The sequence below is a fragment of the Vanessa cardui genome, chromosome 9 (genome assembly GCF_905220365.1).
Source record: "Vanessa cardui chromosome 9, ilVanCard2.1, whole genome shotgun sequence".
Lineage (NCBI taxonomy): Eukaryota > Metazoa > Arthropoda > Insecta > Lepidoptera > Nymphalidae > Vanessa > Vanessa cardui.
Genome location: NC_061131.1, coordinates 750,145 through 822,233, shown reverse-complemented (window position 1 = coordinate 822,233; position 72,089 = coordinate 750,145). Strand labels below are relative to the sequence as shown.

At 33.0% G+C, this 72,089-nt stretch overlaps 2 protein-coding genes across 2 annotated transcripts; one reads left to right on the top strand and one right to left on the bottom strand.

Moving 5' to 3' along the window:
• Positions 1–38,105: 38,105 nt before the first annotated feature.
• LOC124532559 (myb-like protein F) lies at positions 38,106–53,404 on the top strand. Its single transcript, XM_047107515.1, has 4 exons — positions 38,106–38,243; positions 38,845–39,643; positions 44,816–44,968; positions 53,221–53,404. Exons 1-4 carry the CDS (start codon positions 38,155–38,157, stop codon positions 53,332–53,334), a joined length of 1,155 nt encoding a protein of 384 aa, XP_046963471.1. The 5' UTR covers positions 38,106–38,154; the 3' UTR covers positions 53,335–53,404.
• A 2,726-nt stretch (positions 53,405–56,130) lies between these two features.
• LOC124532408 (peptidoglycan recognition protein-like) lies at positions 56,131–62,752 on the bottom strand. Its single transcript, XM_047107310.1, has 4 exons — positions 62,612–62,752; positions 60,686–60,887; positions 59,886–60,004; positions 56,131–56,617 (listed from the first exon to the last, which is right to left on the bottom strand). Exons 1-4 carry the CDS (start codon positions 62,667–62,669, stop codon positions 56,415–56,417), a joined length of 582 nt encoding a protein of 193 aa, XP_046963266.1. The 5' UTR covers positions 62,670–62,752; the 3' UTR covers positions 56,131–56,414.
• Positions 62,753–72,089: the final 9,337 nt, after the last annotated feature.

Below are 72,089 nucleotides of genomic sequence, written 5' to 3'. Positions count from 1 at the left end.
GACTGTGGAACGAACTACAGTAGGTAACCTTGTTTTGCTGTCTCTTGAATATTATTGTTGTAAGTGATTAATGTCAAATCTATTTGCTAATTCCAGCTAATAATATAACCGTCTCCATAAAGTAATATTAAATTTCATAGTGATCGGTCAAACTGTGTTGAAGCCCGCTATTCTCATCTGGTATACAAACATCCAGTTTTATTTAAAATAGGTGGTAGGGCTATGTGCAAGCCCGTCTGGGTTGGTACCACCCACTCATCAGTTATTCTACCGCCAAATAACAGTACTTAGTATTATTGTATTCAGGTTTGAAGGGTGAGTGAGCTATTGTAATTACAGGCACAAGGGACATAACATCTTAGTTCCCAAGGTCGGTGGATAACGATGTAAGGATTAGTTAATATTTCTTACAGCGTCATTGTCTATGGGTGATGGTGACCACTTACCATCAGGTGGCCGATATGCTCGCCCGCCAACCTATACCATAAAAAGGCTAATGGCCCTGTCTTCGCAGAAGTCGAATTTATTATTAAAAGAAATTTTATAAATATAATGTATACTATTTCGGAGTATCACAGCACCCAAGAGTAACATATTCTTGTACCAGTAGATACATCTCTAGAATTGGATCTTGGAAATTACCCCTTTACACAACCGACCGAGATATCCCAGTGTTTAGAAAGCATGCATTAATTGCTGATTGTTTGTAACCTCTTGATCAAACAAAAAAAATTGAGTACTAGTATAGCCAAGATGGCCTAGTGGTTTGTTGAATGCATCTTAACTAATGATTTCGGTTCAAATCCAAGCAAGCACGTAATTTTCACGTACTTAATTTGTGTTTATAATTCATGTTGGTGAAGGAAAACATCGCGATTAAGCCTGCATATATTTAATTTTAACAACATTCTACCAAATGTGGTATCCATCGACCCTTATTAGAGCAGCAAGTTGAATTTTTTACAATCACCTTAAAAGGGAGACCTATATGACCTTACTTTTTTAATAGTATGGATCATATACTTTGAAAAATCATGGAGGTATGTTTGTAATTTCTACGTTCTTATATCGTTCAACATATAAAATTAAAATAAAATATTCTATGAAACATAAATCTTTATTTGATGATTCCACTAACATTTATTTTTTTAATTACGAATCAAATTGCTTGTAAAGGCTTACTTGAATAACTTTTGGCTTTTTGTTCATCTAGACCATAATCCAGTTGGTCTTAATTAACGTTAACAAACTTGTAATCAGAAAAAAACGTTCTAGAAATTTAATTAAAATCGGTATTAAATGTTTTTGTTAAATCGTTTGATTTATATAAAAAATATCCTCTGATATTATTATGAAATAAATTATTTAAATTAATAAGCCCTAGCTTTTTGGAAAATCTATTTATTAACAATGAATTGGTATGTATTAAAATCAAAATTTAGGAACATTATTGAAGTAGGCTTTTACAAGCACTTTTGAATCGTCATTTTATAATTAAGTGAAGCTACCACCGGTTCGGAAAGTAGATTATACCGGGAAGAACCAGCAAGAAAATCAGTAGTTACTCTTTTCCAACATTTAAAAAATACAAAGTCAAGTTTATTTAGTCAAAATTATTTAATTTAATATATCCTGTTTGGAAGTCGACAGGTATAAACTCCACGTTTTTTTATAATCTATAAAATCTTGTATCAAATAATATTCCTTTTAAATATATTACCCATGGATTTGACTGCCCATGTGCATCTATCCGAGATGAAATGACAACTTTGTCCAGCAGTGGGATACTTACTTTTCTCACTTTAGAACATTAGCAAGCGCCACTTATTCCAAAATCAAATAGCATTTGCCGTTGGTCAATTTCCAAGCGAGTGAGCCAGTGTTAAAACCTCATTTATAACACGCAAAATGCCAACGGACATAATAAGGAGCGACCTTATTTGTTACTATTTCTCAGATTTAAACCTGTAATTTTCATTTAAAGTTTTCGATATACGTAGAATACGTGCTTAGGTTCTTGACTTAATTAACCTACATTTTCTACCATGCAGGACAGAATTATGTAACGAAGAATTATTAGCATTAAATAAAATGGTTTTGTGGGTCAAGAATATAATCAGCCTTTTATTATCAAGAGTGTAATAAAGCTTTTAGAAGCTTCTAAGAAAACATTAAGTATCTGTGCACGTATTTTCTAAATTATTATGATAATTATTGAAAACCGCTGCTTCCAACTAAATCTTTGATTCCTTTTTAAGTCGTGAATTTTATTGTACTTTTCGTATCGTAAATTAGTGTAATAACATGTAAATTAGGTTTTTTAAACGACCTCCAAAATGGAGTGTAATGTGTTTAGGGTTTATATGTGAATGTGAGCCGAGATGGTCCAGTGGTTAAACGCGTGCTTGTTAACCGATAATTGCGGGTTCAAATCCAGGCAAGCACCACTGAATATTTACGTACTTAATTTGTGTTTCATCTAGCGCTCAGCTGTGAAGGAAAACATCGTGAGGATATTTGCATGTGTCTAATTTCTTAGAAATTCAGTCACATGTGTATTCCACCAAACGGCATAGGAACAGCGTGGTGGAATATGTCACAAACCTTCTCCTCAAAGGGAGAGGAGTTTTTGTGTTCATGTAAGTTCATTTATTCCACAACTTTTAAGTATTTGATGTTTAGATGCTTAGGTTACACCAAGCGACACAGTCGATGCATTAGTTAATTTAATTAATCAGAATAGTTTTATTGCGAAAATAAAGGCCGAACAATTGCAAAATCGTATTCTAAGTAAATATTCCTAACAGATTATATCAGATTGGAATATACATTTGGACCTCGAACTTCAATTAGATGAGAAACATATAAAACCAGCAAAAAATTTGCAAGTTTCGAATATATAACAAGAACATGAGATTCGAACTCATTCATATGTAGATAATAAAAATTCTAAACAACCGTTATAATATCCAAAGAAAACCCGTTAAGTTTCTTAAATCCAGCCTTCCCTTTTCCAATCTTTAATAATTAAATGAATACAATGCTTGTATTTCTATATTTTAAACGAAGTAAATTATAAAAAGTAAAGTAAATAGTCTGAATATTTTAAAGCTATGACCTCGATTTCTTTTGAGATTTGAATCTTATACCACCATGCTGCTCCAGTACGGGTTGGTGGATTTTAAAGCACCACGCACATTTTATGACATTTTCATACTGCCAAAAAAAAATTGGGTATGAACCCACAATCATCGGTTAAGACGTACTAACCACTGGGCCTTCTCGGCTCAAACTAAATTCGTAACAATTAAACTTAGGTCTTTAATAGTATTAGTCAAACAATAACATTCAAGTCACAAAATTGCCTTTCGGTAAATAACTTGAATAAGTCAGTAACTGTGAAATGGAATTCTCAAAGCCTATCAATACATACAATATCGTTTCTGATCTGATATTTCTCCCTTGAGATGCAGACCATTTTTTCCTGTGTGATATATTATGGAAGAAGCTGTTTAGGAAGTTTCACGTATTTATGTATACTTACTAAACCCTTGACTTTGACCCCACTTTTTACATCTTTTGGAAATGATCTGTATCAAAAAGAAAGACATTTATTTAGGGCACACAGCAGCGCACAATTAAAGAGGTAAAAAAAAATCTGTATAAAGATTTTGTATAAGATTCTTTTTCTTAGGATCTTTCTTTTTATTCAGGATGACACGGTTAATGAAACAAAATTGAGTTCTCTGTAAGAAGATTTGTCGGTTAGTTTTACATACATTACAATAATAAAAATAAAATAAGATTGTATTGCTTTTCAAAAAATAATATATATAATATTAATTCCTGTAAGAGAAACGACATTTAATGTTACTATTAATAATGTTTTCTCCTAAATTACCAGATTCTTTACTTTTCTAAGATTGCTTCTATATTAATATTTTTCATAGCTAACAAAATTTAGTTGTAGGCTGTTGATGTGCGAAATTCAAATTGAAGAAAAATACCTTTTTCTTTACATGTATATTACCTAAGTAGTATCTTAACTTTTGGAAACCTAACAAAATAGGAATGAAGATTAAAAAAGACCTATGTCCATTTTTGGGACTTAAAATATGTCTTTACCAAATTTCATCTAAGTCAGCGATTTTAACGAGAGGTAACAGTCACTTTCGCATTTATAATATTAGAACAGATTAAATTAACTTCATTCTTCATAGTTCTATTTGAAATTGCCTTGAGGCGATTATTTCGCTCCCGGTTTATTACCGTCAAAGAAGTTATTAGTTTTACAATATCCTTTAACAAACAATAATTCCTTCACCGATTGTTTTGAATTTTACAATTGAATCATTTAAAACGTTTTCTAGTAGCTTGTTGAACAAGCTTATTAATTTTCCAACAAAAGAAATATTAATCTTTTGAATATGGGTAATATTAGAAAGAAAAGAAAGAAAGAACACTTTTATTTGGGACCGTACAAAAAAATATCAAAATATATATAAGTTACTTCAAAATTAGAAATTAATAAAAAAAAAAGGTGACTAAAGAAAAACAACTTAAATTACTATTAACATTTAAACGAAAAAACATTTAAAAAAAATTAACAATAAAAAATTAATTAATACAAAAAAAGGGTTAAAAGAAACAAAAAAAAAAAAATTCTATATTACAATAAACATATATGACATGTCCCAAATAGGTGTACCATTCAGCAATTAATAGGTGTGGACACCTAATGCTGGTTTTCAATGGTACCCTTTTTGATAACTACTGACGGGCGGTGACCAAATTATAATGGGATACTACTATAATAATATATAATAATACATTAATATAAATATATATAGAATAGACAATATACATTATATATATATTATATTCATTAAATAAATCTGCACACATTAAATAGTAATTTTTCAATATACATAGGTATCTATTATTATGTAAACAAAAAAAAAAAGAAAAAACAAAACCAGTTACAGACAACTGGGAATGTTATCAGAATGCCACGTGCGCCGATTATTTGTTTATTCTGCTTTTTTATAAATAACAATGAACACGAAAAGTGAGACCCAGAAAAAAAAAAAAAATTGTTGGACGTTGGAGTCGATGGTGAGTTATAAATATATTATGTGAGCTCATATAAAAAAAATAAATAATTATTGAATTATTATTCTTTTATTTCTAGACTACCCACGAGAGTAATAGTTAAATCAAATGGGTAACAATACTTCGTTATTAGCGGCAGTTTTCTCAGCATAGCTAACATATAGTCGATGGAACAACACGATGCAAGCAACGGAGCCATACCATTAAGGTGAGATAATACGTATTTATATATGTATCTATGGAAAAAAAAAATGTTTATGTTATATTTCTAATATATATTAAATACAACCAATTTAGATATATGTACGAGTATTCAAATATATATATATATATATATATATATATATATATATATATATTTATAAATAAAGTAATTAAGCCGGTGGTAGACCATAGTTACGTAACTCGATAACGAAGCCAATTTTCAAGATCATATGCTATAAACATATGTACACATATACATATATACATACACATACATATACCACATACATACACATACACATAATTATACATTTATTAGTGCAATTCTAGCTGTATATTAAATAAATATGTTTTGTATTTGATATTGAATGTTTTTATTAGTAACCAGCGCACTCATTCTTTGCACTAACCATCATTATATAGTATAAAATAAAGTAAAAGTAACAGCCTGTAAATTACCCAATGCTGGGTTAAGGTCTCCTCTCCTATTAAGGAGATGGTTTGGAACCTATCGCTGTTCCAATGCGGGTTGGTGGAATGCACATGTGGAAGAATTTCAATGAAATTTGACACATGCAGGTTTCCTCACGATGTTTTCCTTCACCGCCGAGCACGGGATGATATATAAACCAAATTAACCACATGAATATTCAGTGGTGGTTCCCTGGGTTTGAACCTGAAATCATCGGTTAAGATCCACGTTTTCTAGCACTGGGCCATCTCAGCTCAATATTCATATAGTATAAAACAAAGTCACTATCTGCCGTCTCTCTGCCACTTATTCGAGACGTTTTCTAATGTGATGTCGTAAATAAACATTTTTTACGTGAATTAAGTGTTAGCTAAACCTTACGAGATAGATCAAAATAATATTCTACAGAATTGCACCCTTTAAAAATGAGTACAAAAAAGGTCGATAGTGTGTGTCTACCTCTTAGGGATAACCCATAACAACAATTTTGTTATCCTTTACTTTTCATGAGAAATAATGGCTTACTTATGAAGACATATAGTTTTTATTCTTCATCATATTAAGTATCTTAAATACATTTTTCATTTAAAATTGATTAATTTGACCTCTTAAAGAAAATAATTTAAATGAATATTTTTGATCATATTACAGATTTAAAACGCAGGACATAACGGTTTGTTTTATCTAATAACAAAAAGCTGTGAATGTTGTGCATTGTTTTCAATTTCAAAATTCATTCTGTAGTATATTTAGTATTTCGCCTGTAGTATATAAGTCATAAATTTACATTGACATTCATTTTTATGAACATGCATACATTACTTTGACATATTGGAAAGTGAAATTCAATGTTATAATCACTTTAGTTTTGTTCCTTAAGGAAAATTTGGGACTCAGGGTAATAGATCACGCGAATAGCTCTATGAAGATCACAAAGATCATATTGATATCGTCTGACCCAAGAATGTGAAACTACACATATATACTCGTAGTAACATAAGACGTTATGCTGTTGAAGTAACTAAAACGAACAAGACGAGTATCACATCAGTCAGAATCTTAATCATCTTAAGGAATGCTGAAGAAAAAGTTAAGAATATAATATAGAGCCATATAGAAGGGTGGGTGAGCTAGAGTAACTACAGGCACAAGGGAAATAACATCTTAGTTCCCAAGGTTGGTGGCACATTGACGATGTAATGAATAGTTAATATTTCTTACAGCGTCATTGTCTATGGGCGATGGTGACCACCTACCATCAGGTGGCCCATATGCTCGTCCGCCAACCTATACCATAAAAAAAATCTGATATTTCTTAGGGCTAATGTATATGGGTATTTGGCGGTAGTGACCACTTACCGTCGTATAAATGTGTTAGTAATAAAAACATTTTCTTATTTGTTATTACTTATAAAACGAGAAATAAGCTAAACCGAGAGCTTTTATTAATTTTGCACGTTCTCAAAGACCGCTATAAAAAAACTAGAGGGTCTGATTTCAAGTGAAGCCTCTCTTTTACAAAGAATGTTGCTAGTGTAGTGTTATAGTGGTCATTTGAATTTACTAATGAATAATACTGTAATTATTCATGCCAATTTAAGGTAAGTATATTTTCTTTTATATTCTTTACAATTGTTTTAAAAGATAATTTGAAATGGAAACAAAAGTTGCGAAGCAAAAAAGAAATAAAAAATTGGTTGCTTTGTAGGAAAAGGCACCAAACTATCTTTGCCTAGATATTTTCTTATAATTTTCAGAGCGGAGAATAGCCCAATACTCATCATCGGATAAAGCATAGTAATCTTAACAACTCACAAATGATTGAGTTTAGACCCCAGACAAGCCCCACTAACTTTCCATATGCCTAATTTGTGATTGTAATTCATCTCACACTCGGCGGTGAAGGTAAATAGAGAGGAAACCTGCATATGTCTAACTTCAGTTAAATTTCGCCACATGTGTACCAACCCGCGTTGAATCAGCGTCGTGAAATTTGCACCAAACTTTATTTTACCAGACAGTTTACGGGTTGTTACTTTTAATTTCTACTTTCAATTCTCATTTTTATATGGTATGGTATGTTCATTTGGTACAATTTTTTCAGATTTTTTGGAAAAAACTGACCCTTGTTACAAGGGCATTAAGGAGTGTTGAAAAAGTGGTCTCAAAGTTTTTTGGCGCCTATTAATTCAAGTTATATGGTACATTATATTATTTGAAGTCGAGACGCCTAGCCGTTGGAGTAGTGGTGCAAAAAGCTTCATCAAAAGTATAACACCTCGCCTCATTGCCTACACTGGTGACAGGAGGGCTGGTTCGCTTTTTGCCCAGAGGATCGGAATTGCGATGCAACGGCGAAATGCTGTTAGCATTATGGCTACCATTCCACGCGGTCAAGATTTTTACAGTAACTAGTTTTAGTATATATTTGTATCTATTTAAACATTTAGTTATATGGTAGGACTTTCAGTAGATAGTTTTGGGAAAGTAGCATCCGCTCAACAGATACTCAACGACTCAGCAATAGATAATAGTGTTTATGTTAACCAGCTAATATAACAACAAACACAAGAGGCATAACATTTTAGTTCCCAATGGTAGTTGGTCTCATTTGCCATATCGACTACCAATATCATAACGAAAATTGCAAAACGACACGAAGATATAATTTTAAATACCGAACGAATATTTACTTTTACGTTTTCCTTATTATATCTTAAGCTATCAAGAGAATTATTATCTTCATAAATTATAATGGTAACCAGATGTCGTATATGAATGTTGTATTTTATTATAACAATTAATCACTAATGTGACGTATTTTCTCATAGTCACGGAACATGGAGGTTATTTTTCCACAGGGATAGTTTTTATTTTTTTGGTGGCAAGGGAGGGTCACCTGATGATAAGTGGAATCCGTCCACGGACATCTCCAATATTGGGCGTGTAGGTGACTTACCGATCTTTAAGGAATGAGAACGCTTTTTTCCTTGAAGGTACAGGAAAAAAACGTACCATGTCGTATAGGTTCGAAAAAAACAACCGTGATAATAAGTTAATGGTAGCAGATCCCGCACTTTCTTTGTTGCATATGATCCGATGAATACAAGGTGTAAGTCACACAAGAGTACATTGAGACAGTATTTTACAGAATCAGAGTTTATGTTTATAGGACTTCAAGCTTGTGGCCTCCAGGCTGTCAATCATACCATTACCATTTAAAAGAACCCATTGAGTTTCTTTCGCAGGTCCTTCTCAAATTCGAGGTTTTAATTTCCGAACCGGCAGTAGATCTTTGACCGTCAATAAGCATGTGTAACGCTTCCAAATCAAATAAAGAATTTTTGACTTTGACTCGACAAGCCTCATGGACAAGACATGTATTTTTTCTATTTGAAACATTTCGTAAGTGTTTTTTAATCAAAGAAAAATGTTCTTTATTCAAGTAGGCAAACAAACACTGTTAAGCTATCTCCGTTTCGGAAAGAAGATATTACCAAGAATTTACTTAAAACTGAGATTACTCACAGTATAAGCCATTTGCCATTAGACGAATTTCGCAGTGTGGATTTGTGGGGGCGTTATCGTTTAAACGTAAAACGTAACGTAACGAGACAGGCAATTTATTTCATTCAGTGAATGTACACGAAAGCGAAGAGACATGTTAAGCGAATTTCAATTGCAAATTTCTAAAACACCGTTGAATAACATTTGTATGCTATACGTTATCATACTATTTCTTGGTGGTAGGGCCAAGGCCCTACGAGTGGTACCTACCCAGCAAAGCTTCCTCAAGAGGAAGGAGAGAGAGGAGAGGAGAGGAGGTTAGTTACTGTAACTTCAGATACAAGGGATTACATCAAAGTTGGTGGCGCATTTTCGATCTAAGGAATGGTTAATACTTCTAAGAGAGCTATTGTAAGGGCGATGGCGACCTCTTATCATCAGATGGCCCATTTACTCCACCAACCTATATTACATAAAAAAAACGACCAGGTCGTTTCAAAAATAAAAAAAATATTTTGTTAAGCCAGAATATCTGACAGAATGTCTGGTCAAAAATCCTCATTTTTAAGTCTACATCTATCTAAAATAAATTAATATTTGTATTTGAATAATATGAGGGACAGTCCATATTTTTGCGACGCATATTTATAAAACGAACAGACTACTACGTAGATTCACTATATTAGTACCCTTTTTACTTTTCTTGATAAAATCTGTGGACATAGAGAATTCTGATTAGTAAAAAATTCACGCTTATATTAACCGTATTAAAAGTTAGAATATACCATAAATGAGATAAAGTAACTAAAGAGGTAAAGTTTTATCATAGGGAAGTATCAAAAATATCGAAAAGGTCATTGACTCATATAAGCTTAAGTTTTCATAAAATGCAAATCAATGTTCCAATATTCTGAAGGTACTCATGAATATTTTAATTTCAAACGCCCTATTAATTAATAAATTGCACAGTTCCGAATATCTGATTTACTTTTGGTCTAAATTTAGATGCGATTGATTTTACCTTTACATTAATTTTGGACATTTATTTGGGGCAATATCTATTTCACTCATCATCATCATGTCAGCTGTAGACGTCCACTGCTGAATATAGGCCTCTCCCAAAGATTTCCACCTTGACCGGTGAATAGCTGCCTGCATCCAGCGATTCCCCGTCTAAGTTAAGTTTTCTAATTCTATTTCAGTATGTTATGCTAAATAAGATCATAATTAAAATAAACAGTTTAGCTCAATGCGTTTCAATGATTTATATGAATTTGGTGAATATTGAGCTTGGTGGACTTAATACAAAGCTTTTTTTTTTATGGTTTAGGTTGGCGGACGAGCATATGGGCCACCTGATGGTAAGTGGTCACCATCGCCCATAGACATTAACGCTGTAAGAATTATTAACTATTCCTTACATCGTCAATGTGCCACCAACCTTGGGAACCAAGATGTTATGTCCCTTGTGCCTACAGGCACCACACAGTGAGCCAGTGTAACTACAGTTACACTGGCTCACTCACCCTTCAGACCGGAACACAACAATACTGAGTTCTGTTGTTTGGCGGTAGAATAACTGGTGAGTAGTTGGTACCTACCCAGAGGGGCTTGCACAAAGCCCTACCACCAAGTAAGCTTTGGTTCCACATCTATATATTCTAGAAGTAGCAATACTTTCCAGAACACAACAAGTGCTTTGATTTGAGGAGTGAGCGAGTAAAATACAGGAAACAAGAGACATAAAAATTAAGGTGTTCATTCCCAAGGTTGGTAACACATTGCTGATGCAAGGAATGGTTCAATTTTTTTACAGCGTCAACGTTTATGAGTGACGGGGACTACTAACTATCAGGTGGCCCGTATAAAAAAAAATGCATAACGCAGACAAATGCATTGGTTTCACAACTCAATATATATTCTAGAAGCAGCAATACTTACCAGAACACAAGAAGGGTTCTGGTTTGAGGAGTGAGCCAGTAAAACACAAGCTATAAGGAATATAATAATTAAGGAGTTTATTTCTAAGGTGGGTAGCACATTGGTGATGTTAGGAATTGTTCAAATTTCTTATAGTGTCAATGTAAATGGTTGTTGGGGTTATTTACTATCAAGTGGCTACAAATGCAATCTATAGAAATATACGCTTGGTACATTTTAGTAATGATCATTACAAAACTTTATTTATACTATTAAGTAAAGCACTTGTTCGCTATTTACTTTTATAGTATTCGCTGCGTAAAAGTGCATTTGATTTTATCTAAAATTAAGTCTTGGAGGAAGAGCTCATTTTATAACTTTAAGGATACTTTTATTTTTAAAATTTCTCTGTGATGACGTTTTTCGAACGATGATGTCAATGACAAAACATTATAAGTAAATTCCGTTTAAAAATTACCTCGAGGATGATAGTATTGAATAAAATAATGTAAATATCCAAATATATTTTTGTGGCAATTTATGAAATATACAAGTTTCACTTTTCTAAACTAAGTTTTCACTGTGCGTTGATTGAAACGGTTTTATATTTATCAGTCAGTAATGAGTCTACGGAACCATTGTACGCTAGTTCAATTCACACTTGAACACAAATTAATAGCTATTTTCTTAAACATCCATTACTATACTTGGAAGTACGAATAAAAGTAAACATTTATAGTCAAACCGTATACGAGGGATAATAAACCTTTTAATGGAATAAGAAGGAATAAACAATTAATTAATTGTTACCAGACGTCTATAGATACTATCAGTGAAGCTATTACGTCAGAACAGACTCAGAACAGAAGAACACTTGAAATATAAGAAAGTAGGTGTCGTCCGAGATTGTTTTTTGGGGTACGTGGTAGTCAAAACGCAAACACGTCATTGACAGTTGGAGAATTGCCCTAGCGTTTTTCGTCATACAAGCATATCATTTTTCATGACGTTTGTGAAAGAGCAATGTAAAGACAGGAACACAGGGTGACTTGCAAATTGAGCGCTAGATGGTATGTGAACATGAGATTATACAAACAACTAGCGACCCAGCCTGATTAACTAAATATACTATAGAATTTGACTACAGTTCAAACTGAATTGAGTTTTACATCAGAAACTTTTAAAATTATCAGTGTTTCCTTATTATTTATTTTATTTTTATTTTTATTTAAACACTTTATTGTACACCACAAATTAAACAGATAAGTAAGAACACATAAAAAAAAAAAAATAGATGGTACAACCGGCGGTCTTATCGCTTTAAAGCGATTTCTTCCAGACAACCGAGGTGATATGGAGTAGTAGCCAACAGAGAAATGGTAGGTGGTGTAAAATAGACTACATACATAGATACAAATAATATAATACATAAATAAACTACTACATACATATAGCTAGGTACATAAATACATTTATACATACATATATACATAGAGTCATACATAAAAACATATAAATATACAGATATATACAAATAACAAATGGTATCTAGTCGCCATTCAGTGTGAGAGTGTGAGGTAATAATTAATAACTTTAGTTTTAAATAATGTTAAAGAGGTTGCAGATTTGATATTAAGCGGGAGGGCATTCCACAATCGAGTAGCCTCAGCCGTAAAAGATTTTTTGGAACAAATTGTTTTCTGCACAGGTGGATTTAAAAGTAAATTTTCAGATGAACGTAAGTTCATGTTGTGTCCGGCAATAACATTGCGAGAATTCAAAAAAAAAAAAAAATTAAAAAATTATATTATATAGAAAAACCTTCCTCTCGAATCACTTCATCTATTTAAAAAAAAACCGCATCCAAATCCGTTGCGCAATCTTAAAGGTTGTTTTATACTTTATCATGATAATGATGATGCTGACATTACATTACATCATATAATGTTTGAATATTATATTGGCTACATACTAACAAGCTTAGAAAGTTAAAAATTTTTATCTCCACGAACAAGTAGTTGCAACTTAGGAAACAATTTCAGTCGCGCCTTGTAATTACTTTATTTGAGCTGTAACTTCTAGCTTAGGTCGGGACTCTGGGCAACTCTTAGCATCTAGTTAATGATGGTTCATTTGCATTTTGTTTTATCATGCTCAAATATCTATTGCCTTGTAGGATGACGACGATGGATGTACAACAGACGGATCTTTACCACTTTCAGAGTGATGAAAACAATAAAACATAATTAGAATTTTTTTTTTTACTTCCAGTAAAGTAAGTCGATCGCGTTTTAGGGTGTAGCCTATGTCCTTTCTTTGAAGAGGAGAGTTGGAGTAGAGTCTCAAGTTTGTTTCATACCAAATTTCAAACTCGATTCAACGGTTTAGTCGTTGGACAGCCAAACAGACAGAGTTACTTTCACATTTAAAATATGAATATAGATTTTATTATAGAAAAATTAGGTATTCTGAAAATACAGCGATGTTCTAACCAATTTTCATACGAAATATATTACAAAGCGTTTATAATTTCATTGGTAGAAAAAACTACGACTACTACTACAAAGTTTCTCGCTGGTCCTTCTTGGAAATTTAATTGAATGTTCAATCATCCATCGAGGATAAATTTCGAAACGGATGTTCTTTAATCGTTAGTCAAATATAAAGTATATTTTCTTACAATTAAAACAAAATTTTTAGGATGAAGTTTTATTATTTGATAGTAGATAAGGGCTCCGTGACAAATTATAATACAGGAACAAATGTTATTCATATATAAATATTTCAGCCCTCGTATAAAATATTATGTCTGCACTAATAGATATGATTCGCAATCATTCAGTTGTTATATTTCAATCATCAATACTTTTTAAATTTTTTAATGATTGTGGGCTGTCCATGTTATTAATAATTTTTTTTTTTATATTATGCATCCTTTTTATGATGATCAACGTCAGACAAAGATTGACTAGTAAAATGATACATGAAGGTCTATAACATCTTGAGAAGAAGGCTTTACAAGCTCATACATTTGAAAAAAAAATTAAATGATAAGTACAAGTTCAATTTATGTCACGAGTTGGATTTTACAGATTTGAATCTTCCATTTTGGATACTAAAAATGATATTAGTATCACTAACGCAGGGGCCAATTTTACTCGTCACGGTAGCATGCTTAAGCGATCCCGTGGCGTCCTCCGAAAGACGGCGAGGGTACCGCTGGTTTTTTAGTTTTTTAGCCGCGGGGAGTACGCCCCACCCCCCCACCCACTTTCCATCACGTGGAAAGAAATGAAAGGGTGCCAATTTTGCCATCAATAAATAATTTTTAATACACGTTCTAGCAACTTTTTCAACTCGTCACGAACTATCGTTACAATAGATATCAAACATTACGTAATTCAAAACTTCACAACTCGCAGCAAATATTTGTTTTATCGATACGTGAATTATTTTGCCATCGTTAATTAATTCATTCCAATCACATTCACTGTTAATATTCGCGATAATTGCGGCTCGGTGCCAGAAGGACCGATATCAATGACTTTTACTTTCAGTAATCAGACTCGAAACAATAAACAGATGATTATTGTTCCATATTTACTAATTCTGATGTATATATAGTATTATTGATCATAGCTTTTGCAGTTTTAATATGTAATTATGTTGTTCTATGAATATTATTTTGTTTATTTAGAAAATTTAAGTAGATATGATTTTCAGGTATTACTCCTATTCATATTTTCTTCTACGATTAAGTTTAAAACTTGTGCCGGGAGTGAGGGCAATAGTGACCCAAAAGGGTCACAATTAATCCTGTAACTTTTTACGTTTCGACACGTAAACCATTGCTAATATAACAGTCAAAGTTCAACTATAAAATAAGCCTCAGCTTAACCACGACCCACCATTTCCAATTCCACTTATATGCTGGTTCTAATACGACTCTTAATTATTTTATAGTTAAGACATTGGCGTTCCAATTCGGGTTGGTGGAATACACATGTGGCAGAATTTCTATGAAATTTGTCACAGCAGGTTTCCTCACGATGTTTTCCTTCACCGCTGAGCACGAGATGAATTATAAAGACTAATTAAGCACATGAATCAGCGGTGCTTGCCTGGGTTTGAACCAGCAATCATCGGTTAAGATGCACGCGTTCTAACCACAGCGCCATCTCAGCTCTTAATAATGCGATAAGTTTCAACTTTTTTCTTACAGAATACCTTTACCGGACAATGAATTATAACAACATTACCGGTGCGACACAACGCCAACAGTGTCTGTTTTTGAAATGTAAAGAATTTGAGAATTTTGAAAGTTTTCTTCGATCATTTTAAAACTTGATACGTTGTTCGTTTTACTGGAGTGACATAGTTCATATATTGGGTAACTCTAAAAGCTATTTAACTTTAAACGACGACCCTTCTGGGTTGAGCAATAACCATTAATGTCAACCAAAATATCTAACTGTATGTAATCAACTTGTTAATAAGGCTACATTCACACAGCGTGCAGCGGACTGTTTTATCGTATGTTTTTTGTTCACAAAAGCATATTTATATTTGTTAAAAGATTTCACTGATATGATAGTATTCTAGATCCAATAAAAAATACCGATTTGATAAAATATATCGAAACACGTTATACAAAATAAACACTGTATTTACAGGTCCTATAAATATAAATTTTTTGGTGGTAGGATATTGTGCAAGCCCGTCTGGGTACCACCACTCATCAGATATTCTACCGCCAAACTGCAGTACTTGTTATTGTTATGTTTTGAAGGATGAGTTCGGCACTGTAATTCTACACACAAAAGGGAGATAACGTCTTAATTCCTAAGGTTGGTGCTGCACTGGCGATTTAAGGAAAGGTAAATATACTGTGAAATTGTCTATGGACCATGGTGAACACATACCAACAAGTTCACTTACCTGTATCATAAAAAACATCGGATTCGTTACAAATAACAATTCTGTATGTATTTTAAAGACAGTGAATAATAAAACAAATAAACGCCAAAACAAAAAGTCTTAAGTAAAAATATATGAATGTTTTATTTACCTCAACGCCTTCCATGATGGTAATTCGCTGTTTCCCGGTTTCGTATCAGATTATATTCACACGCACACATATGTTCTTATTACCATTATTATCGTTTTATGTAAAAACTTTTAACACATTCACAGTTTTACACAGGTTTTCCGTCTCACTTTTTTTTTTCACTTGGAAAACACGTTCACTTAAATATCTTGAAAAGTATTTTTTATTTCTTTCTTTATACTAATAATATATGTTTTCGATTTCGATTATTAGTTCAATGAAGTATTTCTATTCTTCTCTCGTCACGACATTCGCGTAAAGATTTTTCGCATTGGGTTCCAAATACCTGAAAAAGAAACAAAAGTTATTATAAGTTAATCACTACATATTATGAAACAAAATCTCCCAGACGTGTCTATCTAGTCTGTATGTTTGCGTTAAACTCCATAACTACTGAACGAATTTTCATGAGGTTTTCACGAATAGACAGAGATATTTATAGAGAAGGCTTTTGTGTAAATAAGTTGAAATAGAGCTTCAATAATAAAACATAAATAATAAAAGGTATAAATATTACAACAAAATTATCACGTGCGAAGCCGGGACGGGCCGCTAGTAAATTACAAATTATTCCAAGCAAGTGTTATTTAATAGTTGTTGTTGATTGTTAAATTATCCCTAACGACATTATCATAAACCGGACACTGTTTGCTCTTTTAAAGACGGATATTTTATTAATACATACTTTTTGTAATATTAACTTTATTGTAAAAATGATGAAAGGCTTTCTTCCTTAACATTATTTTTGTAACACAAAAGGCTTAGAGATACTTGTAGCCGGAAACCAATTACGTAGAAAGATTCGGTACCTGTTCGGATTTCAGAACGTGTTTTTATGTCACTCCATTTATAAATTCAATTCTAGGAATATTTTATTTATTAAAATAAATATTATAGATGGGCCTTAATGAATTTAATTATTTAAAATAAAAAAAATATGAATAATGTTTTTATTATATTGCAATAAATTATTACTAATTAGTAATTTATTTATCTTTAATTTTATTTAACAAATTTATAAAATATACAATTTTAAGAATTAATTATACTATATGGTAGACAAATTATAAGAAAAACAAGCCATCCAAAATTATGTTATATGGTATTTTTCACAAAACTGCCACCATTACCTATCTGAACTAAGTTGCCTTCGAGTTTAGTAAGTGCCAACTCTGAGGTCACCAGAAATGTATAAAAGTTTCTTAAAAAGTCTATTATTATATACATAATCAAAATCAAATTTTAAATCGTCATGTCACTATAAAATTAAATGTAAAGCTACTAATGTTAAAAGAACCCCAAGAACCAGACCCGATCAGTTATCGTTTATAGTTTGGAGCTGGGCTTTTAATACGATGAAGTTTGAATGCTGAATGTATTCAACAGAGATGTGATCAAGGTTATATATGGATTTGAAAGACTGAGAGCGCCTTCCGTGACGGAAATTATGAAATGCGAAGGGTTAACATGAAACCTGGATCACGATTCCACAAAATTATGAACTGTGGAATTGTGTCAAAGGACAAATGTTGTGGTAGGTCCACACAACAGAAACTTCTATTGAATTTTGTCTGTGGCACTTTGCAGCATAGAAAAAAGTCGGTGTATTGAAAAAGTCTGAGAATTGCATGAAAAAGTTGGATATATCCATGAAAGTTGGAAGTCTTTATGTATGCCTGCGTATAATTTGGAACAAAGAGTTCAGATGTCTGTACGACAAAAGTGTGTTGCAGGTCTGAGTCGTGTGTCAACCATTACGGTAAAAAATACGATACGCGTACCTTAAATTTGCTCATCAGAATTTACTTTTCATTATCCTTTCACCTTACATGTAGGTTTTTTATAATGTCATAGTTTTATGTAAAGATGTTTTAATGATAAGTGGTACTCACCCAAACAGGCTTGCATAAAACCCTGTCACCAATTAAGCAACATAACATAATAATAAACTAATCACTATACCATAGGCTTTCATGTAATCTGCAATGATAGCCTTATTGCCAGATGTCTTACTTATTCTCAAGATGAAAGAAAGGTTTTCGCTTCGTGATAATAACGAACTAAATTAAGCTACATTTATGTTATTTGCAAGAAAAAAAGACTTGACTGCTTGAATATGATTGGTCGATATTAATACCAAATGAAATATCATTGGCAATCATTTGGCAATATTGCTCGATAATAATACGCAGTCAAGTAAACCGACTACTTATTTGCATAAATATCCAATGCGACAAAGCGTTTATAAAACGATCGATACCTTTACATAATAGTTCAATGCTTTAGCTGTATGGAATATAATGGACTATAAATAATTTGCATTACGAACATGAATGTCTTGAAAATCAACATCAAAATGAAAACATGCTTTAATCAAGAACGCTACATATATAGTGTTGAATAAAATTTAAAGCTATCACCGGTTCGGTAAGTAGATTCTACTGACAAGAACCAGCAAGACACTAATTAGTTACACTTTTACACCATTTTTACTACAGAGCATGACTGTAAACAACATTTTGTTTTATCCTACCTAATACTATATGTATGTATACTAGTATTTATTGACTTCTAGGCAGCGTGGAGTTATCCACACTTAAGATAAATTTATTGGAAGATAGTGAAGTTCCTCTGACCGATTTTAGCCACGATAGCCAATCTCAAGAGAGAGTCAGCTTCGCAAGGCATATTACAGAGTACAAGTAATATATATACGCCAAAAAGGGCACTCTCTCCTCATTTTTCAATCCGATGAAAGACAAATCCGACCTCGGAATGTGTTTATCGCAAAACAAATTTCGTATGATGATTTCCCGCTGCACACTCCACGCTTTTTATTGTATTGTATATAGGATGAAATAAACTAATCTAAATCGTATCGTCGTCAAACAATGAAGAGCTTAAGCACCAAATTGATATTCATGGAAAATGATGTTTATTGTTTTTACTTAAATCTCAATTTCCAAACGTAACGTTACATTATTTTATATGAATTTATGGCCCAGTTGTTTGTAATTGAAGATTGTGGTTCACACCCTGGCATAGACTACTTAATCAGGTGCTTAATTAATTGTATACATCTCGTACTCAATGGAGAAGGTTAACATTCGTGTTAGCTGCTTAAAATTTGCTTAATATATAACTCGTATTAGAGCAGCGTAGTTGAATAAACCCATAATTGATGACTCGTGAACCCAGATAAATGTTTCAACCCATTCTCTAATTTATATCCATTTTTCATTTACCAACTGCTGGCTTTTATTTGACTTTACTAATATAACCTATAAAATGCATGATATAGGTGACAGATTCTTTAAAAACATATAATGCCATAAAAAATACATGAACCAAATAACCAAAGGGGTCAGTTTTCATACAGTTATCCGGATTATTCACGTCACCGAGCAGAGCCCGTATACCGTTGAACTTGAATATATTATGCTACGAGGTTAAAAATAACAGAATATTGAAAATTCTATTTGAAGTGAAACTTCTTTAGAATCGTTGCGATTTAAAATTCTATGAAATAAAAATGCGTCTTGACAAAGATTTTCACGTCTACCGTTTGTAAAATGCACATACATATGTTTTTAAAAAAAGAGGACTAGACAACCAGCCATCAGATGAAATACTGTTTTCTTCTGCGTAAACTGACCCGCATTGGGGCAGCCTTGTGAAATAAGCTACAATCTTTGTCCTCGTGATGGAGAAGCTTGAGGACCATCAATGAAACTTGTCTAGGCTTTTTAAAATATTTTTTGTCAGACGTAAAAGGGGTTCTTATGGTCAGTGGTGACAAATTCTCATAGACACTAATATTGTATATTGATTTTGGTTTTTACCCGGGGCTTTGCCCACACATTGGTGGGAGGCGAAAGGTCGCAGTCGTAGACATAAGAAATTCTACATCCTGTCTTGGAGTCTAAACCTGTACTAAATTTGATAGATAGATACAACAGCACTTATTATATTAGTACCTATAAATAGTAGCTGCTGTGATGACCCAGTTGTTAGAGCGCGTGCATCTTAACCGATGATTGCGGGTTCAAACCCAGGCAAGCACCACTATATATATGTGCTTAATTTGTGTTTATAATTCATCTCGTGCTGGGCGGTAAAGGAAAAATTCGTGAGGAAACCTGCATGTGTCTAATTTCATCGAAATTCTGCCACATTTGCATTCCATCTATCCGCATTGGAAAAGCGTGGTGGAATATGTTCCAAACCCTCTCCTTAATGGAAGAGGAGGGCTTATCACAGTGAGAAATGTTCATGTTACTAAATAATATAAAAGTGAAATCTACTCTATATCGTTACAGTACAAATAATAGTCGGTCTTATTGTTGTCATTAAGTAAGTTAATTAACCAAGTTTCCACACGAGGGTCGCGTGTTTTGCTCGATCCAAGTCTAGTGAGAGCGTGTAATTACAATGGCTTGTTACGATTAGGAACCTTCGCCCGACGAAATTGAATATTTGCATAATGACTACTTCTTGGGTTACATTGTAACGATGGCAGGGAATTCGAAACAATAATCACATTCGCGCTGTTAAGGTCTAAACGTGTACGGATTACCGAAATAGTGATTTATATGGCACATGTTCGCCCTCCTGCCCTTATCTCAATTTTATTTGGGTTCGGCGCAGAATATCTTCTATACTTCTCTGTCTGACGTCATCTCACAAGTAGTCAGTCAGTCGTCCCCTTCCATCTTCCATCTAGATATTTCCATCCATGCCCATGCTCAAGACTTCCTCAAAATATGGTACACAGTCCTCTATGGTCATCATTCTTCTTTATATGATACGTAAATATAATATTACCTCCTTGGTCGAGTAGTGTGTACACCGGTTTCCATGGGTAAGCCTCCCTGAGGTCTCGAGTTCGATTCCCGGCCGAATCGATGTAGAAAAAGTTTTCTATTTTGTCTTGAGTCTGGGTGATTGTGGTACCATCTTTACTTCTTATTTTTCACAACACAAGTGCTTTAGATTCTTATATGGGAATTAGAGTAATGTATGTGATCCTGTCCAATGTTTACAACAACAACAACAGTCTGTAAATTCCCACTGCTGGGCTAAAGGCCTCCACTCCCTTTGAGGAGAAGGTTTGGAACATATTTCATCACGCTGTTCCAATGCGAGTTGGTGGAATGCACATGTGGCAGAATTTGTATGAAATATGTCACATGCAGGTTTCCTCACGATGTTTTCCTTCACCGCTGAGCACGAGATGAATTATAAAGACAAATTAAGGACATGAATCAGCGGTGATTTCCTGGGTTTGAACCCGCAATCATCGGTTAAGATGCACGCGTTCTAACCATTGGGCCATCTCGACTCCCACAGTTTATCTATTTATTTAATATAAGTGAATATACAAGTAACATAACGTTTTTGGCCAATGTTGGTGGCACATGGATGTTATGTAGGATGATTACTATTTCGTACCGTACCACTGTCTATGAGCAGTGGTGATTTACCAAGAGCCAGTCCTCCAACCAATGGCAAAGAAATACATCCTTATTTTACCCGCGCAGATAAAAATAGCTACTACGTATATATGATATAAAAGTCGGTTTCGTTAAGAAAGAACTAAACATTTTTTCCTTGAAATAATATTTTATGTTGTTTTAATTATATGTCACTTAATGAGTATAAATTGTTATTGTATTCTAATTTAATTTTCTTTGTATTCGTTGTTGTGATTTCATTTACAATCATTTACTGTCTGTCTGTTAATTACTATGAATTTACTTTGAATTTCATTGTATTCACTTTTGAAGCTTCAGTTTGATGTTACGTATATTTCATTCCATACGTTTTTATAATCAGTGATTCTAACTGACACTATAAATTACAAAGTGAATTAATTTATTTGTAACGTTATCACCGGATCTCCCCCCCCCCCTTCCGCGGCGAAGCAACAGGTGAAATTTGACAACGATACGGTTGGTATAAAAAAAATCAAATAAAAAACAAACTTTTTTTGTTTCATCCATACATTAAATTTGATTTTGAAAACTTTTGATTATTTCATCCATACATGAACAGGTGAATGTACTTCTGCCTTTTTATATCAGAACGGTAGGCTGTCTAGCAAATAAACCACCTGATATTATGTATTCACCACTGCCCATACATATTAGTACTGTGAGATATAGTAATTACTCTTCATATAACCAATTCACCACCCTTAGGAACTAAGATTACAACCATTGAGCCTGTATCTACACTAGCTCACTCACCCTTCAAACAAGAACCCAATAATAAGTATTGCTCCTTTGTAAAACAAGTAAGCTTGTACAAAAGGGTTGACAAAAACAAGTCAATTCATAAAGTCTTAAATAAAAAGAAAGAAAAAAGTTGTTTCATCTCAAGGGCGAAGATTACCTTCGCACGTGTTAGATTACAGTTTGTCGTTTTCTTTGTTATAAATTTCCATTCGCTTCCTTCCAATATCATACTAGTAGCCGCCCGTGGCTTTGCTCCCGTTTAAGGGTTGGTTGACATGTGTTAGAAAAAGTAGCCTAGCCTTTCTTGGAGTTCGAGTTAGCTTCATAGCGAATTTCATCAAATTCAGTTCATTTGGTCGTCAAAGACCGACAGATAGACAGAGTTACTTTCACATTTATAATATTATAAATAAAAGATAATGTATATGATACAAATGTTTGATTTGTAAATTATTTATTTGTTCACATTATTCAGTCAATTTCATCAAAACAAATGTATTTCATTCAAATTAACTTTACAATGAAGCGTTTTTGAATCGTCAATATTTAAACACTGCCACCGTTTCGGAAAGTAGCTTCCAGCGAAAAGAGATAGCGTGAAACACACATTTTATTTGAATAGATCAACTACTCTTCGAAAAAGCTTGGAATTAATACCTCTTGACTTCCAGGCAGGACACATTACAAATAAATATATAATTGTATTTAACACGTTCACTGCGGCATCATTTTTAAAAACTTTTCATTCCTGCGGTACGAGGCGTTTAAGACCTCGTATGAAACCTATCACAATACCGGTACGAGGCTTATTAGACCTCGTAACGTTTGAGAAACTAAAACCTTTGTAATTGATTGAATTTGAAAAAAAAATATAATTTTTTGGTATACTTATATTAATTACGAATTGTTTAACTAATATGATTGTATTTTTTAAATGTTGAAACAGAGTAACTACTGAGTTTCTTGCCGGTTCTTCTCGGTAGAATCTACTTTCCGAACCGGTGGTAGCTTCACTTAATTGTTTAATGACGATTCAAAAGTGCTTGAAAAAGCCCACTTGAATAAAGTTATTTTGATTTTGAAATAAAAATATTTAATAGGTTCTATTTTTTACAATTAGTATTCAATCAGTCCCGTCGTGGAAGCCGAGTCTATCCAGACGTTTTTTTCTAAATAATATTATTTTAAGAAACAATAGGATTTATAATTTAATTTAGTCTTAATAAACTTTTATAATTTTAAAATGGTACATAGATTATATTGTGGCAACTACTCGTAAAAGACGTCTGAATTATATCGAATTCTGCCACAACTCAAAGAAAACTACCCAACTATGCTGAACATGTTATACATAAGTATGTATATAATAATAATAGTAACAGCCTGTAAATTTCCCACTGTTTTGCTAAAGCCTCATCTCCCTTTGAGGAAAATTTTAAGAGCATATTCCACCACGCTGCTTCAATACACGCACATTGGTGGATTCATATGTGACAAAATTTCGTTGAAATTAGATACATGCAGGTTTCATCGAGATCCTTTCCTTGACCCATAAGCTTGAGATGAATTATAAAATGTCATCTTTTATAAGATAATTATATATTTTTAATTTTATTTATTTATTAATTTTATTTTCATTGTCATATTTTAATATGTTAATATTTCTATTAACATAAGAATTAATAACAATATATTTTAAGGATTTAATGTTATTAATTCATATATTAATATTGTACATTGTGTTGGCTTCCTATTTATTAAAAAAAAAGCGGAATGAAAATTTAGTGAAACTTGCCTGAATCCGCAATCATAAGATATACGCGCTCTAACCACTGGGCTATCGGCTCATAATGCTCTTTATTCTTCCATTCGCATTCAACCCGTAGGGACGGCAAATCCGACACGACCAATGGCATTACGTGGTTTCTGAGACATAGCAGTGTAAAAGCTTCTAACTTTAAGACTCCGCAAAAACCCAATAAGTTTAACTTAACTCGAGATCTGCGACCTTATATCTAACCAACACAATGAGTCATTCAAGAGAGTTAATCCTTATAATATATAATCTTTACATAGTATGAAACAAAGTCGCTTACCGCTGTCTGTCCCTATGTATAGTCAGAAAAAGAAAACCTTCGTCAGTTTTCAAATTCATACCTTTATCAAATCTTAAACGCTTAGTACCTTTGAATCAAAACATCAAATCATTGCGACGCAATATGTCATTCTCGATCGGTAAAACAGATTATCGCTCATACTGAGCACATGAAAATATATCTTAAGGTGACTAACCTTTTCTTACCCCGACAGTACATATACCTAAATCTTTAAAATTATGCAACGGATTTTGATTTTTTTAATAGATAGAGTGATTCGCGAGGAAGGTTTTTGTATATAATACATGGACAATATAGTAAAGAAACACTGATCACTTTAGAAGTTTCTAATGTGATGTCGTAAATAAACCTATTATGTAGTATACTTAGTATCAGTATTGTACCCGTGCGAAGCCTGGGATGGTCGCTAGTTGTGTATATAATAACTACTAATAAATAATAGAATGTAAAATCAATAAAGAAAACTTCTATTAATTACAAAACGTTAATAAGTATTCAACAACAACAACAACAACAGCCTGAAAATCCCACTGCTGGGCTAAAGGCCTCCTCTCCTATTGAGGAGAAGGTTTGGAACATATTCCACCACTCTGTTCCAATGCGGGTTGGTGGAATACACATGTGGCAGAATTTCTTAGATAATTTGTCACACGCAGGTTTCCTCACGATGTTTTCCTTCACCGCTGAGCACGAGATGAATTATAAAGACAAATTAAGCACATGAATCAGCGGTGCTTGCCTGGATTTGAACCCGCAATCATCGGTTAAGATGCACGTGTTTTAACCACTGGGCCATCTCGGATCAATAAGTATTCATTAAATGTAAATGTATTTATCAAATAAAATAAAGAAAAAGTATTTGACATATTGGATGATGCTGCTCGGACGACTTGGTCCGGACAAACCTACACAAATTGGACCGTCCGACAAACAACCTTTGTAATCTATGCTATTTTTTAAAGACCACTCTCCTTACGTCCTTATAACTAATTTTTAATTAAACTGGGAACGAAGGCATTTCTCAGCGTAATCGAATGGTAAAAATATATAAATATGTAAAGAATCCTGTCACAATAACGACCTGTAAATTTCCCACTGCTGGGCCCCCTCTTCTCATTTGATTTGGAGGCTTGGAGCATATTCCACCACACTGCTTAAATATTTTCGTTGGTAGATGTGGCAAAATGTTTTCCGAGCAAGATATGAATTGTAAACAGAAATTAAGCTTAAGAAAATTCTGCAATCCATGACTGGGTTTAAACCCACAATCATCGGTTAAAATGCATGCGTACTAACTACTGAGCCATCTTGGCTCCTCCTCATGTATGATTGGAAGGGTTTCCGATGAAAACTAATAAGGGTTTCGAAAATTCTTTATAAACTATATAACAAAGCTATATTACTACATAATACAAAGTTGTTTCCCGCTATCTGTCTCCGGGTATGTTTAGATCTGTAAAACTACGCAACGTATTTAATAGATAGATTAATTCAATATTAAGGTATACAGAAATAATATATTTACCTATCATATAGTACAGAAACATTATTAATAATTTTAAGGATTCAAATGTGTACATTGCAAATAATGGCTGAACCCTACGCAATAGATCAAAATAATGTACTACACGTATACCTGTATGTACCTTAAAAATGTCTACAAAAATTGCGTAGTACATAGCCTGCCCACATATTAAGAAATGATGAAATGAAAAACGTTGTGAAATAATAACATCATGTTTTCAAATGAAACATTCTTTATTTCGGAGAGTAAGGAGCACAATACAAGAGATGGGAAGATGAAATCGTTACGATTGCAGGGAAAAATGGAGGAAAGTACCTTTATACGGAAAAGAATGAAAGCATTGTAGGAGGCCTTTGGCGCTCCGGAAAATATATATTAAATCTTGCTAAGTCCTGCTAATAAATAAAGGTTGTATAATAAATCAATGATAATAACATGACACTATAAAATCATAAACGTGAGCTCAATAATGAACCTTATTTTATTATTAACTAGCGTCCCGTTCCGGCTTCGCACGGGTGGACATAAGACGTTTTTTTATATTTATATATTTTTTGTTGGTTTTTCCAACTTGTTTAACAATTGTCATTCTATTTGAACTTACTTTCACTAAAACCTTAATAAATAATACATCAAAACCTTCCTTACGAATCCCTCTATCCGCAGCTATAACTGCATGAAAATACGCTCATACATTTTGGAGTTTATTACGAACATAGAGACAAACAGACGCGGTCGAGGGAATTTGTTTTATAGGTATTTTATAGGTGTTAGCTTGGCTTTGTGCAAGCCCGTCTGGGTAGGTAGCACTCACTCATCAGTTATTCTCCCGCTAAATAACAGTACTTAGTATTGTTGTGTTTCGGTTTGAACGGTGAGTGAGTCATTGTAACTACAGGCACAAGGGACATAACATTTTAGTTCCCAAGGTTGGTGACGCATTGACGATGTAAGGAATAGTTAATATTTCTTACAGCGTCATTGTCTATGGGTGATGGTGATTTACCATCAGGTGACTCAGATGCTCGTCCGCCAAACTATACCATAAAAATAATAATAATATGTAGTGATAGTGCAGACTACTTCGTTAGTGCATTGGCTATCTAATGCTCAGTAGAAGTTCGGACAGCTCACAATGTTCTCCTGTGTCTCAAAGAGCTCGTAACGTTCCTGCCTCACCTGAATCAATTCGTTTACACTACTGAGAAAATTGCAAATGGTCGAAACAAACACTACTAGTAGTACTAGTTTCAAAACCACGTTTAACTTTGTAGTTTTAGCGTTTATTCAGCAGCACTTTCTACTCAATGCAAACAATCTGATTTTCACGTTTAATATATATTATTTACTTTATGTTAGTGTGTATGTTAGTATGTATGTAAGGCTAACAAACAAAACATCAAGATTTAAATGAAAAGGAAACACTGTTATATACAAATAATTTAATCTTTAATGAATTATGTACCATAACATCGTAAGTATCGTAAGTATCTATTACCTACTTACTACGCTCTTAAATTTCATAATATTATTTACATATGTACAATTTCAATTTTCAATCAAAAAGTCAATATCAAAATATTCTCTATGCGAGTATCAGTAATCACTTAAAAGTACTAAATAACTAAATTAAAGGGATATATCGGAAAGTAGATTCTAGCAAGAAGAACCGGGAAGAAGCTCAGTAGTTACTCTTTTCTATCATTCTAATAACATAAGTAGGTAAATTACAATTAAAATTGTATATATCCTGGCTAGAGATCAATAAATACTAAGTCAACGCCTTATTTTCGATAAAATCATAGCTGTTTAGTATAATAATAATAATTTAAGTTCATAATGTACTAACAAGCTCACTTTAGCTAGAGTTACATCCAGATTATATTTCTAAAGAATAACTTCACGTGTCAAATCTTAACAGCAAATCAGTGCTTTAATATCTAAACTGGCAATGGCTGATGTGTATATATAGACTCTTTGATCCAAATTTAGAGCGACTGAAATACCTAAATACAGACAAATTACAACGCTGATGAAATTGACCGCGCTAATCTAAGGTATGTACGACGATTCTTTATTGAAAATTCTCTTTACACTACTTTTTTGAGGCTATGAATTAACAACAAAGTACATTTTTAAGGTTCAAAGTGACTATGTGGGACACCTAACTTATTTAATCCAGCCTACGCTTGTTTCTTTACGAGCTACGAATCAAAATTTAAACGCATTTTATACCGCAAAGTAAATCTTTATATGTGTACAACATCCAACCACAACAGCCTTTAAATTTCCCACTGCTGGACTAAGGCTTCCTCCCCCATTTTAAGGAGATGATATTCCACCACGCAGTTCTAAAGCGGGTTGGTTGAATACACATGTGGCAGAATTTCTATGACATGTTTCCTTCACCGCCGAGCACGAGATGAATTATAAACACAAATGAAACACATGAACTTTCAGCGGTGCTTGCCTGGGTTTGAACCCTCATACATCGGTTAAGATGCACGCGTTCTAAACATTGGGCCATCTCGGCTTTTTAGTATGCGAGTATATGTCCATAAATTTAAAATTACTTTTGGTCTATATAGATTTTTAACCAATAGCAAGATCTTTAAACACTTAGAAGCCTTCCGCTTCCCCTTGTAATACATAAACTCGAAAATTAAACTTAACTTCACAAAGTCCTGATATTCCACGGTATTCATTTCTATGACAAGATTCCACTGTTCCTTTTAACACAGCCTACTGATAAATTTAAGCTACTTAATATAAAATCAAATTAATTTTCTATGATAAATTTTACACAAGAAACCGTAGACTTGGTCATTAGGGTATTATAGGCAGAAAAAATATACCTGATTCTAATTGTATTCGATTGACATAAACTCTAAGCCCAGATGGCCGAGAGGAAAGCCCGTTCATCTTAACCGATGATTCCGGGTTCAAACCCAGGCAATCGCCACTGAAATTTTGTGGAAAGGAAAACATCTTGAGAAATTCTGACAGATCCAACACGCGTTAAAGCAGCGTGGTGGAATATGGTCCAAGCCTCCGCCTCAAATGGAGAGGAGGACTTAGTACATTAGTGAGAAATTTACAGGCTCTTAATATACATATAAACTCTGTGATTAAAAAGGGTGGAACTACTGAGTTTCTTGTCAGCTATTCTCGGTATAATATAATTTCTATACTACTTGTAGCTTTACAATTTACATATAATTCAATATTATAACATGACGTTTCAAAAGTGCCTTTATCAACCTTCTTAGCTTATTATATTTCTAGAGAATATTTTATATTTGAGTTGTATCGCGAGACGGCTAGAGGCTTGGGTAATATATTATATTAACGGTACGTACTTTTTGGGCATGCAAAAAGCTACCATGTCTAAATTGAAAGCGTAAAGTAATAGGCTGTAAAGGTCCTTTATATTTAGTAATATTATTTATTAATGTTTTTCGTAGGTTGACTGATGAAAGGATACTTGTGTAAGGTGGTCATCGCAGCCCATAGACTATTGCTACGATGAGAAATATTGACCACACATACATCGATCGCCACCTACCCTGAACTAACTGTATTGTGTCTGTAGTTCCATTGGCTCATTCTAAGGTTGAGCCCGCAGTAACAATTGGATTTGGATGTATCAAAGAGCTAAGATTGGACCTATTAGGTGATGTAGCTATCGGGAACTAGATAAAGTTCGTATTTCATCCGGACAAAGTATTATAGAATACTAGCGAACCGCCCCGGCTTCACACAGCTGCAAAGCTAATGTTTGCAATGTAAGCGTAAAAATTGTGTTTATTTGCATCAATTCATCAGTGTTTTTCAAATGTATTTATACATAATAATCTTCCTCTTGAATTAACCTATCCATTAAAAAACTATTTTAAAGATCTAAGCATACATAGAAACTGACAGATTATTATTTAATTAATACATTACCAAAATTCAAACATTAACTTTCCGAAATTTATTTTAAGAAAAAAAATCCAGAGATACATTTATAATTTATTAATATTAATTCCGCCAAATATTTGTATATTTTTAACGACTGATGATAATATTTTTTATAGGTGTGTTAGTATTTCTAAACAAAAAAATCCTTAAAATTATATTGTTTATCAATGATTTCAAAACACGTCGACTTAATAACCCTATAAAGGTATAATCGACAAGATCCCATACAGTTTAATAAAATTATCAATATCAAAAACGATCATTAAAAGTTATAAGTTCAAAAAACAACTATTTGTGGGTAGGTTTCGAAATGATTACCCAAATTATTATTAATTATTATTAATCCGATTCATTATAATAATACATATTTATAATATTAATTTAAAGTTTTTTTTTTTTAATTAAAGTTTACAAACATTTAAATGTTTGAAAAGTATTTATAGAAAAAAAGATGAAATTATTTCACTTTGAAATAAATACACTTTAAAATTTATAAATATATTCAAAAAACCTTCTAATTCCCGCTCAGAAAAAAAAATAAAACAAATTAATTTAATAAACACAAAAACTATTACTTACCATTAAAATCTAATAACAAAGTTTAAACAACAACAACTCATATCACTATTATTAAAAAACCAAAGAAACTTTTCAAATCAAGCACATTTATTTCACGAACATTTTACGTACGACTTTAGTAACCGTCCACAAGACCGCCTTCAGCGAGCTTACCGTACCTACTAACAGAACTAGGGGTGCGATGCCCGTGGAATTATATACGGAAGTAACACAGGGAATTGTTCTTGTATTACAGCGGGAAAAGTTACAGAGTGGAGTGTGGAATTCCTATGGTATTTAATGTATTTTTTTTTTCATAATATAGTTTTTATTTTGTGTAAATGAAAACAGACTTATGAAATAATGTTAAGCATATTTGATTAGAGACTTTATTTTGAACGGGTAGACGTGGTTCACAGCAATTCCAATATTTTAAAAATTTCGATATAATACCATCACAAATATCCCTCAATTTTTTTTATATTGTCCTTTTAAATTAATACTTCAAAGTTATGAAGTCAAAAATTTAACAATGAATTTTAAGCGTTGTAGTTGTTGCTTTCTTTTGAATTATCTATACAACAACAACAACAACAGCCTGTAAATTTTTCACTGCTGGGCTAAGAGCTCCATTCCCTTTGAGAAGGCTTGGAACAATACACATGTGGTAGAATTTCTATGAAATTTGACACATGCAGGTTTCCTCACGATGTTTTCCTTTACTGTCGAGCACGAGATAAATTATAATACAGATAAAGCACATGAATATTCAGAGGTGCTTGCCGGAGTTTGAACCCGCAATCATTTTATTACTTAATACATATATTCTAATACAAAACTTCAACGACCTTTCCGACAAAGTTCTGCATCTTCTGTCTGTTCACATTAGTTAATCAAATAATTCGTTTTCTCTCCCTTGAAACGAGTTAACTACGGAGAATCATTTATCAACCACATTCCTACGGATAATTTGTCAAATATTGGCAAGAATCACTGAAACAAAGTACCGGTCGCTGTTAAAACAATTACGATACAATTAAGATAAGCGAATTTCTGAACTACAAGAGGGGTGCGTGAGTAAACGGTGGGCATATGACACGTTGTTCACTTTATACGCGGTATTAATACATTAGAATATCATTAAGAGTTATTGATTTGTAGACTAACTATAGCTACCTTGCTGTTTTCTGAAACTTGGAGACATGGAACTATTTCTTCGCGCTATTGATGCAGTTTTTTTTTTATGTAATAGGTTGACGAACGAGCATATGGGCAACCTGATGGTAAGTGGTCACCATCACCCATAGACAATGACGCTGTAAGAAATATTAACTATTCCTTACATAGTCAATGCGCCACCAACCTTGGGAACTAAGATGATATATCCCTTGTGCCTGTAGTTGCAGATAAGTCTTTTTTGATTTATGAAAAAACTAGCGACACGCCTTGGCTTCGTATGGATGCAATACTGACATATATACTACAGATTTTATTTATTTACGACATCAGGTTAGTAACTTCTAAAATTTGCCGCGCTTCTTTACTATTTTTCCCATGTATTATGTACCAAAAACTTCTCCTCGAATCACTCTATCTATTAAAAACCGCATCAAAATCCGTTGCATACATAGGGACAGACAGCGGTAAGCGACTTTGTTTTATACAATATATAATGATAATGAAGCCTTTCTTTAATTTTTATTGCTGGAAAAACGCGTTACCGCAATTCAACTAAAACCAACGGAATCGTCTTCGTCACTTTGGTGGGCGACACAGGGTCGCTTTTTCGTATAACAGTGACGAAACAGTTTACAGTTCACTGCCCTTACCCTAAATGGGTAATCATAATGATTATATTCTATTCTGGTTTGGTGAAATTACTATAAATTCGAGAATAAAACTGCTTCGATTTTCATTTTGTTAAACCAGTATTATAGATATGGAATTGTGTATTGAATATTTGTTACATAGTCAAAAGCATTTTTTTTAATACAGATAAATTAAATGTTATAGAAATAGCTTACTGTACCCAAATTTCGCACATATGGCACAAATATAGGTCACGTGATGGTAAGTAGTCACCACCAACCAATACTTTGGGCCTCTAAATAATCTTAAACGTTCTTCACGTCACCACTTCGCTACCAACTACCCACCCAAGTCGAATTGCAAATACCCTACCACAAAGCAATAAATATTTTCCTACAGAAATAACAAAGTTTGATTTGGTTAAATATCTAAATGAGGAACGAGGAATCTTGTTCGTTTTATTACATATATAATACTATAATTAAAGTGCAATTTAATATGTACCGTAAATGGTAATGTAGTATAATGTAATTTATTGTTATATATACCTCATAACATTCGTTTGATTGGGTTTCACGGCCCCAGAGGCGGTGTAAGGCTTTGGTGGTCCATTGCCTCCGGCGTCGCTGTTCCTCGCGCCTGCAATGTTTAGAGTCAAACTACTGGTTAATACTACTTTAACCTCACCAGAGGCCACTTGGTGAAACTTTAATAACATATATTGTAAAATACAGAACTACATATTGCTTTCATGAGCAAAATTATAATGAACTTATATAAAATATTTAAAAAACTGATGTTTTTGTCCTATTTAAGTGAAGTAGATGTTATGTTTATACAGGAATAATTAGTATCCTGCCGTTTTCGTTCTAGGAAAATCATCCAAAAGTAATCAGCACGTCTTAAAAACTTACTGCCACGTCTATACTAAGCTCTTAATTTTTCCAGTCCGGGAAAATTTACCGAAGTTATTTTTAATGCATACATTTCTGGTCCCAGAAATTAATTTATTCTCAAATTTTCAAATTACATGTCTATGATAATCACATGGGAAATTTTCCAGTTTTATTAAGAGAATACAAGTCAACAAAAATCAGAGTTGCACTTTTGCTTACACAACCTTCGTCACTAGCCCCCTAGAATCTAAAATTTCATTTCATAAAGATAAGCTTTGTAAGAGGTTTACTATTTCTTATTCTACCAGATTATATTGAAACTCTATTAGTTTTATTACTCTATTAGTGTCACGATTTTATAATTGTTTAACATACATTAATTAATTAATTAATCTAAGTTTAGAAATTTTGCAGTATTGCAGCTACAATGCCATATATTAAAACTATATTATCTCGCCTTATTGCCTCCGCCGGTGACAGGAGGGCTGGTTCGTATTTTGCACAGAGGATCGGAATTGCGATGAAAGGGGAAATGCTGCTAGCATTATTGCCACTTCCAAGCGCTCACGTTTAATACAGTAAATGTTTTTAATTCATATTTGTGTGTATTTAAGAATTTAATGTTAATAATTCATGTATTCAACAATGTAAATAATAATCTCTGTGATAATCTAGGCATACAATATTCCAACGCTGTTCCTTTCTAATCAATCAGGTGCCTTTATGCAGTGATAAAGCCACGTTTGCGTTTGAGAGTCCCTGACGTGTTTGCCACTCTCAGAAAAAGTTTAACAAAGGCTGAAACACAGTCATTCTATTTTGATTACTACAGTCGATCACCTAAGTAACCCATTTTGCCATCCGAATATTGTTAAAAATAGCTTCCTAACTGGGACAAATAGTATTAAGTTGCTTATCTAATAAATAACAAATATCGATTACAATACCAATAAACTATAACCAGGATTAAAGATGTCATCCAGCTAAAATTATTTATAGGAAAATTTTTGGAACGCGATTACTTGGAACTCTCAGCATCGAAACGGGGCAAGTCTAATATGTATTTTTTGCATATGGGCCACCTAATGGTAAATGGTTACCATCACCCATAGACAATGACGCTGTAAGAAATATTAACTATTCCTTACATCGTCAATATGCCACCAACCTTGGAAACAAAGATGTTATGTCCTTTGCGCCTGTAGTTACACTAGCTCACTCACCCTTCAAACTGGAACACAACAATACTGAGTACTGTTATTTGGCGGTAGAATAACTGATGAGTGGGTGGTACCTAGCCAGGCGGGCTTGCACAGAGGCCTACCACCAAGAAAATACATATACGAATATATATATATATACGTATTTTCAAGGTCAATATTGGTCCGAAGATATTATAATATTGCATAAATGCAAACAAAAGATCCCACATAACAAGATATGAATCTCAACATCATTAACCAAATTACAAACAATTATTATCAGAATTCGTATCAAGTGACACATCAAGAGCAAGTACAAATTATATAATTAAGTAGAGATATATTTATATAATTAAGTATACAGAGAGCGATCGATTAATTATTTCATTATTTATCACTGCCAATCAGTGTAATTTTGGTAAATTACTGATGATTTATTAATTAAAAAAAAAATATTGACAGCAAAATTATAATTAAACTAACGACCCACCCCGGCTTCGAACGGGTGCAATCATGATAATAAATATGCTACATAACGTCTTTCGACGTTCACAATTTTTCCTCAGACAGGTTATCCCTAAAAGATAGACGTACCTATATTGGAGATTTTTGGAGACCTTTTTAAGGTGTACAATAAAGTACGACATTATTTTGATCCATCTCGTACGGTTCAGCCAGCGTTTTCCATGTTAACGCAAATTAATAATGATATTGATGATGTAGAAATCGAATAATGACCATCACTAAAATTCGTCATAGTCACTTTATATGTGTGAGCAATTAATAATCCTATTAAAGTAATAGCTTTACACAAGAAAGTATCACAACATTTCAGTAAGAGTTCCTTTCATGATATCGCCCTGACCGATTTTGGTAATGACGCCATCAAGGAAGAGCGGCTAATTACGCACAATATATTTTACAAGTGTAATACAGGTGCACTCTCGTAATCCATTGGGATGGCATATTACACAAATTTAAATAATTACGTAGGACCAATTTACTTTACGTGCAATGGGCATTCCGAGGCAAGGGAGTGTTCAAATTTCTAATCTACAAACTATTTCCTATTTAGAAATGTAGTGTGCCAGTATATGTTGAAGTTGTTGACTCTGATATTGCAATTAATATTAGTTTCGGATTTTTACATGACCATCTCTGGTTATGTAAATATTCTAGTAAACCTATCCCAGACTGAGAGATCTTATTAAGAACTTTACAGGGTTCAAACTGATAATCTCACGCCTTACGTAGGCCTAAGTAGCCTCTAGACTTAAAAGCCAGTCAGGTATTAACTAAAATATTAAATTAATCTTTAATTAAATAATAGACGAATTTTCAGCAATATGGCCGACGGGCGACCTTCCGGTTTTGTCTCAATTAAAATAAGAGCCTCACTAATTTGCACGCGATCGTCACCTAAAGTGCTTGTGTTAAGACACTCGTTTCATAAATACGTCATAAAATATCTATTAATATTAATTTTTCGAAAAAATATTTAAATCTATACAATCAACATGTCTAAAATTCTTGGGCATTTATTTCTCTAAAAGTATGAGGTACTTTACTGTTATTTTATTTTTAAATAGTACGTTAAGCCGACTTTTCTCAGACATTTTTGAGAGTATAAAATCTTCTGTAGCTTTAAATATGTCAAAGTTATATTGGCTTAGCAAGGTTAATCACCTTGAACCTTTTGATCAAAGAGAAACACTTCTAGTTAAATTATTGTTATGTTTGAGACTTAAATGCTCATCCGTCGCAAAGTTAGTCAATCTGTATTTATTGTCACGTAGAGCGAGATTTAGTTTTCTCAAACGTGAGAGACTTACAAATTCAGATCATATTGTATTATCTGTCGTACTTAAAATAAGTTTCGGAATCAATGAAAATATAAGTTATAAATTCTAGTAATATTAAAAGTCCTTTAAACTTTTTATTGTATCTTTTCCCAAATGATACCAAACTTTTACAGCAAAACTTTACAAAGACTTCCAATTTATATGCTCTCTTATATTCACTAATATTATCATTAAATTATACATTTTGTTAAATAAATGATAAGTCACTAAAAGATGATAAATTATGATTATCGAACTGTTTTCACTTTGAGGTTTTTTCGTTAAATTTATTCAAAGAATAATTAATATAATTTTCAGAATATTTTTCATCTAGATTTTTTAAATGAAATTTCTCAAACAAAAAATGTCCTACCTTATAATTCCTACACAAGTTACTATTTTCAACTTTTCTAAGAAAGACATTAAATTGATTACAGACAGCCAGTTTCTATGTACGGAGCATGAACCCTGTAAATACGGCTTTCAGCTACGAGGCTATGTAATCATTGCATCCATTTGCTGCATACGGAATGATGCATGCTGGAAATATACAAAAGCGTAAAAGAAATTGTATATATCGCACTGGTATGCGGTCATGTACATCGAACATATATAAAGCATACGCGCCATTACAAGGGTTCTACTGGAATATCATAAATGAAAACAAAACAAAACGATAATAATAAATAAACACTAGAGGAGAGGAACGTCACAACGCGAAGCTAAACCTAAGAACAAGACTGTTTTAATTAGTCATGTAAAACATGCCAATCAGATAAGAACAGTAGTTCACTACAGACAAACGAAATCATATCATATCAGTATGTTAACTGTCTCGTTGGTCTATTGGCTATGACGCTATAGGTCCCGAGTTCCACGTCTTACTATTGAATTGTTTTTGCCGAAACGTTAGGAAACCTGTGATTTCGATATCAGAGCATTCATATGCCACGAAATGCACTTAAAACCGTTAGTACTCCTGAAGTCTGTTCAATCGTATAAAATTTTCTTTCCGGACTCAGGGAGGGAATATGATAATCTTGTCGTACTATGTTTAAACTCATTACCAATGAATTAACAAAATATTACTGTGTTACCACATACTTTCTTATAATACCTAAACAAACTTTAATGTATAATGATCATTGTCAAGAGCCGAGATAGCCCAGAGGTCAGAACGCGTGCATCTTAACCGATGATCGCACGTTCAAACCCAGGCAGATTCCACTGAATGTTCATGTGCTTAGTTTGTGTTTATAATTCATCTCGTTCTCAGTGGTGAAGGAAAACATAGTAAGGAAAACTTCATATATAAAAAAATCTGCCAAATTTGTATTCCACCAACCCGCATTAGAACATTATGTTCCGAAACTTCTCCTTAAAAGGGAGAGTAGGCCTTAACCCAGCAGTGGGAAATTTACAGGCTGCTGTTGTTATGTAGATCATTGTCATAATATACATGATGATTAAATTATTTTTTTTAAGTTAATTCAGAAAATTATTAAAAATAATGTATATTAACTCAACAAAGATATAAATACTTTGTTGATGTAGCAAAAAGTTTTGTTCATTTCGACATCACATCAATTTTAATAATAATTATGAAAAATATAAAATGACAAACTGACACATGCATTTTAAAATTTCAAAGTACTTAAATAAAAATATAAAATTTTAATTTAATCATGCCGAGTGCGCGACGACGCCGTTTTTCCGTACAAAATGAAATAGCAAATCAAGAAATAACAAAATCACAACATGAAACACAAATCAGGTAAATAATTCACTTACATTAAAACAATCAATCACATATACTGTTTTAGGCATTTTTAGTAAGGTAGAAATAGAAGGTAGCGGTAGAATAATTAATATGTGGAGTATCACGGTGAGTGAGTTAGTGTAATAACAAGTGCAAGAGACATACATACTTTGTCAAATTTCTAAAAAATATTAACATGAAGTCCTTAAATATATATAAATATAAATTAAAAATAGTTACCGTATAAATCTTGACCACGTGAAATCGTGGCAATATGAAATGCTAGCAGCATTTCACAGTTTAACTGCAAAACCGATACTCTGGGCAATAATGAAACAGCCGTTGTCAACGTTGGAGACAAACGGCGAGGTGTTAAATCTGTAATGAAGCTTTTTGCACCGCTATTCCAAGCACCAAATGCTGCTTTCTTTTCCTAAATGTTTGTTTTTGGTAAATTGGCTATTATATAGTCATTGTGCCTCCATGGATTAGTTCATATTTCCGATTCTATAAACAAAAATGACCACTTACCGCCAGGGAGTTATATAATCCCGTCATCGTATTATAAGCAAGCAAAAAAACTATACTAGTTTCAATATCTTCTATTTTTTTGCAGTCAACATGATTTAGGTGTCAAACCACTGCAGAACAATTCTGGTCATAATTTACGACATAGAAATAAAACGAATCCAAATACATCAAAAAAATCATCAGCATTGGAAATAGTGACCGAATATGAAAGCAACCAATCCATGCCAAATGTGCAAGATAATAAAACGTTAACTGTCAATAAAGAAGTAACTGCTAGTTCGAGTAACATTAATCTTTTCACAATTTTAAATAACACAAATCCACTACCCGCTAAAGAATCAAAAGAAAACATAAAACACAATAATAACAACGAAGGTAAAAATCAATATAACGGAAATATGCGTCGAGACCGTACACCGCGGCGTGATAAATATCTTCACCGTATAAAAGTTAGAAGTCCAAAGCGAAAGGCGCCGCTTATGGAGAAAGAAATCAAAAAAAGATCAATAGGGATTAACACGAAAGAGACTGATTGGCAGGAATGCAACAAGAGTGAAATAGAAATACAAATGTCGCAAGAAGTTGTCGATGTTGGCGAAAATACAGAGGAAGAAGAAAAGACAAGCAGCAATTCTCTTGAAGATATGTGCCGTATTTGTCACAGCGGTGAGGCGGTTTCCGCAGATTTGGGTAACTTGCTATCAGCATGTTCTTGCAGAGGAACTATCGGACGAGTTCATGTTAAGTGCTTGGAACATTGGCTAACAGAATCTGGGAAATCGAGATGTGAACTATGTGGCACTAGATATATAACGCGACGTGTTCATCGATTTGGACTCCTCAAGGCCCTCATCATTTGGATACTCAGCCAAAACTCAAAACATGTACGTAAAAAATATTTCATTAATATTGCCTAAGCGATCTTTGTCGAGGTAACAAATCTACCTAATGATGATGATACAATGATTAATCTATAATGTAATTGTGCATAAGTGTGTGTGTGTGTGTGTGTATGGCTTCACTCTCACAATCCGATGTTATAACAAGGCTTCAGGCGCAGTACGAACGACTTTATGTGCTTCCAGAGGCTTAAAATTATTAACACTACCTATTTCTTAATCTTATCTATTACTCGCAATTCTGAAAAAAGAAACCTAATCACTATTTAATACCCTATTGTACACGAGGTATGAGCCCAAACATAGAAACAACATACGACATATTACATAGAAACTTCTGTCATTAGTATCATGAGATTATTTTTGTTTTAGTTACAAAAAATTTCGAATTAATAAAAACCAATTTAACATTTTATAAATTACATATCTTTGAATATCGTTAAAAATAATTATATTATTAATACGCTACCGCTACATAATATCGTTCAATATCAAATCAAATCAAATTATTTTATCTAATACTAAAGTAATCATTTTTTACTTGTTGATTCTCAAGTGATCATGATATTATATTATTCTATTCCATTATTTCATTGGTTCGGAATAGAAAATGACCTAAGATGAACTGGTAAAATAAACTAAAGGGGATTTTTGTCAATAAGAAATTTATTATTTCCGTACATTTAATATCACAAAGAAATATCCAAAAGGCGATTATTCCCTTTTCAATGTGTGCTGTCAACCATAAACTTACTAATTGTATTAAACCTTTTTCAACACAAGTAAAGGTTTGTTTTTGCAAAGGATGTATTTTTGTGTTCGTAACTTGTAGTACACTAGTATCACATTTCCTGACAAAATCATTAATATTTTTCGGTACATACGTACATAATTTATCAAGAAGTAACATATATCTTGATTTCTTCAAATTTGTGCCCCAATTACTCGTACCCGTAGAAAAAAAAAGGAGCTGAGATGGATGATATTGTGCAGGTTTTCTCGCGATGAATAATCCCATGATGAAATTACTTTTAGAGGATAACCTCCAAAATTCGTTTTTGTATGTCCGACTCGACCAATTCAAATTTACGTACTCTATCCACTGGACCATCTGCGCTCACCACGGCACGTGTATAGCAATCGATAGATTACATTTTGAAATAGTACCGACTGTACTGTGATATTTTTTTGTCTCACAAACAAATATCCACGTGATGTTAATGCCTCTGGTGCATCTTTCTATTGTTTTGATTCGAGTTTATTTTTTATTATGCCTTCACTTGTTTTTATGATATAAGCAGACATATAAGCAAATAAGTCAACTGATTGTAAGTCACCATAGACAATGTCACTTATTAGTATTAATCACTCTATCTGAGACACGGGCTCTCTTTAAACCGGAACACCGCAATACTGAGTACTGCTGTTTGGTGTTAGAATATCTAATGAATACGTAGTACTTACCTACACAAGTCTGCGCATAGCCCTAACACCAAGTTGGTTAGACAGGTTATCTTCACTTGCGTATTGTATTCCCATGATATTGACTGAAAATAAGATCAATCCAACAAATATAAACTATTGTGATCGCTTGAATGTTTCTGGTGTACTCATATGTAAATGAGGAAATTTTATCACTAACTCGTGACTCATATAAAAAAGCATCTCCCCATCTTACTTACAATTCTAAGTTTAAATGGTACCCTGTAGGCACTGCGATAGGGTTCCAGATTTATTTAAAAGAATTCAAGGAAAATATTTTACCTGTGAAAAGTCGAAATTTTTTTTTTATATAAATACCAAATAACCAAAATGTTGTTTACTTAAATATTAATCGAAATAAAGGCTCATTATTTTGTTTTATACTTTTAACAATTGTTTGCACAAATACCATCAACATAAGATTCGAACGTTTCTGCATTCCAGAAGTTTTTTAATCCAACCTTATACCGAGTTAAAAAACTTTCTCATATCATAATTTTTATTTTGCTAGATTGTCCGTTCGGTATTACTTTTATTTTTTAAAAAATCTTATTTGCTGTACACAGCATTTGTATGTTTAATTTTACAATATAATAAAAATGGAATTCGATTACAAGTTTTTCGGAAAACAACATTCTTTTTAAATGTAAATAATTTCACAATATTTAGGATTTATTTTCACATAACCAAAACATTAGAAATGAATACTTTGTATATTTATTTTTGTTCATTTTAAAGTCAGATTAATTTTCAGGCTATCCTGAAACATGTTTGGATAATATTGTTCCAATTTTTTCGCGATCTCGTCGAACTAAAACTCGCAGGTGAATCTAAAGCAGTGTGATTTTATTTGAAAAACATGTTTGTTAGAAAAACGATGTTGGTTATTTTTAGAGCAGGGAAATGAAACATTGAAAGTTATCACTGAACTTAGGAGTGGAGATTAATTTAAATAAAAGGTCACATGTCACGATAAGCCGTGACACTTTTTGTCTTGTTTATTCAAAAGGTATTTTAAGTTGAAGGAAAATGACGCATATTTTTGTTTCAAATGAAGCATTTGAAAATATTATCTGACATTGTTGACGGCAGTTTATTTCGCTGCGCTACGTTACGAATGTAATAAAGTGAGTTGGCCAAGACAGAGAATTTTGGTCGGTACGATCTTACCCCTTTTAAGATCATAGGGGTATGTTAATACACACAACTCACAAGATATTTGACCGTGAAAGAACAGTGCTTAAAATTGTTGCGTTTTGGTTCTAAAAGATTAGTGTGCCAGTCAACTACAGACACGACGAATATTTTGGTTTCCATGGTTGGTGGCACGCTGGTGCTGTATGGTATGGTAAATCTTACCAACTTTAAACGGTGCTAATAACTTAAGCGATGGTGATCATAACTTACTATCAAGTGTCCTATTTGTCCATACACCTACCTATTATACCTATATAAAAAGAGAACAAATATTGGTTGGTGTCCATCTAAATTTGCACCCATAAAGGGTGAATAAACTTCAAGCATCTGAGTATTTGACAGGTAAATAGCCAATCGAATTCCAGCAGATCCTGCAAAAGCGTTCAAATGATTACGAGAAGTAATCTAACTTGACAATTTGCATGTTAATGTACATAGCTGTACAAAGGTTCATGACAATTTCCATTACATCCAATACGTGCAAAATTGCTTAATCATCAAGAACTAAGGTTTACAAAAGAATTACTTTTAAAAATAAAATAGATGATTTGCTTTTAAAAGCTTTATCAAGCGTATTTATTAAATTCTGGTAACATCTGGTATATTCATATGAAATTATTGCAGTAATCCTATAGATTCGAATGTAATACTAGGTGGTTTTTCCAATCCGTCGCTGTAATACTCGCTCATGAATCAAATTTTATAGCCTGGATTGTTTTCGTTTTATTTTTATACACGGCAACACTTGTTTACTTGAATCGGTTTCTGCTAGGTATGAAATCGTTGATGGAATAAAATTACAGTTCGGTCGTTCACCTTTGATAAACGTGCCTTCGCTTGTGTGGAAAATTAACGTGTAGTACGACACAACTTAAATGTAGCATCGATAAACTTTGTAAAACCGATCACATCCGAATTAAGTACGCTATCTCAAATTATCAATATTTATTGCTTGAGTGAATATGATCTTAGGACAAACGTAATAACTTGTAATATCACGTGACCTAATATATTCGTCAATTTGACACGTTGATTTAAGATAGGCGCACACCGAGGCGGGCCGCAACGCATAACAAAAATTCTCCCGAATCAGTTTCAAACATTTTGCATGGGCTATCGCACACCTCAGGCTGCCGCAACGGGCATCGCAACGCATTGGCGCATCACTAGCCAGGCGTATTTTTGCGGCGATGTTATGCGTTGCAATGTGAACATTAACAGACGCAACAAGTAGACGGCTGAACGAGTGCTGTTCGTCAGAACTATCCATCTTCTTAGATTGCCAAAACCTGACTGATTATAAGATATTGGGTCACGGTGCGGCCCGATTCGCCTGCTATATGCTTTGGCGTAATTTTGCAATGCGATGTGTTGAGGCCCGCCGCGGCTATAGTTTGCGCGAGCCTTTACATGCACTTGCTTTCTCGGGTTGAACTGACGCGAGAATCTATAGCGACGAATAGCGTCGAATGGCTCGATAGGGAGTTATTTATGTTGGTTGTGTAAATCAGCAGTAATCAGTTTTATTGAATTTGCCTAAGTTGTGTCGTACTTTACGTCGTCTGAGATTTCCTGTTCCGTATAAGCTGTTCTATATTCATATTCGACTCTGATTAACAAGAGTCATTCGTGCTTGTAACCATGTCAAAGTTAAGCTCGATAGTTTTTGTATTCCCCTTTGCCTGTACTCGTTTTTCGGATCGGATTTTTCGTTCCACAGGATTATGAATAAATGGAATATGTAGTCTTGTTCACACACGCAATAGTGCACGCATAGTCGCATACGTCCTGAGCAAATAGCATAGGTTCCATTAACTACCTTGGATAAAATGGGAAAGGATCAAATTTTCGTATATTTGTAGTATTTTCTTTTTTATTTTATTATTAATTTTCGGAAGCTTTTTTTCATCTTTAGATCTGATTCAATAGGATGACCATGTTGTTCTCAATGGCAACCTTATATAAAACGAAACTACGACTAATTTTAAACTAATTAATTCTACGACACTAATTAATGCGTACTATCTTACACATCATTATTTCTGCTGCGGTTGTTGGATTTCTTAAAATGCTTTCTAATCCCGACATCATTTTAATTAAAATTAAAAATAAATGAACAGAATTATTAAAATTATTAACATACAATAAATATTTTATTATTATTATTATTGTGGAGTGTTATCGAATATACAAACATAAAACAAACATTTTGTTATTATACACCTTGTAACAGTTTTATGTTTCGTATTTTTTCCGATTTAAATTTTAACAGAAAATATATGACTACGTGATTTTTATAAAAATAGAAATTTGATTAAACATAAACATTATAATATATATATATTGCATTTGATACTCGAATTATTTCTAATATAAGATAATGGAATGTAATTGAACTGACATATGTGCATATATATTTGCAAAGATCAGCACTATGAACCATAAGCATTGTGACGAATTATTTCTTTTGTCTTTCAGATGATAGTGGATTTCCTGGGCATAATGATAATGACACCGATCGCATTAGTGGCGGCCGGTCTGACGGGGAGGACGTTTGCTGGTCTGATGGCGCAAGATCATCTAACGCAGTGGCCCCTCGCATCTACTTTCGTCCTCGCGTGTATGACTCTTGTAAGTTTTATTTTCTGTATTTTCATTCTTTTATGTATGTAATTATTTAACTAACATGACTATTTTAATTAAACTAATGAGTTTGTTGCCGGTTCTTCTCGGTAGAATCTACTTAGCGAACCGGTGGTAGCTTCACTTATTATAGTTTTTAAATAACGATTCAAAAGTGCTTGTAAAAGCCTACTTGAATAAAGTATATTTTGATTATTTCGATTAGTCAACGAAAAATATAAGTAGCATATTGTTACTACAGAGAATCTAAATACTAATTTATATTTACAAGAAATTTTATATCGTGTAATTTAGAAACATTTCTCAGATTTATAGCAACGAATATACATATTTGCCCAAGGAAGGGTGTTTTTACTCTGACCCGGTTATCGCTTTGACCCCAACTTTTGAAAACATAGTTACCGTTTGCGCGTTAAACTTGATACATTTCTTACAAGATCTGATTTGAAATAGTTGGTCTAAAATATTTATAGTTTAGACACATATTTTGTATGTAAATCAACCATGTAAAAAATGGTAACGGTGTTTACCTCTGGTTATAATGTGTATACTCGTACAATGGTGGTCGCTAATTACTGTAGACGTATAAGCCGACGCAAATGAAAGTTGAGATTGAGGATATGCAGCTCCAAATAAATGGCGTTCAACTCTTTTTTGTAGAATTATAACTGTTTCTATATTATAATTACCACCAAATGAAAATACTTTTATACTGAAATTAATTTAAGTAACAATAACGCAATGGTTTACGGGCCCCCTAGCAATGTCAAAAGTCGGAGGATCGATCCTGACCCAACTTACTTACCCAACACTTATTACTAGCACAAGTGATAACATTATACGAAATCCGTGGTCGAGTAGTGCATACACCGATTTGGGTACGCTACTCCGAGGTCCCGGGTTCGATTCACGGCCGAGTCTATGTAAAAAATTCATTAGTTTTCTATATTGTCTTGGATCTGGGTGTTTGTAGTACCGTCGTTACTTCTGATCGTCCATAACACAAGTGCTTTAACTGCTAACATTGGGAATCAGGGTAATGTATGTGATGTTGTCTTGTTGTTTGTTTAAATTTAATTTATTTATATAGAGAGGTAAATATGAATATTAGTAATTCATTCAATAATATAAAAAATCAAGCAGTGACATTATCGGTTAGTTAACCAACTTTTCAAATTGCCTAAAGCCCAGTATTCTAGTTATAGACAAAAAATATGAAAGTGTGAAATAACTAGAAATTAAATTGTCCCCTGCGTGAGTTCAAATAGCCCAAAATGGCTTGCAGGTATTTTGCAACCAAACAGTAATACTTAATGTAATGTTCCGATTTGAAAAACAATTGAGCCGATGTAACTAGGAGGATAAGGGACTTAACATCTTAGTTCCCAAGTTGACAGTGCATTAGCGATATAAGGAATGATTAATATTTCTGACAGCGTTAATGTCTGTGGGGTGGTAACCACTTACCATCAGCAAACAATTCCATTTGTCGGACTACATACCTAATATATAAAAATAAATCTCTATCACACATATAAAGGCAGACTAAAGGTTCGTAGTTTGCGTAGGATGCTGTTGATGTTTCCAGGTGCCATTATTCACTAGTTTCATAACGCAGTTACGAATTCATTCTCGTCGTCACAAATGACAAACCTCCTGCAAATACTTGGTTACCAGTAGCGTCTAGGTCACATGCACTATTAATACGGTATACATGCATACGTACTCAATACCAAAATTTAATTTGCATAAAATGTAAAGACATTTTATTGGAACTTATGGTACCCATTCCTTCGTTATATTAACAGCCTGTAAATTTCCCAATGCTGGCCTCTTCTCCCTTTGAGGAGAAGAATTGGTGCATAGTCTACCATGCTGCTCCAATGCGGGTTGGTGAATACACATGTCACATAATTTCGTTGAATTTAATCACGTGCAGTTTCTCAAGATGTTTTTCTTCACCGCCGAGCACGAGATGAATTATAAACACAAATTAATTACATGATATCGCACCATTGGTTTAAACCCGCGATCATCAGTTAAGGTACACGCGTTCAAACCACTGGTTCATATCAGCAATTCATTTATTCCTTATAGATTAATTCCAGAAAAAGAAACGTCCAAATTAAATTTAAAAATTCAGTCGTATAGTTACAGTACATTTAACTATGAATTTATCAAAAAAAAAAATATTAAAAATAGTGTATTAAGTATTTTCAAAAATAGAATTAGAAGATAAATTTAATTTTTCCGTCAAATGTTGTAGAAATTTTAAAGTTTTTATTCGCAACTTCACAATAACGTTTTAAAAATAAATATCAGATATCACTTTTACTTTCAGTTTCTGAAAAACTTAAACTTATTATATCGGGTACTTATGGTAATAAGGTCTTGGCGTCTGATAGTGGGGCTTATGAGGATTCTTTATCATACTGTAGTTGTTAATCTATATTCATTTCACTCGACGACCTCCATGGTCGAGTGGTGTGTACATCAGTTTTCATGGGTACGCCACTCCGAGGTCCCGGGTTCGATTACGTGCCGAGTCAATAGATTATCATTAGTTTTCTATGTTGTCTTGGGTCTGGGTGTTTGTGGTACCGTCGTCACTTCTGATTTTCCATAACACAAGTGCTTTAGCTTCTTACATTGGGATCAGAGTAATGTATGTGATGTTGTCTCATATTTATTTATTTTAAACATGTGAAAGTAACTCTGTCTGACTGTCGCTCTTTCACGATCAAACCAATGAACCGAATTCGATGAAATGGTGTGAAGCAAACATGAACTTCAAGGATCGATAGGTATATGCTACGTTTTTGGCCTAACATATGACAATCAACCTCCTTAAATGCGAAGTCGCAGGAGACACCTAGTTTTTGATAATTTAATGGTCTTATACTAGTTGAAAATATTAATTTAAACCATTTATTTTGCTGCACATACACATACATTACATCGATTGTACACAAGAAAATAAATAAATTTAAAGAGCACAATGTAAGTAGCAAGCTTAGTATAAGCTGTGCTAAAGCACAGCACTGATTTTCAGATGGCCCCTGACTATTTGTTAAACATAAAAATGCGCGCATACGAGAATAAATAAATGAAATTATAAGAATAAAAAACTAAAACTAAAAACCCCATATCCTTGAGAAAAAAAAAACACATTTCACAAGAAGAAAAACATCACAAGGAACTTACCCAAAAAAGACATTAAAAATGAATATGATAAATACTAAGGTAGAAGTTACCTGAGGTAGAATGACTGACACTATATTTGGAGGTTGTTACTCTGACTTTTGTTTGTTTAAAAATAATACCATCAAATGTTTTTTTCCAAGTCACCTGGGACGTTCCAACTATTATATTGACTAAGAACCAAAAATTACAACACCTTTCCCCAATCACGAATAACCGATCAATGATAAAAATTATTCTATTCTTTTCTTAAGGTGAAATTCGTTTACAAATGAAACGGTCGTCTCTTTGTTGGGTTTGATTATAGTCGACTTCGCGTGACAAATTCTTTAGTCGTTTCATGCACACAATGATACGAAGAATATATTCGTTTATACGTCGTTCGTTAAGACCTATTGTCTATAAGTTTTTCAAATAGACAAAAAACTTTAATTCGAACATTAGATGGTCGAGGTTGTCTGTTTGTATAGGATATTAGGGAACAACAAAAGAGAGAGCTCGATTCGATTTGAATTTATTATTGATTAAATGATTAATAATTTTATATTACTCGAGGCCTGTCCCGACTTCACATGGATAGACAGTTTTTTTTAAATATTTTTACCTTTTATTTATCTATTTTTTGATGTTTTTTTCGACATGTTTAACAATTGTCGTTTCAACTTATTTACATAAAAACCTTAATAATGTTGGTACCTAAACCTTCCTTATGAATCCTTCTGCCTATTAGTGAAAATCTTATGAAAATCCGCTTAGTAGTTTTGGAGTTGATCGCTAACATACACAGACAAATGCGGTCGGGGGACTTTGTTTTATAATATGTAGTGATTAATATATTCATAATAATTATCTAATAAATACATTTCATGAGACTGTCGCAGTAAAAATTAAAATGACAATTCACTGAGTCTTACTACAGACTAGCTGTAGTACGTAAGTCTGCTATAGAATTAACACATATAAATGCTTTTTTAACCGACTTAAAAAAGGAGGTTCTCAGTTCGATTGTTCGTATCTATGTAAGTATGTAGGTATGTTCGTCTGCGATAATCTCGCGTTTGGCTTAAGCTATTTGGATGCGGTTTTCAGAAAAGTATTTGTAACATTCAGGAGACGATTTTTGTGCTTACCGACTGGAAAAAAGGAGGTTCGTAGTTAGACCTATAATTATTAAACCGTTTAAGTTTTGCCGATATAAATCATTTCATGGTTCAACAGATTGTTAATTTTTTTTTATTTATTTACACTTTCTTTAATTGTCTATCAGTCAGTCATTTATAAAACAATCCACAGGCGGGCCTCACTTATCGTTAGCCCCTTTTTAAAATTTTCTAACTCGATTCTTCTTTTTTGGAACGTAGTTCTTTTATGCGACTTGTGGTGATCTGGTACCGTCACGGTTCTGTGACGCTGTTAAAAATATAGGTTACTGCAGGTTTTTTACATATACACAAGGGCTCTATAGGCGTCCTGGACCGTATAGTGACCTCTTAATTTTTTCTCTTTCTCTCCGACAGTTACATAAATTTTTATGTAACATTACCAAACTTGTTTTTGTTTTCGTTTTAAATGACACAAGATTTTTACTAAAAAAATATTTTTTTAATTATTATCAAGAATTATTAATTTATAAAAAAAAGGACTGTTATTTAATACTTGATATATAAAGTAATTTGCGCCAATAACAGATGCCGCGATGCATCTCCCCATCATCTTATCCTGATAAGAAAGCGAAGATGCGGATAAAATATATTTTTATTGGACTCTCTAAAACTTGTTGAGTCTATACATGGCATTCTCGCTTTTAATGTTAAATATTTTGCCTTAAGTCTATTGTTTATTCTCAGTATTCCCTCATATTGCTTTAAAATTACAATATACTGTACCTATATAAGCAATTTTATTCTGTAACAAGGGGATTTTTTTATAAAAATATGAATATACAATAATTTTAAGTTCTTCCTTTTTAGTAACCACTCGTAGGTCTTCTTTGGGCTTACTTTAGACTTAATTTATAATAATAGCTGTTTTACGCGTATTTGTTTGCGAGGTATGTGAAGACATTTACAGATTAACTTAAAATGTTACTTTAATTTATGATTTTGTACACCATCTTGATGTGCATTACACCCCTAAGGGCAGAATATACAGGTACGCTTAAATACGTATTTATATATTAAATATATATTTAATCATTTTTAATCAGTATCCCAAAAATGAAGTTTCTAACATAAAATATAACGATCTCCTACACAAATGTTCAAGACTTATTTCACCCCCTTATACTGTATACTAACAAAAACAAGTCCTGACGACTTGTTATTTTATAAGCAGAGATATGTACCATTTTTTTAGCAACGATCAATATTTTTTTTGATACCAACTTTGATTTAAGTTTCCAAGAGAAGAAAGAATTATAATGTACATGCGTACTAGCTAGTTAAATCTCTTCGTAACTTTGTCCTTGACTATACGATTTGTTAAGATCTGAACGAAGACTAGATGAACGAAATATTTATTAAGCACATTAACATTTAAGATGCCGTTTTCTTACAGGCCATCTCAGAACTATATTCATATAATATTTTATAAAAGGTATAAGGTTGATAATGTACTCATTTACGTATACTAGACGAGCTAATCTTAATAACTGTCAGAATTTATTTAATTAATACCTTTTGCATTAGAAGCTGATGATTATTATTAATGGCTTTACATGTTCTACCGGAAAGCGGAAATACTCGGTTTTGTTTTAATCCGGTTTGAAATGTGAGTGAACCAATATAACAGGCGCAACAATCATCGTAGTACCCAAGATTGGTGACGTATTAGTGATGTAAGGGATGTTGAATAATTCTTACACCGTCACCATCTAAGGTAGTGGACACTATTAACCATTAGGTAGTACATTTGTCTATTTTAAAAACTGCTTTAAAAAATACAGTGGAGCGGATCAACGTCTTCAATATCGATAAAATCATTGATTACGTCTTATATATAAAAGTGTTTATAAATATATAATAGAATATATATATATATATATATATATATATTTCGATAATGCTTGACCAATCACATAAAAATCATGTTCTTTCCTGGAAAAGGTAAGATACTACATTATTATTTCACCCCTAGAGGGCACAGCTGCAAATCAACTATTTTATGATCCTATAATAATTGGATAATAATAAAATCGCAAGACTATTTTACTAACAACATAAACTACGATACTGGTTCCATGACCTTGTTTTTTGAATATAGAGTTTAAATATATTATTGTTTTCTCTAACACTTCTTAGATCTGTTAATCTTTAATAGCGAGTGGCTACGTCACGTCTTCCATGCTTTGTGATTCATATAAATAATTCCGACATCTGCCAGGCTTTGTTAGTCTGGTATAATACAGCATTAAAAAATGATTAAGTACCAACTTGTCAGCTATTTGTGGAATTCTTCGTGCAAATATTAATAAAGTTATTTATGTATCACTTTATATTTAATCACAATAAAATTATTTTCAATTATACTACTTTACATCACTGATTTTGTTTTGTGAAAAGGTTATGAGTCTACAAATCCCTAAGGTCAGGTCATGGGATAGTTAGGTTTTTCAGTCAATATATTTGAGGGACGTGTCAGTAATGCTAAATTTTATATATTGAAGCTGTTTGGAAATAAAAAGGTAGCACGTAAACAAACTATAGACAAAGAATATACAACATATTTGTGAGTCGAGCTATGATTTCGTAATTGAGTATGATAAAGAAAAAGGAGATGATTCTGATTTTTTCGACGTGTGCACCCAACTGGCACATTACCTTACAAATATTTAAATCTTCCAACAAAAGAGTCACTGTCAATGCAGTCGAGTATTATTAACTACTTAACTAGCTGTGCCCGCGACCTTATACGTGTTTGAATTTAACAAAGAAAAAATATTATTGTAGCCTCTACAACAGACAGACAGACAAAATTTTTGAGAATGTTAATTGAAAATGTTATTTTGAGAAATATACCGTGTATACATACATATGCAGTGAGTAAATAGGGCTATTTTAATATTACAAACAGACTTTCCAATTTTATTGTTCAATACGTATAGATAATTACTCATAATTATATTATTAAAATAATAAAATTTTCTCACAATGTTGTCAATATTTTTCTGAGCACAAATAGTGTCAGAGAATGTCCTGAAAATAAGGAGCCTTCGATATTTTCCCGTTGCTAGCTCTTAGCCTCGTAAAGTGCTGTCGGTTTACGAATGACGAAACTCTTTGAGTTGTCCGTTACGTGTCAGACACGTATTGCTTTGAATGCATACATCGCTTGTATGTTATACCTACCTATCGTAGTAATAATGGATAACAAATCGAAGTTCTTTATTTATAAAGAACTGTTATAGTGAGACATCTGAAATATGTCGAGGAGCATAAGGGTTATCGAAGATCACAGAAAAATCATCCTGCGATTACTTGATACTGTGATAACTGAAGAACGACTGAGCATTCTTATCGTGAAAAGCATTTTACGCACATAATGTAGATGGCCTTTTGCACGAGTGTTACACTTATTGACGTCACTATATTCAATTAAAAATGCCCATTAAATATTAATAGTTTGTATGCGTCTATAAAAAGTGTATATGTGCTACACTAAATTTAGATATGCTTATTGGCTACATCGATTCTGCTTTAATATAATTATAAGCGAGGCGAGATGGTACAGTGGTTACAACGCTTGCATCTTAACCGATGATTGCGGGTTGATTTATCTGAATTATCATGACCTTAATTTGTGTTTATAATTCGTCTCGTTCTCGGCGGTGAAGGAAAACATTGTGAGGAAACCTGCATGTGTTAAATTTCATCAAAATTCTGACACATATTATGTATGTGTTCCACCAAACCGCATTGGAACAGCGTGGCGGAATATGTTCCAAACCTTCTCCCCAAAAAAGGGGGAGAGGAGTCCTTAGCCCAGCAGTGGGAAATTAACAGGATTTTTTTTATAATTATAAGTTTCCACTGGTCTTTCAGGTATGCTACTATTGTTGGGTGGTATCAGCCCTGACTCGCCATGCACTCGGATGGTGGATTTGGTACAGATCCCATTACGAAGTGAGGCTGCAGTTGCAACCAGGTGAAGATTAATTAAAGGCAAAATAATACTGTCTGCAATTTAAAGTATTTTATGGATACTTAAGACGAAGCTGATAACAGAAACGGGGAGATAACAAATGTAACAATTTCAATATTAAAATTAAATCTCTTTTCAGGAATAATTTGTATTGTTTTTATTGTCCTGGTATTCAGTGAGATTAAGATTTTTTAGTTTGATCTCTTCAGTAAATATTTTTTTTTTACGGAAACGGGCTAACTTCCTTTAAACATTAAGCTCATCTAGTTTAGATACCAAAAGTATAAAAGAATCAGTAGGAGTTAGTCTGCTGTCAATCTCGCGGCTAATAAAGATGAAGTTTGAGGTATAATTCGTAACGCATTTGAGTGTATAAAATTATTAACATTTTTAAATTCAGTATGCTCTAGTTCTGGATCCCATAATCTTCATTTCAGCTTAAGAAAGTCCAACAGGATGAGGGTAAGCTAATTGTATGGATGATTTAAATGAAGAAAACTGTATTTTAAACAATGTAACGTCGCATGAATGCCAAATCTTCACAACATAGTAACTGTCCGTACAACCCTTCCCTATAAGATGATATATTGAGACATTTCTGAAGCATAAAGTATTGTGACTACATTTTTCAGTCTCTTAAAAAAGCAATACGTTTACTTTAGCAGAAATTTCTTCACACTGCAACGTCAGAACAATTCTCCATCTATTTCGTCAAATCGCCGAAACAAAAGCCACAAAAACCCATTTTAAACGGATTTTTCGTTCAAAAAGTCAGCTTTGAAACACGTTGCTGAATCTTTTGAACGGAATAAATATTTACAATTTAACGAGCTTTTTGAGTACGTAACTTTGAACCTAGTATGGAAAATAGGTATTTGTGATATACTATTGGTTGCTGATATTCCATTACTTTTTAAAGTTGTCGGATTATAACGATGGCATTATCGCCTACCGCAATTGGTTGATAACTAAATAATACTAGAGGTTATAATAAATAATAATAATAAATATGAGACAACATCACATACACTACTCTGATCCCAATGTAAGTAGCTGAAGCACTTGTGTTATGGAAATCAGAAGTAACGACGATACCACAAGTACCCAGACCTAAGACGACATAGAAAACTAATGGTAATTTACATCGACTCGGCCGGGAATCGAATCCGGGACCTCAGAGTGGCGTACCCATGAAAACCGGTGTACACACCACTCGACCATGGAGGTTGTAATTGTATCTTTTCTTGACAAGTTGGTTAAACATCGTTGTTCTGATTTCTGAAATACATTGTTGAATATACATATGTGAGACAGATTTTAATGCACGATAAACAGGCGCCATAACACGATATGTACTTCTATGACTAAATCTGATTTTTCTGACTTTTAAGGCTTCGAGGCAATATTCGATTGTAAATTATAGGGACTTTGTTTTTTTCAAATGGTCTACAACTACATTTATTTAAAAAATAGGCAATGTTTAAAATATAAACAGACGTTTATCATCTATCTTCTATTTTTTTTAATTATTCAATAACTATAGTAACTGATTGTTAATTGCATTAAGTTGCTTATCAATTCCTTTATTATATTTTAGATATTGTTGTGCTCATATGATGATAGCTTTCAGGTAATATAGTTTTATTCATGTTAAAGTGTCATGTTATTACTTTTCTAAATTATAGTTTGTGATTGTTTTTTTCTTAGCAACATGTGTTATATACAATATCGAATACTGACGCATTATTTTAAATACATGTTAACACTTGACGTTTTTAAGAAAATAAAATACAATCTATCAATTCTCAATTTTATATTATTGAGAGTTGTTATTATATGCCACAACAGGTAAGTGTGTGTGTTGGGTGGTTATCATTGAGAATGTATGGGACATTCTCAATGATAAAAATGCACACGTAAACAATGTTTTACAGCAAAATGACTCAGAAAACCGCTGCATTCAATATCCTTGAAACGTTACTTCCAATGCATCCAAAGAAGTTTTATTCCATTAAAAGTCAAGTGCAAACAAAAAGTTCAACAGATGGCGCTCCAAATAAAACCCGCGTCACTTCACCGCAAATAGAACATAAAATTCCATCTAAGTTCCGTGATCATGTTATAACTTAACGTATCATCGCTAAAGTTAAAGGAAATTGAAAAGACACGTTTCTTAACTTCGTAATTTTATTTCAGGCTCTTAAAATAAAGTACTTTACTTATAATGTAACAATAATAATTTAATATCATAGAATATAAATATTAACTGTCTTAATGTTTACCTTTCAAAATCTTAAAAGGCAAAGTAGCATGCTCTCAAATGACAAATAGCTTAAACTTAAAAATTTGGTTTTGCTTAGACACAAGACGGGAACGATCATCAAATATTCTAGTAGAAAATCATCTGGCGCAGGTTTAAGCAACTGGTCTTACAAAATTAGACGTTTTAATGATATATACGTACTTGTACTACAATTTAGCATGCTTTTTGCATGCTTATGTTGCGTTATAAAAACAAAAACCATCAATTGTTTTAATTATACAATTTTGTATAATACAAAACAGATCATTATTTAATTTATAATTTGGCGTATATAGTGTCAGCAGAAAGATTATAGTTGAGCAGGTCTCTGGAGCCAGCCCTAAGTACATAAGCTGTATCATGGAGCTTATAACGGGATTCCACAATTGAATGTGTCTACAAAATTTCGTGTCTGTTTAGGAGTTCACTCATACTCACTCGTACAAAAAAATTTATACGAGCTAAGATAATGAAATATTTATACAATTGTTTACAAGGTTTTCCTTCATCAGGAGACAATCTTATGTGTATTAGATAATGGTCACCAAAAAGGCATTTTAATGATGGAACTCAACTAACGTGTACAATTTCAGATCCGTTTAGGGTAAGGATAGTGGATCAAATTTAACATCCAAGATTTGATTACACATCCCGAGACAAATTAAATCTAATAAGAGCATGTAAAATGAACCTTAACTAATGACTTGAGTAATTTTCAATTAATTAATTATTATTGCTTGAATCAGACTGTTTTCTGGTTTATGGGTGAATTGTATAAAAATTACTGAGAATTTATGCATTCTTTATAGAAGAAACATCGTCCAAGAAGTGTGGCCACGTCCTTATTTCCCTGTAAAGTTTCCTGCCAGGACTCTCCGTTGGCGTTAGTTGCTTGTGACCTACGAGATTATAATCTGGTGTCAAATGTCCCTTTTCCACCCCACATTTGATTAACGCCTTCGCTGCCTCCAGAGCTTCGGGTTTTGGCTCGTCATCTGAAAAAAGAAAACAATACTACTCTCACAAAAAATCCAACCTTATTTTGATTAACGATTAGGCATGTCTGACCGGTGTCAACTCTATAAACTGGTTCATTGGGATATAATCTAGGCTAGGAAAACTTTCATCATAATCATCATTCTGCCCTTATCCCAATTTTACTTCAAGCCGGCTCAGCATGTCAGTCGAGCGGCTCAGTTCCATACTGCTTTCTGGTGTTATCTCACAAGAAACACTCTTTCCAGCTATGTAGTCTTTCATACATTCCATATATATACGAAAATGTTTTAAGAAGGATTGCTAGCTATTTATATAGGAAGCTACACACTTCTTATATATACAATACTTGATAGACTTGTTCTAAAATTTATTTCTCTGGGGTCGAAAACCTTTCCAATATTCACATGTTCATCTTTTACCAATTTTTTCCGTTCATTTCGACCCAAACGTTCATAAAAACTATACGTGGGCAAGAAAATACTTTATATATGTTTACATTCACCAGTGACCATGTATTGGCCGGAATGTAACCGTAATTTATTGCTAAAAAAGTCACTTCACTTCAAAGAACAGTATTCCGAGATTTTAATTTTCATGGTAATGAGTATTTTTTTAGTTATTTTTTGTTCAGTCAGATGTGTGAACTAAATGAGTGTTGGATTTCTTAACTCTATTTTCATTTATAAATTTTATCTATTCCATATCTCACTCTTCCGGGCTCGTAAAATGTTTGAGAACGAATTTTCTCTTTAATATAAAAGTAAAAAAAGTAAAGTAACAGCCTGTAAATTTCCCACTGCTGGGATAAGGCCTCCTCTTCCATTAAGGAGAGGGTGTGGAACATATTCCACCACGCTGATCCAATACGGGTTGGTGGAATGCACATGTGGCAAAATTTCAATGAAATTAGACACATGCAGGTTTCCTCACGATGTTTTCCTTCACCGCCGAGCACGAGATGAATTATAAACACATATTGAGCACATATTTATAGTGGTGCTTGCCTGGGTTTGAACCCGCAATCATCGGTTAAGATGCACGAGTTCTAACCACTGGGCCATCTCGGCTCTTTAATATACATACGTTATATTTATCACGTATCAACAAGTCTTTTCAACCGACTTCCAAAAGGAGGAGGTTATCAATTCGTCTGTATTTTTTTTTTTTTTTTTTTTTTTTTTTTTTTTTTTTTTTTTTTTTATGTTTGTTACCTCATAACTTTTCACTGGGTGGACCGATTTTGATAATTTTTTTTTTGTTTGAAAGGTAGTGCTTATTATTATTTTTTATTTTTTATTATTATTTATTTTTTTTTCCGATGATGGTATCCATGTGAAAACGACATAAGTCTTAAATTTGCATTATGTATATGCGCGACAAATAGTTGAATAACTGAAAATCACGTTAACCAATTTTGATAATTCTTTTTTTATTATAAAATATATACTTCAAGGGTAATTTGGTGAAAGTTTGGTAAGGTTCTGAGCACAGGATCCATGACAAAGTAACGGAACGGAAGGGAACGGAACAATTCTGAGGAGCACGTTAGCGATACTCGGTCGAATCTTTTATTTATAGGTTATTTGGATATTTGAATCACCTTCCGTAATGTGGTTATGTTTATGTAATTATCATAGTCGAATATTATAATCAACTAGCTACCCACCCCGGCTTCGCACGGGTGCAATACTGATACTAAATATACTACAGAATTTGTTTATTTACGACATCACATCGCAAACTTCTAAAATTATCAGTGTTTCTTTACTATATTGTTCATGTATTATATACACAAACCTTCCCCTTGAATCACACTATCTTTTAAAAAAAACCGCATCAAAATCCGTTGCGTAGATTTAAAGATATAGGGACAGAGAAAGCGACTTTGTTTTATACTATGTAGTGATAGAACTCCTATACGGCTCGCAGTTAGGGTGCGATATGGGGCAGAATTTCTTACTATCTTTAATCAAATTTTGTGTATGTGATGTGATGTCATATGATGTACGAAATATAGTTGGTCTTTTTCAAAGTTTTTTTACTGAGTTCGATTACAGCTCTTTCGAGGGATCCTTGTAGTTTACGCCGTGTGACGTATTAAATCCGCATTTTCGAAAGTCTATTTTTGCTTTATTCGCAAGTTTCCTTTGAAATTGTCCACGAAGTAGTTTCTGACTCATATAAACGGAACGCTTAATCTATCCATATGAAAAAAAATTAGTTAGTCAACATCAGCTTCACTTAAAATCAAAAAATAAATAAAATTTTAACAAAAAGAAAAACCGACTTCAAACAAAACACTATTTTAAAACAAATGAATATGCACGAAAAAGTAATAAAAATAATTGCGTATTCAACATATTTTTTAGAGTCTTCCTAAGTTAAATGAAATGAAAAATATTAGACTACTTAAAAGTCGATTAACGATTAAATCATAAACTTGTTTTGTATTCAACGCCCGACATCATCGTTCTCAAAAAATATGAATGAAGTTCTATTTTTGCTCATTTCCTCCTCACCCTGCTTAGTGTGTGAATACTAAATGATCTATACGCCGTCGTAATATTGCTATTATTGTATAATATATTCTTGTTTCAGTATTACTGAAACCAGAATATGTAGTAATAATTTAATAATACTTTTTAAAATTATTAAAGATCATGTATTGGTTTTTGAATTGGTGAGAGTCTATGGGAGGCTTGTCCCTCAGGTGCAAAAGTAATCTCGAGCCCTGCAAGCTCTCCTCCCGTGAATACACCGTCACGTTACCGCCTTATTGATATCAATTATCCTTTAGCAAACTTATGAGGTTTGCTGGGTTTATTTTCCGCTCCCTTACTACTAATTAAACTATTATCCCATAATTAACTTACTAAGTTCTAATAAAGCTTGGTGGTAGGGCTTTGTGCAAGCCCGTCTGGGTAGGTACCACCCGCTCATTAGTTATTCTACCGCAAAATAACAGTACTCAGTATTGTTGTGTTCCGGTTTTAAGGGTGAGTGAGCCAGTGTAACTACAGGCACAAGGGACACAATGACGATGTAAGGAATAGTTAATATTTCTTACAGCGTCATTGTCCATGGGTGATCGATACCACATACCATCAGGTGGTCCATATGCTCGTCCGCCAACCTATACCTTAAAAAAAAATAAAGACGTGGTCCCCAATTCATCGGTTTTGATAGTAAATTGTGTGAAGGTAGAAAATACCAAGTAAGGTAGAAACCACGAACATACATACAGATGAAATAAATTATACTCACTATTATAATTCCCAATAAACGATATTCCGATGGACTTGCTATTGTATCCATAAGTATGGGCCCCCACGTGTAACCAGCCAGTGCCCTCGTAGATTTTTCCGTTACCACCAATCAGGAAACTTAATGCAACACAATGTATTATTTAATAAAGAAGAGTAACTACTGAGTTTATTGCCGGTTCTTCTCGGTAGATTCTACTTTACGAACCGGTGGTAGCTTCACTTAATTGTAAAATGACGATTCAAAAGTGTTTGTAAAAGCCTACTTGAATAAAGTTTATTTTGATTTGATTTGAATAAAATTATTAAAGTGATATACAAATGTGGTCATAATCAGTGATATTGATACAAATATTATTTCATATAGTATTAATCTTATACGCATATTAGTACATTAATTAAAAACAATTTGATATTATATAATGAGGCTAAAAAGTTTTTTAAACCCGGTAATCTAGGAATCTACCAGTCGATATGGATAGTTTATTTATTGAAAAAAGATATGAATTATATGCCATTTACTTTATTTGATACACAGCAATTCTTAGTGTAGTTGTGTACCGATTTTAAAGGTAGTGAGGCAGTTTAACTACAAGAACAAAGGATATAACATCTTAGTTACCAACTTTGATGGTACATTGACGATGTAAAGATTGATCAATATTTCTTATAGCACAAATGTCTATTGGCCTTAGTGACTTACCACCTTTGGCAACACACACACACGTTACGACACATTAATATGGAGAATGTAACATACAACCTTATACGACAAGCAAAACCATTAAAAAATATACATACGACATTCCTATGTCCCAAAAGTTATTTTGCTCCATCAGCACGCTTTGTATACTTCGCACAATGTCCTCACATGCTGCATCAGTGCTGCACGTAGGTGTGACGGTGTGCTGAATGATTACCAAGTTGACCGGTCTGGGTAAGTACTGCACGTGCAAGGGACTCAGGCCATCCCATTCTTTCTTAGTGACGATGCGAGGACAGGCTGCAAAGGAGAAAAATAAACAACAGTCTGCGTGCAAATCGGGAAAAACCTGTATTGGGTAAAGGTTCAACGATTCATATAAGTGACGTAAACTTAACTCGAAAATAAAAAGCCTTACAGTATCCAATGCATGATAAATACGGCGATATATTTTGCCTCGTTAATTTGATTACCATACTATTTTTTTTTTTTTTTCTAAATAATAACTTTAAATTATTTTTGGACCAAACGAAATGGATACCAAACTTAACTAATATTAAAAATTTTAGTCACGTTTTATAACAGACGGGGTTTTAAATTAAAAAATTCAACAGAATTTATAACCTTCCTTCGTTTCTGAAGTTGGCTAATTTTTTTTTCATTTCGTAAGAATTATGCTTATAAGATTAATTATTAATCAATCCATTCCCCTGCCCTTATGCCAATTTTAATTAAGGGTCGGCAGATCTTTTTCTTCCGTGCTTCTCTTTCTGACATCATCTCATAACAATTAATCAAATGAAATGTCAAGTTAACTTTACATCAAAATATTTTTTCAATTAGACATTACAAACCGACTTCAAAGAAGGAGGATCTTTTTTTGTGTTTCTATATTGTTACGAGAGTAACATTAGCCTTCAATACGGAGTTATGGCATTTGATTCAATATCATAAATTATATCACATTATTATTGCATATTATTAATATAGCAGGAGCTATTGAATTTATTTTATTATATACAATTATTATTGTAATTAATTGATCAACAATTTGTAAAACTGTAATAAATATTATTTTATATGGCATAGCATTTATTACTGGCATGTTGCACTATTTCTTATTTTAAATATGATTGAGCTGTCATTAGAAAACAATTGGACGATAGCGTGGGATTCTTACAAAACAAAGAGAGATTGAAGCATCATTGCAAAACGATAATATTATTTTGGCAATCCCGAACTACTGAAATTATAATATATATATTCTATGTACGTTCCAACATATCCTCGTCATATATACATAAATATATTTTTTATACCAAAAAATTAGAAAAAAAATTGTACCGTGCCGAAAAAAGGCAACGTCAAATCGAACGCGAAACATTTTAAAACTTTCAAAATAACAATAAAATACTTTTTTTGCTATTGCAAAAATTTCAATAATAGCGCATGCAATTACAATGAATTAATCGATACGTAAATGATTATTATATAAATAAAATCGAATTAATAAGATTTGTGAAATTCTATTTGGATGAAATTAAATTTAAAAGTATTTAGATTAAACTAAAAATAGATAGACGGTTTTATGAACATTCCACGAATTGTGGTAAATATTCTAACTCTGTGGGAGGACATGGACTATCCCTTAGACCGTCAACCCATTAAAAGGGGGCGTCATATATTGTAAATAACGTTGTCTATACCAATATAGCGAATTAAAATTATTCGATTAAAATGTTTTGCAAATTAAATTATTTCAAAATAACTAATAATAAAATCGATCACAAAAGTGCTCCTTTGAGTTTTATTAAGTAATATATATATGACTAGTTATCAGCCGTAGTTTCGCTCGCGTTTTGGTTGCCATGGCAAAAATATACCCTATAAGTACTTCCTTAGAGTTCAAGTTTGTTTCATAGCAAATTTCGTCAAATTCATTGGATTGCCAGTGAAAGACCGACAGACAGACAAACGGAGTTACTTTCACATATATAATATTAGTATCGATTTTAAATACATACCAGCATCCACGCAACTTTGTATCAGAATTATAACAAAAACACTTAAAATAAAAATCATTTTGCACTGTCTTGTCCAGACTCACATACAAGACTGATCAGTGTTTTGCACTATGTTATTGACCTTTATAATATTATCGGTGGCGCGAAACATTTATAAATCCTCATTTTGTCTCTTTCTGGTGATATGGAAGAAATAGAGATGGGAAAACAAGTCAGTGACGAACACACTGATTCATAGAAACCTTACTTTACGATCTGCTTATACTGCTACTGCATTTGACATTTTACTTATTATAACAGATATCATTTGTAATAATAATGATTGTTTGTGTAAATTATATTTCATTATTTATGTAATTAGTGCTCTCGCCTCTGATTCAATTTTACTACTGCAAACTTAAATGAAAATTTTATGAAAATGCATTCAAATATGATCCTTAAGATACTTCAAGCTATACGAATGCACTATTGAGATTGCTGTAACGCAGCTGTATCTCTTGAGTCGTATATAATTTAATTAAAAACAAAGAACGCTTGTATAATTTTTGCAACTACAATTGTTTAATTAAAAAAGTTTCCTTAACAAAATTATAAGTAAATAATTAATCTTATATGTTATTAATATAAGTCACATTGGCTTCATTAATTTGGCGTTTTATTATTCCTATATTATTACGTGTTCTCGGAATGATTAACTGGGGAACTCCCTTTACTTAACGTACATATGTGTTAAGTATATCATCGCTATAACATTGATAAACCTAGAGACCGCAGATGATAAATAAAGAAAAACATTTATTTAATTAAGTCTATAACTAACTATACAAGTGATCTTAATTGAAAAATATATATTTTATTTTAATTGTACGTCTTGAGATTTTTTTTTTATGGTTTAGTTTGGCGGACGAGCATATGGGCCACCTGATGGTGGTCACCATCGCCCATAAACAATGACGCTGTACGGAATATTAACTATTCCTTACATCGTCAATGTGCCACTAACCTTGGGAACTAAGATGTTATGTCCCTTGTGCCTGTAGTTACACTGGCTCACTCACCCTTCAGACCGGAACACAACAATACTGAGTACTGTCATTTGGCGGTAGAATAACTGATGAGTGGGTGGTACCTACCCAGACGGGCTTGCATAAAGCCCTACCACCAAGTAGTCCTCGTACACGTACGTATCCACTACTGGGCTAAGGTCTTCTCGCCTTTACAGGATAAATTTAAACTTGTAGTGAAACTAATATTGGCCCGCTGCTTCCCTCGCGTTTAAGATTGTTGGTTGTCATGTGTTAGGCAAAAAACTAGCCAATATCCTTTCTTGGAGTTCAAGTTTGCTTTATATCAAATTTCATCAGGTTCGGTTCAGCGGTTTGCTCCTGAAAAAGCGACAGACAGACAGAGTTACGTTCTCATTTGTTTTAGTAGATAAAATAAATTAATTATTACGATATTAGTATGTAAGCTATTTAAAAATAAATAATATGTACTGTACATAAATATGATTATGATTTGACTATTTTTATTAAAATGTGAATATAATCGAGGCGGGTAGTCAAATAAATTGTAAATGTAAGAAGGGCTAAAGCGTTTAAAAGCACTGTGTGAATAGATTTACTCGCAGTTCGTTTGGGGCTTTGATGGCGAAAATAATTTGAGGTAAGATTATTGTATTAATTGTAATGTTCATGATATTAAACTAAAATATAATAATGTTTAAATGTGTTGTGGAAAATAAATATACTGTATGATGTGTATTTTCAGTTTTATTTTAATATAATAATAATAAAAAAAGAAACTTACATTTTGAACTAGATAAACAATTATAATTTTTTTAATGAATACTTGTAATAAGACTGTATTATTATTTATTTCACTAACATTAAGATAACCCCCATTATTAAACGGTGCATTATAAACTTCTTAATAGATAAGTTTTACATGTGTTATCACAAACGAATAGTGCTATATCATTAAGAGAATTGTGATCCATTTCAGTTATTTGTACGAACTTTATATTGCATTGAAATTAGCTATTATTTTTTTCACTTGGAATATTACGAGGCTGAAATTCACCATGAAACACTGCGTCAGAATTTCAAGTTTTACCCGTTACACCTAGATGTCCGAAAATCTATAATAATTCAACGGTCTCCTCAACTTATGTGGAAGAAATTTTCATCGGCGGTTTTTCCGAATTGATACGATTTGGGAATCTTCAAGAAAGCTAGACCACCGATATTGCAAATGTATATGGACGGTGGTAATCACTTTCCATCAAGTAAGTTTTCTTCTCGTTTGCCACTTATTTTCTTATATTACCAATAAAAAATAAAAATAGAATATATAGATACTTCTATGTGTCTTTTTACTATAGTGATGCCTATACATCACTTATAATATAAATAATTCTATCATACATTATTTATTAGGATATGAATCATATGTTACTTAAGACTCACTTAAAAGCCAAATTTAATATTCTGTATATATTATCGATACTTTAAGTTTTTTTTAGAATTAATTTATTGTTTTTGTATTAGTGATTTCGAATAGGCTTTAAGATTTATTTTAACAAGATTAGTAATTAAATTCATACTGTTAATTATTTAGTATCTATAAGTCATATCATCCTCCAGCCCTTATCTCAATTTTACTTGGGTTCAGCGCAGCATGTCTCCGCCTTCCATAATTCTCTGTCGGACGTCATCTCATAAGTAACATTCTTTCAAACCATATCGTCTTTCACACAATCCATCCGTCGTTTCCTTGGTCGTCCTCTACCTTTATATCCATCCACATTCATGCTCAAGACCTTCCTTATAACATGTAGTACCTATAAGTATTAATAACAAATATCATTTTGCAAGTCATCAAACTGAAAACAGTCATTGTTTTATTTTTGTATGACTGACCCTTTTGTATAAGGTAACCTTAATACTTCTCGGTTGTATGTTCCAGTGATTTCGGTGACGACGCGAAGCCCGAAGATTTTTTGAAGATATTTTGGTGCACTTGGTGCCGATGAACCCACCACCACTTCATATGAGGTAAAGACGAACATGTGTTTGTTCAAACGAAAAAAGCAGCAGCAATTGAGCAGGTTTTGGAACATATTCCTCCACGCTGTTCCAAAACTAGTTGATGGAATACACATGTGACAGAATTTCGATGAAATTAGACACATCCAGGTTTCCTCAAGATGTTTTACCTCACCGCCAAGAACGAGATTAATTATAAACACAAATAACCACGTGAATATTCAGTGGTACTTGCCTGGGTTTGAACCCGCAATCATCGGTTAAGAAGTACGCGTTCTAACCACTGGGCCATCTCTGCTCAAATTATTATCGTAATAATATAACAGTACCGACAAATTGTTTTTTCTTATCTCTTAAATGAATCTGATTATTAATATAAATGTTTGTCTTATAAAATGACACATAGTGATATTTTTAATTCACATAGATTAGGATTTTCCATAGACAATATCTGAGTTATCTGAGTTATTAAGATACCTAAGATGCTTCTACTTTTCCCTATTAGTCTTGATCACGGCAAGTAAGGCGTAAGTTAATGCCGCATTAGGAAATACACTAAAAGGACCCCACAAGTTCCACGTCAATTGTTCATCAACCACCTAGGGGATGAATTTTCGAAAACACTGACAAAAAAGCCTTTTTTTCTGCAACGAAGCTAGACCAATTTCCATATTTATAGCTTAAAAAACAATTTCCATGGTAACTTTCATCCCATTTTGGATTCTGCTCCATATACTTCCAGACTTACCGATTGACGCAGTACGTAAGTAAATGTATGCGCCTTTTAAATTGTAATAGCAAAACCTTATCAAATATAATAATAGATTAAATAAAAAAGGCGCTTTCTCGAGAATAATATTTCTTAACATGTATAAATTACACCATTTACTTACCTTATAAGAACATACAACATTTACAGCCTGCAAATTTCCCATAGCTGGGCTTCTCAGCCCTCTTTGTGAAGGAAGTTAGGAGTCTATTCCGCTAAGCTGATCCATTGCGGATTAGTGGATTCAAATTTCGTTGAAATAAGATACATGTAGGTTTCCTTACGATTTTTTCTTTCTCACAAAATGAATTATAAACGCACACAGAATGTATTACGATTACTTTGAATAGCAAACAAGCAACTAGTATTTTGTAAAAATTCATAATATGAGACAATGACCATCAGTGGTCACATCATTACATAAAATGGTGACAAAATAGAACTTTCCAACCTAAAAAAATATATCAATTTAGTCGCAAATATATTTTAGGCCATTACTTTAAAAAATGTTAGAAGTAACCAAATAAGCTTGAAATTAGTTATTTAAACCTTTAACATACAAATTATATTATTAACATACAATAGGTGATTATAAAACCGTTTTAAATATTCACCTTCGATTTTAAAACAAAAAATCGTTATCTTAATAAATTATAATGTTATTTAAATGTAATTTCATATACAACTTTCTTGGTGAGAAAATTGTATGTAATGCTGATACGCTGATCATGCCAGAGGCGATGGAAGGGAAACGTGCATTAGTGGATGGAAAATGGTGATCATAGCCGAAGATTGTGGGCGGAACTTCGGGACAACATCGAATTCACATATGTTCTACAAGTGTACTCGTACCATGAGGAAACATATGTAGGACGTAATTATTTGGTAACTTTAAATGGAATTTAATCTTTTAAGAACCCACTTGAGTGAAGTGTGTTTTGAAATATTGTAAGCTTTTTACATTGTTCTTTCATGAGGGTTTGTCTTATGAAAGTAAGTTTCGTTAGTTTTATTATGTTACAGGTGGAAAACGTGCAGGAGGCTCACTTTATGGAAAGTGATTATTATCGTGGACATCTGCAATATCATGGTGCTTGCAGGTGGGTTGCTGATCTTTAAAAATGAGTATGCTCTTTTCTTTAAAATTCCCAAGTCCTATCTGCCTTACATTCAGTCGCATTCCACAGACTTACATTATAAAACAAAGTCACTGTTGTTCCTCCGTCTGTATATATTCATCATAGACAATTAACAAATATTAAATAAACAATATACGGTTAAAGTATTAGGCTGAATCAGTATTAGCGATAAGCGAAAAAGTTTGACACATATACCATTCGTAAATATTTTCTATATAAATTCTGAACTATAACAGTATTTTGTCAGAAAAATATTGTAACTAATAAATATCCGCTCAGCATCTGGCGGGGCGAGTGGTGGGGAGCACGCGCTTTTCGAGCAGTCGAGTGGTGACCTGCGCCATATCGAGTTGTTGCAATATTTTGAGTTTTATTCTTTATTTACAAAGTGTCTATAATACAGAATAAATCAAAATAATGTATGTACTAGAAAATCTTAAAAAGATCTTGGTATTAAATAGGTCTAAAGACATCTCTACCAAAGCGTATGTCGGTCTTCTAAAGTACCCTCAATGATAATTTATAAATATTATAGATTAACAGAAAACCACAAGTTAATTACGAAGCCCTATCATATCAAAGGTCAGATAACCATCATGAATGAACATAAAATGTTGAATTTAGCAGTTGAAATTAACCACATTTTAATCCATAAGCCGTGGACAAATTTTGGTCTATTTTTCAAAAGTGAATTCCATTATTTTATATAACTCATATTTCTAATATACGTTATACGGATACCAACTTAATGTCTCAGTGGCTAAGCACACTTTATTTATTAATTAATTGCATGGGTGTCGCTCATAAAATATAATATGCAATATTATTTAACTTATGTATAAAGAGTTGGAGCGGCATATATGAGTAGCAACGTCTTGAAATTATTTTAATTATACACTTTTGCCTCGACGGTACTGAGATGAATTTTGTCTGAAAGATACAAGGTTACTGTAACACTTTGCAGTACATATGTCTATTAGCAAATGCAAGCTCATCGGAGAAGGTAACACCTCATCACATATTCTTCCTCCAAAGTGATATACTTAATATTTTTGTCTTCCTTTTTGACGGGTAAATAAACAAATGTATAGTAACACTAGTAACAGCCTGTAAATTTCCCAGCTAAGGCCTCCTCTGCTTTGGGGAGAAGATTAGGAGCATATTCTACTACGTTGCTAAAATGCGTTTGAGTGCACATACAGGTTTCCTCGCGAAGATTTCCTTACACAAATTAAACACATGAAAATTCAACGGAGTTTGCCTGGTTTTGAACCGTCAATCATAGGATAAAATGTACGCGATCTAACTATTGTACCATCTCGGCTCCCAATGTAACAGTACTAAATCAGATAACGTATTAGTTCCTAAAGCCATTTGTGTCCTGAAGATTTAAAGCACAGTTAATATTTCTGACAGTTCCAATTCTAGTCCAGGTGGTGACCAAATTTCTACCTCCCTATTTTCAATAAAATCTAGAGGTACGTAATCATCACCTTTATATAGAAAGCTGTCATGGTTTTGCAAAATGAAACTTCTTATTAAATTTGCCAAAATTAGATTGAATATATATACTTACGGGAAGTTACAGTTACAAAGGAAGATACCCCACCTCAGACTTCAGTACGCCATAAAGATTAACCGTCCTTATTTTTAAAATCACGCAAATTCGTCGTCAGAAATATTATAATAGGTCAATGTCTGATTTGTAAAATGTACCTTAAATATATTATCATAAGATTTGTTTTCGTGATGTCTGTCAATATTTTAAATTACTTCGGATGCTAAGAACCAACTGGTGCTTTTCTTGTTACCATTTTAATGACGGTATGAATTAACTCATATATTTGACGATGTTCGTGCTTTGTTATATTTGGGCCAAGTGGGTGTTTTAAATATTTGGAAGACTTTAAGTATATGAATATTTTTATCACTTTTGATGATTTCATGTCCTAGAAATCCCAAATCTTACATTATGCATGACAGTGACTACGCCTAGATAACATTATACTATCTAGAAACTTTATTTGTAGGACGATGCCTATTCTCATTCGGTACGCCAAGATTAGTTAATCATATTTATAGATTATCGAATAAGATAGCATATATTTGTATGGTGGATAATCATTTTTTCGAGGAACCGCTTTCAGGGGATTCCCAGATATCTACAATGAATTAATACTAATCTTCAGAAGAAATGTTTATTCCTTTAAATATATATATATGGCTGTGCCCGCGAAATCGTGGGCGTTCGAATTTAACAATAAAGTTATTACTCAGTTCTCAGATTTTACTACAACTTATTTATTATGTATTACAGCTCTTATGATATAAATACCTAGTGGGAGGCACTCTACGTGACAGTGGATTTATTTAAATTTATTTATTTAAATATTTTATTGTTCACCACAAATTAAACAGATTAGCCTTATAGTAAGTACATATAAAGAAAAGATGGTACAACCGGCGGTATTATCGCTTTAAAGCGATTTCTTCCAGACAACTGAGGTGATATGGAGTAGTAGCCAACAGAGAGATGGTAGGTGGTGTAAAATAGACTACGTACATAGATACAAATAATATAATACATACATAAACTATCACATACATATAGCTAGGTACATAAATACATTTATACATACATATATACATAAAGACATACATAAATACATACAAATATACAGATATATACAAATAACAAATGGTATCTAGTCGCCATTCAGTGTGAGAGTGTGAGGTAATAATTAGTAACTTTAGTTTTAAATATTGTTAAAGAGATTGCAGATTTGATATTAAGCGGGAGGGCATTCCACAATTGATTAGCCTCAGCCGTAAAAGATTTTTTGGAAAAAATTGTTTACTGCACAGGTGGATTTAAAAATAAATTTTCAGATGAACGTAAGTTCATGTTGTGCCCGTCAATAGCATTGCGAGAATTCAAAAATTTAAATTTTTCTTTCAAATAAATAGGTGAGCTAGGATTGAATAACACACAGTACAGAAGACAAACAATATGTACATTCCGGCGAAAACGAATAGGTAACCACTTGAGCTGAGTACGAAATTCAGAGACATGGTCATATTTGCGTAAGCCAAATATGAACCGTATCGCTAGATTTTGAAGACGCTCAAGTTTATTTATTTGGTCCTCATTTAAATCTAGATAGCTTGCGTCCGCATAATCGAGAATAGATAGAAGTAGAGAATGTGCTAACATAGTCTTGGTGGAAATAGGAAGAAAAGAACGGAGACGTCGTAGAGAGCCCATCGTATAAAGCTGGAGATCATCTGCATACATGTGGTAGAGAGAAGAAATCTTTTGAGTAATAGAATTAATGAAAATTGTAAAGAGAATAGGAGAAAACACGCCACCCTGAGGCACTTCAGCACGTACTTCACACCAAGACGAAAATATTTCGTCTACCTGAACACGTTGCCTTCTGCCTCTAAGATAACTCTGAAACTAGCCAATCACCGATGAAGATATGTTAAGAGAACGCAGCAAACTCAATAATATGTCAAAATCTAACAATGTCAGCACTGTAAGTTGTTTATTATCCATGCCCAATCTAATGTCGTCGGTATTTTTCACGAGCACTGTGACCGTGCTATGACCGGAGTGGAAGCCAGATTGGAGTGGATTAAGAAGGCTATGACTATTTAGGAATGTTATTAATTGCTGTAGCACTAGTTTTTCTAAAACTTTGGAAAGGAATGGAAGGATGGAGATAGGACGAAAATCAGAGTAATTCATAGAATTAGCCTTTTTGGGGAGTGGAATAATACGGGCTACTTTCCAGGCATGGGGAACTTTGAGGAAGTGATGGATTCATTAAGGATATGAGTAATAACAGGAGCAATAGTTTCAAGGATAGGTATGATCATATTACGGCCAACGCCGTCGTCGCCCACGGCATTAGAAGAGATGGACACTATGCTCTTCTTAACATCACATTCAGTGAAAGGAATGAAATTAAACGGTGGATAGTCAAAGGTTGGCAAACAAGAAAGAATATTTAACGTCCGCTCTTTTTCTGCGTTGTCAATAACGTCAGATGAAGAATGCTTATTAAGACACTCTATGTCAATGTTACGGTGAAGAGAACTATGAGATGAGTTGCCAATTCCAAACGATTTGAGGAATTTCCAAACTTTAGCTGGGTCGCCGTTTTCGACTGATTTATGAATGTGGCATCGTTGCGCATCTGTACACGATGTATTTATTGCAGCGAATGCGGATTTTATTATATTTAATACGGTTTTTGTCACATGCATCAGATTTTAATTTACTTTTAGCCATAGCTTTTTTTGCAATTAGACATTTTAATTCCTCAGATAGCCAAGGCACTGGTAAGTGTTTAATTTTAATAGGTCTAACCGGAGCATGATTATCATAAAGACCAGTCAGACAAGAATTAAACATGTCAACTTTTAAGTCGACTGAATTGGCATCAACTACAGCTGACCAATTAATTTTGCGAGCATGCTCAGAAAGACATTCTTTATCCATTCCCCCAAAACTACAC

Excerpts from the sequence above, each read along its gene's own strand:
- LOC124532559 (XM_047107515.1), top strand. The coding sequence starts at position 38,155 with ATGCCGAGTGCGCGACGACGCCGTTTTTCCGTACAAAATGAAATAGCA. Across the intron at positions 38,244-38,844 it reads CAACATGAAACACAAATCAG|TCAACATGATTTAGGTGTCA; the intron begins GTAAATAATTCA and ends ATTTTTTTGCAG. Across the intron at positions 39,644-44,815 it reads TCAGCCAAAACTCAAAACAT|ATGATAGTGGATTTCCTGGG; the intron begins GTACGTAAAAAA and ends TTTGTCTTTCAG.
- LOC124532408 (XM_047107310.1), bottom strand. The coding sequence starts at position 62,669 with ATGATTTTTATTTTAAGTGTTTTTGTTATAATTCTGATACAAAGTTGC. Across the intron at positions 60,888-62,611 it reads ACAAAGTTGCGTGGATGCTG|CCTGTCCTCGCATCGTCACT; the intron begins GTATGTATTTAA and ends TCTCCTTTGCAG. Across the intron at positions 56,618-59,885 it reads GTTTATTGGGAATTATAATA|ATGACGAGCCAAAACCCGAA; the intron begins GTGAGTATAATT and ends TTCTTTTTTCAG.